This window comes from Poromitra crassiceps, assembly GCF_964638095.1.
Source record: "Poromitra crassiceps genome assembly, chromosome: 4".
Taxonomy (NCBI): Eukaryota; Metazoa; Chordata; class Actinopteri; order Beryciformes; family Melamphaidae; genus Poromitra; species Poromitra crassiceps.
Genome location: NC_139626.1, coordinates 37,770,871 through 37,832,977, shown reverse-complemented (window position 1 = coordinate 37,832,977; position 62,107 = coordinate 37,770,871). Strand labels below are relative to the sequence as shown.

The window sequence follows — 62,107 nt, the reverse complement described above, 5'->3', positions numbered from 1 at the left end:
CATGCATGTAAATGAGAGCACTAATGTAGTTTAAGGATGTAGCTTATATGAAAACAGGGTATTTTCAAGGAAATACAAGGTCAAACATGTACGGTGTGTTTATGTTGGTGGGCCCTTATAGTGATTTCCAACTGGAATTAAGTTTCCAAACCTTTGCATATACGACTGCATCACTGCATGGGGTGTCTGTGGAGCAGGGGGCAGCTCTGTGCTCTCCATCCCCTCCTGAGTCCTGATACAGGAGGCCCAGCAGCAGGGTGATGCTAGCTGGCCTGGGACCTAGAGATAATGCCCTCGCCTCCCTCTACCCTCCGTTCCCCCCTTGCCACCAGATCCACGGCCACTCCCACACAGAAATACCAGCTGATGTACTTCATCGTTCAGACAGACCTGGACTAAATGTGTGCTCCAATGGAGTGATGGTACCGACAGGTTCTAAAGCAGCCTCTGCTTGCTGAAGATTAGCTCAACCAGAACTTGAGTACAATTGCCCCCCCATCCCCTCTCCCCCATTGGTCAGCTTTCACATTACAAAATGTCTTCCGCGCTCGGGAACGGAACGGAACACAACGTTCACACTCATCAAACGTTCCGGACATGGGATCAGTTTGGGGACAAGTGTGCTCGGGAATGGTACCGGGGCGCCAGTGTGAAAGCACCCTAAATCTCTGCACTGGTAATAAAATAAATGACCAGACAAAGAAACTACATTGCAATTACTTTGTAAATCAATGTTCTTTAATGAAGCAGTAAGGAAGATTACAGTATCAGGTGAGACAAGGTGCTGAGTACATACATTCTGTATGCTGTAAATACAAATTCGTATGAGTCAATTTACAAAAAAACAAGTGTGAATTCACTTTGAATATCCTGTTCACACTAAGCAATGACAAGGAAATAAAACAGAAATAATAATCCTTCAATTGTTTAAAGATTTGGCAGAAATATTGATCTATTACTTTCTTAGTGTTAATTATGACTAAACTGCTAATTCCCTGTATACTCTGTACATTCTGTCGGTTTTCATGTAGCTCCAGTTTGTATTGTTATATATAAGAATGATCAATAATAGAATTTGATATCATACTTTAATTTGTAGCTCAACAGCAGAGCCGTATAATAGAAGAGTTCCGACATCTCCATTCACTCCAATGGACCAGTTTTTTTTCCAGGAAGTAGAAAGTGGAACTCTTGAGTAAAAGAAGCAGCACTGTCGAGTTGCAGCAAAATAGACAGTTTGTGTTGTACTTTGAAAGGGTTTTTCATCCCTTGAATCAAATTGTACATTATCAGCTTTATTTTAGCATGCAAAAGTAGCGCGAGACCAATTCCTGGCTGTTCATTGGCTAATGAGTCTCGCATTTTGGTCCTCCGTTGACGCCACTCTCTTACTAGAGGACACTACTCAACAGGTACTGACTGAGGTTGTCTTGGCAGCAGTTGGGGATTTTTTTTTTTACATATTTGATTCTTGTTCATTTAGACCTGAATAACAAGACCTCTGTGAGTACATAATAGGTAAATACCAGTGCCCAATTCAGCCTGCCTATTTTTGATGCCTATGCGGAAATTGCATTCTTTCAAATGGCCAGTAGGGGTCGCAGTTTGTGTACCACTTCCCGTGAACATCCATTCAACTCTATGGGAAACGAGCCAACTTCTCTCTCGGTCTATGTCTTAAATAAACACTTTCCAAATTAGTTTATGGTCTGAAAAAACAATTTCAAGTCTTTTTCATGCTCTAACGCGCTCCGTTTTCCAAATGATAGCCCCATTTCGAGGAAAAAACATTGGATAATAAGAACAGTAATACTTCCGACCGGTAGAGGCAGCAATGTGCCGCAAGGCATCAGGTAGCAAGTAATAGTTGAACAAATTATCAGAAAATAGCGTTACTTTATGATATTTTAATAATGTTAGTAGACACACGTAACTATATAGATACCACACATCTAACATCCATAACATGGCGGACCATTTAACATTATCTATACCGTTAGATAAAGCCTTAAGCCTTCTCTGTATTCAGACCATTCAGACCATTGGATTCAGCCCAGAAACCGGAACGTTATATAGTCACGTTATAAACAACTAACCAACGCTGGGGGTCCGTATGGAAACAGTGTTACTCAAAATGGTTAAAAGTTAAATCAATTTGGTCATTCAGTGCCGTTTTACTGAAATGTAAAGTAAGTAGCGTTAGCCGCTACCATTAGCCAAAGTAGCTGACTACCCATAATGCATTACGGCGATAAGAGAGACAGGGCAAATTCGGAAACTCCCCCGGCAGCCGCTAGGGGCAGCCGCCCCCTCTCCTCGTACTTCCGTGTAGCATTAATCCATTCAACCAATCAAACGAAATCAAACAATATCCGGAAGTGAGCTTAATTTTGCTGTGTCAAAGTCAATGAGCTCCGTTGGTCCATTATATATATGTCAATGGTAAATACACATGCAGAGTGCCATGGTGTCTATGGTGAAAGAAGGTTAAATATGTCTGTGTTGTAAAAGATTACTAACATGTAGGAGCCATGTACCAAAATAATTATTTTCCATCGTTTTTGTTTTCAGTGTTCACAACAAATTAATTTGGAACAGCCTTATATTTACCTCCGCCAAGGAAGTTAAGTTTTCGCTGCCTTTTGTCTGTTAGCAGGATTTCAGAAAAACTACTGGGCCGATTTTCATGAACCTTCGTAAAAGGGTGTAGCATGGGCCAAGGAAGGACAAGGACCTATTACATTTTGGATCTGATCCGACTCACAACATTTGCATTATCATAGCAGACTGGACTATTGGTCTTGGCGGAGGTCTGTGCTCTCTGAATGTACTTCTAGTTGGTATACATTTCAGTTACTCATGACCCTCACCAGTTCCTCATTCTGTTTTCAATGCTTTCTCTGCATGATTGAACAGTGATTCCACTCTGTCGTCCACTGTTTCCCCCGCATGTCTTGCAGCTTCATCCATATCTTCAGATGTGCCTTTATGACTGAATTTTCGCCTCCCTACCTCAGTTACCGCCGACCCAGCAGCTGCCCCTACGGCGCCCCCCAGTGCACCCCCCAAAACCACCCCAAGCACCAGACCCAGGAATGCACCCGCTATAACTACCATGGGCACCTTTTTAGCAGCGGTCCCGACCTTCTCCCACACTGAGCTCTCAGCCACCATTTTGACCCCAGCTTTGGCCCCGGAGCCCACCTTCCCCCACACGGGACTCTGGGCCACCTTCTTTGCCCCGGCTCCAATTCCAGCTCCGACCCGCATGGAACTGTCGGCCACCATTTTGGCTCCAGATTTAGCCCCGGATCCTACCTTTCCCCACATGGGACTCTGTGCCAAACTCTTGGCGCCAGAACCAACCCACATGGAACTGTCTGCTACCAATTTGGCCCCAGTTTTAGCACCTGACCCAACCTTTTCCCACACAGGACTTGCTGCCGCCATCTTTGCTCCAGATCCCACCCACGTAGAACCGTCTGCCATCATCTTGGGGACTTTGGTTTCCCTAAGCTTCTCCCACATAGCATTATCAGCCATTAATTTGGAGACCTGCCCAGCACTAGCTCCCATCTTCTCCCACATAGAACTATCAACCACCATCTTTTGGACATTCTTTGCCCCACTGCCAACAGTTCCCCACATTGGGCTAGCTGTCACCCTCTTGGCTCCTTCACCAACCCACACGGAACTATCTGCAAACAACTTGGGAACCATCTTTGCACCAGACCCAACCCTTTCCCAGATGGAACGAATCAGTGAAGGGGACATGGTGGACAGTGAAATTGGAGGAAGACTCTCGAGATTCATGGTGCTTACACTCCTCTCCGCTTCATCCCTCATTTCCTCAATCTCTTCTTCTCTCACTTCCTCTTCCTCCTCTATCAGGGGTTCCATGGAGGGATAGAGTACCCGCCGTTCAGCACCGAGCTGTCCAACTTCTTCTCGTCTTTCTTCTGCCTTTCTCCCCCTCTTCTCCTTGGCTATCTCCAGCTGTCTCTGCCTCACTTTGTCCTCCGCCTCCTGAAAAACAGGACAAGAGTAGCACTGTCCTCCTGCCTCTCTCACAGTCTGCTCCACCTTCTCCAGGAGCTGTGCCACGCTCCTCCTCTCCTCCGCGCCTCCTCCGCTCTCCATCACGTGAAACCGGTCCCCGCATCTCTCCACCAGCTTCAACAGATCCTTCCGCTGGCCAGCGATGTAGGACTCCACGCTGCTTCCCCCCGCCTTTCCGCTCTCCCTTAGATGATCGGCGTGTGTAAAGAGGACCACGGTGTGTCTCTGGATCGCGTCGGGTCCAAAAACGGCCTCCAGGGCCCCCAAGGCCTTCAGTTCGGTGTGGGAAGGCTGGTCCACGGGGACACACAGGAGGAAGGCATGGGGGCCAGGACTGGAGAGCGCAACGCAGGAGGAGATCTGAGCTCGCACCTCGTCTGGGGAACGCTCCGAATTGAACCAGTCTGGGGTGTCCACTACTGCCACCTGGGGGTGGAGGGGAGACAGAGAGAGAGAAAGTGCATTATAAAAACACATTAGACCCCCCCCCCGCCCCCCCCCCCCATCTCCCCATCCCGAAAAAAAGAAGATAAAAGGAATACATTGATAAAATATGATAAAAGGATGAAACATATACAGTGTGGAAAAACTTTCACGTGTTTCACAAGTGTGAAAGTAAGTGTTAATTCAAGGTGCTACATTTTTAGCATTTCTACATCAACAAATCGTTACAACATTAATGTTGAGACATAAGTTTAATTACATGAATGAACCGATTGCTGAGAAGACTGACAGCCTCTACTGGATTCTATACTGCATTAAATCTGTTGGATTGTTTTACAAAGGGAATATTGCTTTATGGCACAAATCAAGAAGAGGTTCTCTGTTCTTCTGGTATAACTGGAGCTACAACTTTCTGGCAATGGAACATAGTGGAATGTGTGAAATGCAGATGGGGAAAAAATCACAATCACCAAACATGTTTCTCCTCTCCCTTAAAGTGAAAGAGAAACCCGTTTGTGTGAGTCGTCTTTACCATGGTCGCATTTGTTTACGGCAATATATACACACCAAGGTATTAAAATAGATTTGACAATAACAGCAGTAACTGGACTGAAGTACTGACCCGTCTCCCTGCCGCCAGCGCCTTCTTCTTCACACACTCCTGAGTGATGGGTCTCAGGCTGTCCGGGCACGACTCAAACTCCTCCTGACCCAGGATGCTGTTGCCAGCTGCACTCTTCCCTGCTCCGGACCGCCCGAGCAGCACCAGCCGCAGCTCCGGAGAGGAGGAGGAGGATGTTGAGGAGGAGAAAGCGGAGAAGACGGGCGACGAGTGAGGGGAAGACGTGGGAGAAGCCTCAGTAGAGGATCTCTCTCCAAAGCTGCTGATTCTGTGGTGAACTGAAAGTAACAAGGTGGAATCTTGAGCTTAGGGCGAGGAACTACCAAACGTTATAGGTGTGTGCTGTTTAGTGACACAAAAGGAGTCAGTTCATTGTTTAAAATGGATCCCCATTAGTTGCTATCAGTGATCTATTACTTACAAGTAGTCATTTTCATGGTCGGTTTGACTTCAGATAGTTGTGAGTCTATGGCGCCATCTGCAGGAAAAAAGTAGGTATGAGCCCTACACATTCATTTTTTTCTGTTATTGTTTTCTTTTGCCGGTACAGAAAAACGGGCAGAGAACCCAGTTTCCAAACACTGTAGGCATTTACCTGCATTTGGTGTGAAACTGGAGCTGGTCTTGGGCTGGAGCGTGCTGTCACTACGGGGCTCTGGATGGGACTGTGGCTCTGGTGCTGGGGCTGAATGAAGACCGTTAGCCACTGAGGTCACAGACACTCTCCCATCCAGCTCCTCCCTCTCTTCCTCTCTCCTCCTCCTCTCCGAGGCAGCGGCGTACCTGTGTGTGTCCTCTCCGTTCCTCTGGGTCTCTGTGTCCTCTCCGTTCCTCTGGGTCTCTGTGTCCTCTCTGTTCCTCTGGGTCTCTGTGTTTGGGATGTGCCTCGACTCCAACTTCACTCTGTACTTTTCCCTAAGTTCTTGCGCTCTTTCTTTCACTCGTCTCTCCATCTCTCTGTCCTCGGCTATTTTCAGGTAGCACCCTCCGTTCTTCTGTACCATATTCTCTATCTATAAAAGAAACAATAATGCACTTCATTTTAGTGGGAGAAGGTCACCGAAACACATGTATACATGTTGCATACTGTAATAGTTTAAACACACTCCTTGCTAGCAGAGCCTTTGCAAGGGTAGTGAGCACACTCACCAAATAAGAATAAAAATTCAGGTGCACGGCACAAAAGTAACAGTCAAAAAACAAAGGAACGCCAGCACGCGATAAATGTCCTTTCAGGGTTTTTATTCCGTCATCGAGACCATACAACGGACGTTTCAGCCAACAGGCCTTCTTCAGCGTTTTTTTATACTGTAATAGTTTATCTACTACACATCATGTGATAAATCCCTATGTCTACCAGCTTTGGCCAAACATTTGATACGGTAAGTCAGTAAAATTGCCATTGAGGCAAGGGAGGCATTAACACCCAAACCAGTCCAGTAGAGCTGGTCAGTGCAAACGATGACTCTGGCTGCACTGGGCAGCTTCCAGGTGTGACTGTACTGTATGTTATGTATGAGAGTGAAACAGGGCGTTGCTGAGAAAAGAAAGCATGCATGCTCAGCAAAGCAAAGCTTATTTGACAACTAGAACGACCGCAACGCGGACTTATGCCTCCGCATTAGTTCATTCTGGAGTCCAAATCGCCATTTGAGGCAAATTGGAAGAGATTCCGTCAAGGCGCTCCTGTGATGTTGCGTTACAGAGCTTGGAAATTGGGTGTGTGAGAGGTCACAGTGAGCTTGAACTTTGACCACCAAAATGTAATCAGTTCATCCTTGAGTCCAAGTCGATGTTTGAGACAAGTTTGATTAAATTCCGTCAAGGCATTCCTGAGATATCGCGTTAACAAGCTTGAAAATGGCGTTCGAGAGCTCACCTTGACCTTTGACCTTTGACCACCAAAATGTAATCAGATCATCCTTGGGCCTAAGTGAATGTTTAAGGCGAATCTGATGAAATTTTGTCAAGTTGTTCCTCAGATATGGCGTTAACAAGCTTGAAAATGGCGTTCGAGAGGTCACAGTGACCTTGACCTTTGACCTTGGACCACCAAAATCTAATCAGATCATCCTTGGGCCTAAGTGAATGTTTAAGGCGAATCTGATGAAATTTTGTCAAGTTGTTCCTCAGATATCGCGTTAACAAGCTTGAAAATGGCGTTCGAGAGGTCACAGTGACCTTGACCTTTGACCTTGGACCACCAAAATCTAATCAGATCATCCTTGGGCCTAAGTGAATGTTTAAGGCGAATCTGATGAAATTTTGTCAAATTGTTCCTCAGATATCGCGTTAACAAGCTTGAAAATGGCGTTCGAGAGGTCAGTGACCTTGACCTTTGACCTTGGACCACCAAAATCTAATCAGATCATCCTTGGGCCTAAGTGAATGTTTAAGGCGAATCTGATGAAATTTTGTCAAGTTGTTCCTCAGATATCGCGTTAACAAGCTTGAAAATGGCGTTCGAGAGGTCACAGTGACCTTGACCTTTGACCTTGGACCACCAAAATCTAATCAGATCATCCTTGGGCCTAAGTGAATGTTTAAGGCGAATCTGATGAAATTCCATCAAGGCGTTCCTCAGATATCGCGTTAACAAGCTTGAAAATGGCGTTCGAGAGGTCACAGTGACCTTGACCTTTGACCTTGGACCACCAAAATCTAATCAGATCATCCTTGGGCCTAAGTGAATGTTTAAGGCGAATCTGATGAAATTCCATCAAGGCGTTCCTCAGATATCGCGTTAACAAGCTTGAAAATGGCGTTCGAGAGGTCACAGTGACCTTGAACTTTGACCTTGGACCACCAAAATCTAATCAGATCATCCTTGGGCCTAAGTGAATGTTTAAGGCGAATCTGATGAAATTCCATCAAGGCGTTCCTCAGATATGGCGTTAACAAACATCCGTACGGACGGACGGACGGCCGGCCGTACGTACGTACGTACGTACGGACGGACAACCCGGATCCATAATGCCTTCGGCCTGGCTTCGCCGGCGGAGGCATAAAAACACTGATATGACTCTCTCAAACACCTTAAGATCAAACTGATTTGGATTTTTTTTCCCCCCACAGTGCTCAGGGTTCCCACACCTTTTCAATGATGAAAGTACAAAATGCTCCATATGGCTTTTCAATTGTCCATGACCAAATTGTAATGAGACAGACTAAAAACCTAACCATAAACTACACTAACTTCAAGCATTAGTTTGTTTTTACACAAGGATAAATATTATTTTTAAATTTTATTTTATTATTGTCTAGACTGTTTCAGAACGAGCCGCATAGCTTTTGTGACATTTGACAGTATTCGAAAAACCTTTCTCCAGACGTTGAAACTTTTCTAGGTGAGTTTTTTTCCCCACAGTTACAAATTGCTTTACATGAAAAACAACACATCTACCTCAGTTAATTGCTTCTGGTATTTACCCAAACTGGCCCAACGTGTGAGTCAGTCCACCACCAAAATCAACACTAAGGTGAAAAAAAGAGTGACAGCACGCTAATCACCATCCCTGAAGCTTAGTTAGTCTTAGCTTAGCTTAGTCTTCCTCTGCTCCACCCTCCTACCTTCTCCAGCAGAGTGCAGACCTGCTCCCTGTCCTGCCGCCGGCGATTATTGAGGACGTGGTACCTCCCCCCGCAGCGCCGGATCAGCTCCCGGAGGCCTGGGTCCTCCTCCTGCAGGTAAGCCTGGGGAACACAGTTGGTTTGTGTCAATTCAGATTTGCCTCTCTCTCCTGCTCCTGTAACCAGTAGTTGATTTGTACAAATCTGACACGGGGAATGGCGAAGGAGTATTACGGGGGATGTCGGGAAGGACTTGGACGTACCTTCTCTGTCTGGCCCGTCAGGTAGTCCCCGCAGGTCAGCACGACCAGGGTGTGGCCCAGCACCGCCTCCCCAAACATCTCCTCCAGCTCTCCAGGTACACGGCCCTCCACCTGGGAAGAGGAGGGAAATTCATTAGAAGGAATTTACTAGCTAAAATTACTACTGGCACTCTCATCCTCTTTTGGTAATCTGCTTTTTTACTTTCTACAGGTAACCAGGGATGTTTGGGAACAAACATTATATTGTCTTTTTTATGTATTTTCTATTAACACATTCACTGCCAACAACGTGTAAACACGTTTTCAGAATCCAGCTGTTGACTGCCAACAACGTGTTAACACGTTTTCAGAATCGATTTTTTTTTTTTGACGGTGGATCGTTGATCTGGCCCTTTTGCATCTTCTATTATACTGTTAGAGCCGCCGGGCGTGTGCAATCCATTCCGCCGACCCACTGAGTGGCGACGGTGCTCAGACTATTGAGTGTTGTTTGGCCAGAAACGCACGCATTCCAGCTGAGCTCAACCGAGGACCCAGAAGCGAACGAGCCTCATTCTCATACTGTAGGCGAAAACCTTTCACACGGGCGCACGGCGGTGGGGGGTTCCAAAGGTGGACTGGGTGGAAAGCACACTTTGAAGCGCGCAGCATAAAGCCTAGAGTCACACAAGGCTTCGTCAAAGCTCTCAACCGAAAATCCAAGAACGGATTAAGCCACATCCACGCTCGCCGACGAGGGGCCGCCAGAGAGGGAGGCTGCTGCTCACTGCTCAGACAGGCAGGAGAGACTGGCTTGTGACTGACAAACGCTGCTGAAATCCACCAGACACGCCCACGGAGGGAGGAGTTGTAAGGAGAGGGGGTGCGGGTGCTGCTATGGAGGAAATTACTGTTCAGAACTATATTGTTTATGTCTGATGTCTCACTGATGCCAAAAATAAATGGTTAAAGTGACTATTTGATTGAATTTCACAAAACTGCGATTATCTCAGCTTTTTGTCTCAGACGCTGAAACCATGCTGTACTCAACGGCTAATATCTACATAACTACTAACTCTACAAACTAACTCTTTTAGACAGAGAAAGCACACATTCTATTAGTACTTTTGTGAACTTTCTGTTCACAAAGTCCAAGCAGAAAATTATCCTTGGCTCTTGTAAAATGAGCCAGAATCCTCAAAAAAACCCTCTGGCAAAAGCTACCTACAGTAAAAAAAAAAGGCTGGCAGTGAATGTGTTAAACTGTATTTCTATATGATTGATTTTCTATTTGACAATTTGTGGTTGTTTGATGCCTATATACTTGATTGTGTACACACCTACCTGGTTAACTCCACCTGTGTCAATTATTCAACCACAACTCTGATTGGCTGTAGTAGCCACCAGCCACAGTATTTTTGTGAATGAGATTCACTTTGTCCTTGATGCCCTGATGAAGACTATGTGTCGAAACGCGTAGGCGTGAAGCCACTTAATTAAAGGCTTTTTAAAAATTCTGCAAACAGTGTGCCTTGGTAGTTTTTTGGTTCTGACTCTTCACCAAGTTGAATTTACTATTAAGTCAACCATCTTTGTTTCTACTTATTTCCCTTGGATCCAATGAGCACCTGTTTTTAACACCTGCAGTCGTGAAGCAGCACTCTCTCCTCTCTACTACTGGCACTTATTCATTATAAAGAGATGTAAAAAAAAAAAGTAAATCGTATACAATTAAAGGTCCCATCTTGTGTAAAACAAAATGTCCTTGCTTGTTTGATTGTAAAGGACTTGGGCGTGCTAAACATCATGGACGTCTCAAAACACACATGGTCCCCAGATAAACACATGGTCCCCAGATAAACACATGGTCCCCAGATAAACACATGGTCCCCAGATAAACACATGGTCCCCAGATAAACACATGGTCCCCAGATAAACACATGGTCCCCAGATAAACACATGGTCCCCAGATAAACACATGGTCTCCAGATAAACACATGGTCTCCAGATAAACACATGGTCCCCAGATAAAGCCACGCCAGCCATGTAAGGAAAAAGTGCCTCCAAATGAGCCGATGTGACTTCTGTGATTTTGTGACATCACAAAGTAACACTTATTTAATTTGCCCCGGTTACAGCACCACCCCGCCAACTGAATGTGGAAGACCGAACCTTGTTGTGTTTAGCAGATGTGTAGAATGGATAAATGTCCAGAAAACGATCAACTGCACCAAAGATGGATCTATCCCAACAGATCCTCTTATCATCTTATCTTATCTTATCAAAACAGCGCATAGTTAATGAGGGGAGAGACACATAGAGAAGTCCCACAGAGGCTGGATTTGACGTTTTTTAGCAAAATAATTCATAACCAGCTTGTTTTAAAGACCCATATTTTATACAGTTAAAAATAGCATAGGCTATGGGAGAATTGAAACATATGTCAAGAAGGGCATTGTCTCCAATTTGAGTCTTTTTAATCAAACTTTTCCATAATTCATATTAGAAGAATGTAGTTTCAAAAACTTAAAACAAATAAAAGTACTGTTAAAATGAGTTGAGTGAAAATGAGTGAGTTGAAATGAGACTACAGAAGAAGAGTCACTACAGAAGCAAAAACATGAGTAGAGTGGAGCGGCAGACAGACACTACAACCGACCTCTGTGAACTGGCCCACTGGCACCAGCAGCAGAAAAGCGTGGGGGCCCGGCGCTGCCAGTGCCATCGCCCGCTCTGTCTCCTTCTTCACAGTAGCCTCCACGTGGCCGCCGTCCCAGTACAACCTGGGCGCCTCCACCAGGGTCACCCTCCTGCCCTCCGAGACGCCCTGCCGCACCTGGCAGCTCCTGGACGACCCGGAGGGGGACAGCTGCAGCAGGATGGTGTCCCCTGACGCCGTCTTCCCACAGCCGATGGTCCCCAGCAGGACAAGCCGCAGCTCTGGGGGTGCGGGCCTGAAGCGCCCGCCACTCAAGTGTTCAGACATAGCTGCAGAGAGAGGAGAGCATAAGCATAAACCTCCTCATCTGTCAACATATCAATACGCTATCTTGTAAGCAGGTAGTCATTTATAAGGATTAACATGCAAGGGCGTGTTGGGAGAATGTTTGTTCACACGTGTGTGAACGTGTGTTTAGCCGGAGGCTCATAATCCACAATTAAATAAAACTGGACAAACAGAATAGTTTGGGGTGGGTAGGGCTGCTTCCTAAGTGTATTCACTGATCATCTGATCTGACATCAGTCATACAAGAGAAGTGGAGCTACTGAGGAGTCAAATAAGGTTAGCAATCTGTTTGCCTATGTGTATGATTATTTTTCCGTCTGTGCCTTAGGTGGTTTCTGGTTTCACCTGTTGTTTTTTTTTACTTGTGCATGAGTTCACACGGACGAAGGTAATTGATAATGGCCGTGTCCCTACTTTCACTCGTCCTTTTCCTGGTTTGCAGGAGTGCACGCTGCACCTTGCTAGTCCTGTCCAACTACATTCTACCTGACCTCTTTATTTGAGTTGATATGCACACACAGTCACAAACACATGCACCTACCAACGCACACAAAAACAGCCAGTAAACACAAGACACAGCATTGTTGCATGATGTTTAGATTAAACGATTAAACACACCATTAAAAGTGACGCTTAAAAACCATGTCACATTCTATGAGTTTGAGTGTCACTTAATGGTGTCATTAAAAGTGACAACTCAAACTCATGGAGACAGCAGTCCAGTAGGTACCGTGTATCTACTAGAGCAGCTAAAATGTGATGATGACATGGGAAAACTTTGCAGGTGCTTTGAGTTAATTAGATGATTCGAGGGTGACACGTTCATTCTCTGAAATAACTGAGAAGGAACTGCTGATTTTCTTCACACTATTCTAATTTCTTTAAATACTGTTTTGGGGGTTTTCTGGAGCTGTAGGCCAAAATTATGAAAAATGAAACAAATAAAGGCTAGACATATTTCACTTTGTGTGTAATGAATCTATAATCTATGAAAGTTTCACTTTTTGAAATGAATTATGGGAAAAAACGTCAGTAATGTAGGTAACGTTAAAGTAGTGAAGTCAAGAAGCCTTGCAGTTTGCTGTTCTAAACATCCCATACTCCAATATAAACGTAACCACAGCATTAGCATAGCCAACCCATATAAAGCATACACTTACTGTGTGAGAGCTTTGTGTGGTTGTACCGTCCTCTCGGTTTGTTGTATTGAGTTGAGTTGTATCTCTCCTGCAGAAAACCTCCTTCCTTCAGTATACTTGGCTGCTGAAAAAAGTGTCCCGACTCCAAGAACCTATCTAACCTGCCCTTACAGGTGTGTCTCAGTCTCAGAGAGCCACATGTCCAGCCACTCCCCTCCATCGTACAATACGCAATATGTTCCTTTTGTCTGCAAGCTGCTGAGCATTCCACGATGGGGTGGAGGAGACATATCCCGGGGACACGAGTGAATCATTCCACCTCAGTGGTTCATACCCACACCCGTGTGGTGGCACTGATGCCTGTCAATGTCAGGTTGATCTGAAGGGTTAATAGTTGCCATGGTTATTACCTGGTGGCAACATAATGCATATAGGTATTTAGACGGGCGACGCTGCTGAAGACAACAATGCCACGTACAGTCAGGACTGAGGGGCATCACGCATCACACACACACACACAAATCACAAATTGATTTACAATCGAGGCATGAATCACATTCCGACAGGCCTTGACAAAATTGACTTTAACATATTCCAACTAGATATCAAGCCTTAGCTTAGCTTCAAGCTTATTATGACCTATACCTACCCCCCCCCCCACGTCACGTCAAAGGACTTTTACTTTGCACTTTATATCATTTATAATTTGAGATTGTTTTCTGTTTTGCTCCAACTTCTGCTGTTGATGTGATCGCTGTGATGCATACTTGCACGAAGTCAAATTCCTCGTTTGTAATCTAATTGCTCACTATGGCTATTAACATGAATCTTGAATGTGAGGAAGCTTGTGGGCTTGCCTCGTGAAGTGTGCTGGATCGTAGATGAGGGCTCACGGGCCGTGGTCGATCAGAACCACAGAGATGTCGGTCCTCGGACGCGGTTGAAGGAATACCACTCGTGACCTGGCTGGTTGTAAGGCAGTCGGTCACCAGGGCCTGGCTGGTTGTAAGACAGCCAGGATTCAGCTTGGGTTCGGATTTGGTCGTGGTAAGGGTAGACATTATGAAGTAGAATAGTAGGAAGTAAGAATACCGGAATACAGCGTTACAGAGCACCTTGTATATATATGTTATGTCTGACATCGCCGATGACCTCACAGGTGAACTCTATGCTATGACATCATCGGTGACCCCGTAAAGTCCCGTCTGCCATCACAGTCAGCCTAGACCGCCTGACGTCGCCGATGACCTCACAGGTGAACTCTGACGTCATCATTGATGATGTCGTCATCATTACGTCGTTGGCGCGCCGGCTCGTGGGCATCGACTGCCCCAAGAACAGGCCTGGCGGTGGGCCATTATGGACCCTTTTCTACATTGAATATATTGTCTATCAAACGTCTTCAGATGAGTGATGGATCCACTGACTATTCTCCAACTAAAAGCTTGAGAGGCTCCAAACTGATTTGAGATCTGTGGACAGCAGAATCTATTAAATGCTTGATGAATTCCAACATCAACCAGAAAAACACAATTTGCCACTTCCAATGTGTCTAATGACAACAACAGGAAGATGTTGTTCACTGATGCATTAGATGTCAATGTGTCCAAGAAAAATAAATAATTTGTTCTTCACAGAACAAATATTGTTTTATTAAACAACCAACACAACAAAGTGAACTTTTTTTCTAATCTTGATCAAATTATTAACACAAAATCTTTATATCCAAGTTCATAGAGTGCTTAGTGCAAAAATTATTATTATTATTATTATTAATAATAATAATAATAATAATAATAATAATAATAATAATAATAATAATAATAATAATCCCTTCAGTCATCCTCTTTTTAGAACAAAATGGCTTTGGTGCTTCTTTTCCAAAGACTTTAAACTAACTTAAGTGTTTTTCAGCATATTGCAACTTGCTGCCAACATCAGTCACAACCCAGGCATGACATAGGCAATGTTTTCCAGAGTGTCCACCTTAAAAGCAAGACAAAGGACACAAATAGACATGTCATCCTAAATCACATAACGTACGCACGGCAGAACAATCATTAGAGCATGTATTACAGTTGTGTGTGTGCGTGTGTGCGTATGTATGTGTGTGTGTGTGTGTGTGTGCACGTATGTACGTGTGTCTGTGTGTGTGTGTGCGTGTATGTATGTGTGTGCATGTCTCTCACCCCTGTATACTGTGTGTATGTGTGTACGTGTGTACGTGTGTACGTGTGTGTGTGTGACTGTGTGTGTGTGTGTGTGTGTGTGTGTGTGTGTGTATGTACGTGTGTGCATGTCTCTCACCCCTGAGTGCTGTGTGCAGCTCCTGAGCTCTGGTACCTGTGAGGTGAGGCAGAGGAGTGGAGCCAGGGCGCACAGCAGGGAGTCCAAGAGCAGAGACAGGCCACCAGACACACACACCTTCTTCTGCACAGACACAGGGAACACAGCATCAAGAGCAGAGACAGGTCACCAGACACACACACCTTCTTCTGCACAGACACAGGGAACACAGCATCAAGAGCAGAGACAGGTCACCAGACACACACACCTTCTTCTGCACAGACACAGGGAACATAGCATCAAGAGCAGAGACAGGTCACCAGACACACACACACCTTCTTCTGCACAGACACAGGGAACACAGCATCAAGAGCAGAGACAGGTCACCAGACACACACACACCTTCTTCTGCACAGACACAGGGAACACAGCATCAAGAGCAGAGACAGGTCACCAGACACACACACACCTTCTTCTGCACAGACACAGGGAACACAGCATCAAGAGCAGAGACAGGTCACCAGACACACACACACCTTCTTCTGCACAGACACAGGGAACATAGCATCAAGAGCAGAGACAGGTCACCAGACACACACCTTCTTCTGCACAGACACAGGGAACATAGCATCAAGAGCAGAGACAGGTCACCAGACACACACACACCTTCTTCTGCACAGACACAGGGAACACAGCATCAAGAGCAGAGACAGGTCACCAGACACACACACCTTCTTCTGCACAGACACAGGGAACACAGCATCAAGAGCAGAGACAGGTCACCAGACACACACACCTTCTTCTGCACAGACACAGGGAACACAGCATCAAGAGCAGAGACAGGTCACCAGACACACACACCTTATTCTGCACAGACACAGGGAACATAGCATCAAGAGCAGAGACAGGTCACCAGACACACACGCCTTCTTCTGCACAGACACAGGGAACACAGCATCAAGAGCAGAGACAGGTCACCAGACACACACACCTTCTTCTGCACAGACACAGGGAACACAGCATCAAGAGCAGAGACAGGTCACCAGACACACACACACCTTCTTCTGCACAGACACAGGGAACACAGCATCAAGAGCAGAGACAGGTCACCAGACACACACACACCTTCTTCTGCACAGACACAGGGAACACAGCATCAAGAGCAGAGACAGGTCACCAGACACACACACCTTCTTCTGCACAGACACAGGGAACATAGCATCAAGAGCAGAGACAGGTCACCAGACACACACACACACCTTCTTCTGCACAGACACAGGGAACACAGCATCAAGAGCAGAGACAGGTCACCAGACACACACACACCTTCTTCTGCACAGACACAGGGAACACAGCATCAAGAGCAGAGACAGGCCACCAGACACACACACACCTTCTTCTGCACAGACACAGGGAACACAGCATCAAGAGCAGAGACAGGTCACCAGACACACACACCTTCTTCTGCACAGACACAGAGAACACAGCATCAAGAGCAGAATCAATCATGCACCTCTCAAATCTAGGGCACATCACTGATGTCTGGCAAAAAGCTTTTCAATTTTGTTTTCAATTTTGCCTTTTTATTGTACTGTAAACCTGAAATTGTCTAACATTGGTGGAATTTTAATATCTCAGCTTTCAAATTGTCCCTACTTGACTTTCCCAAACCAGTGCTCCTAGATTTTCAAAATCTTTCAAGGAAAGTGGGAGATGTTGCAGCTTGCAAGAGATACCTATCAGTTGATTACCCTCTGGACTTATCATAAACCCCCTAAATCAGTGGTTCTCAAATGGGGGTCCGTGGCACTTTGCCAAACAAACCTATCAATTTAAAAGTGAAGCACGTTACCGTGGAAACAATTGGGCTTAGCCCAAAATCACAAATGAGAATGAGGGGGGTCCCCGGTATATTTTCTACCTTGTAAGGGGTCTTTGGCTGAAAAACATTTGAGAACCTCTGCCCTAAATCCACTGCCTTTCTGGTGGTAATGGGGGAGGAAACACATTATGTTCTGCATTCTTTGAGTCCACTCACATTTGTCTCCTGAAGCTGGTGTCCAATGAGGGACAAGGATTCTCCCAAGAGGTGCAGGTGAGCAGCAGCGTTGATGGGATCCAGGTCAGAGCAGTCAGGACCCCTGGGTGGGGATCTGAGCCAACTGGTGGGGCTAATCATAAAGCTTGCGGGACTAGCCAGACCAGGTCAGTAACATAGGAAAAAAGACAGAAAACACTAGGGTGGGTGCTGGATCCAAAATACCATACAAAGTTGAGAAAAGAAGGATCTGCACACCAAGGAGCTCTATTTTAGAAAAAAAAATTGCGTGACATTTCGAGCTGGAGCTCACGTCTGAGAAAGAGCTCCGGCTCGAAACGTCATGCAAAGAAAGAAATAAAACTCTAAATGGGAGCTCCTTGATGGACTAGCTAGGTCAATCATGGGGCTAGTGGTAGACACTACTGGACAATGTATGTACCTGACTGGATCAGCAATGGCTGTCATTGAAATAGGTGTGGACATGAAGGGGTGATGCCTGCGGGTTACTGGACTGGTGGTAAAGGTGATGGGACTGGCAAGGGGAGGCTCAGCGATGTTGCGCTGCTGGTCATAGTTCCAGTACTCCTGTATGGGAATGTCACTGACCTGGGAGGTAGGGAAAGGCTGGAAGTGATGATATAGTAGGGACAGTAGAAAATAAATGTTGAAGAACCTATGGAGTAATTACCTGATCAATGCTGCCCTCTGCTGTACATGTTGAATGCAACAAGTTTTCCTGGGTACCAATAGTTAAGTCATAACATTAGATGTATGGAGAGTATCGCAGACACAACTGAAGTGTATCCTGAACAATAAAGGATAGTATAGAGAAATGCATTTGATCTGATCTCATATTCTTAAATCCGGTCTGTTCTCTCACCTCTTCTTCTCCCCCCTCTCTCCATCTGTCTTGTGGCACATAGACTGGATAGACAGGGAGGAAGTCAGAAGACTCGCCTCCATAAGGTTCAAGGCCAGCTCTGCTATTACCTGCAGTGGGTCAATTATTCATATTTAACAGTAGGAGTACCAGGTAGACAGTTTCATACTTAAATTAGTTCAAGTTCAAGTTCAAGTTCAAGTTCAAGTAGTTTATTGTCATATGTATAATACAATGTATAATACAATGAAATTCTTTATGCTCTGAGCACCCTCAGCCTTACATACACAAGGATATGGTCACAAAGACCGACAGAAAAAGGGTGTAGACCTACATAACTATGTAGGCTACACGTGATACAGACATGTCTGTACACAGTGCGTGTAGACATAACACAAACCACGATACAGTACAATACAATAATGGTGCACAACAAACAGTGCGTTGCAGTGTGTGTGAGTCAACTGTTCAGCAGCCTGACTGCCTGAGGGAAAAAGCTGTTACTGAGACGGGTGGTGTGTGATTTGATGCTCCGGTAGCGTTTTTTGGAAGGGAGGAGTGAGAACAGGGTATGAGCGGGGTGGCTGGTGTCTTTGATAATGTTTTTGGCTTTCTTTTTACAGCGAGTGGTGAAGATGTTATGGAGGTTTGGTAGTTCTGTGCCAATGATTTTAGCTGCTGTCTTCACAGTCCTCTGCAGCAGTCTGCAGTCCTGGGCGGTCAGGTTGCCGTACCACACTGTGATACACCCTGTCAGAACACTTTCTATGGTACAGCGATAGAAATTCACAAGGCCTTTGGTGCTCAAGCCAAATTTCTTGAGGCGCCTCAGAAAGTACAGTCGCTGCTGTGCTTTCTTGAGGATGCACTTGGTGTTGAGAGACCATGTGAGTGTGTTTGTGATGTGTGTGCCCAGGAATTTAAAGCTGTCGACTATGTCGACAGATGACCCATTGATGGAAATGGGGGTGTGAATGACTTTGGACTTTCTAAAGTCAACAATGATTTCTTTGGTCTTATTGGTGTTTAGAGAGAGGTTGTTGTTTTGGCACCATAGGGTTAGATCTTCTATTTCTCTCCTATAGGCCCTCTCATCACCGTCGGTTATTAATCCGATCACTGTGGTGTCATCCGCAAATTTTATGATGATGTTATTTCCAAATCTGGCAACACAGTCGAAGGTAAACAGAATGTACAGCAGAGGACTGAGGCAGCAGCCTTGGGGCGCGCCGGTTCTGGTGAAAATGATAGATGAACATCTATTACAAATGCGCACAGATTGTGGTCTGCCTGTCAGAAAGTCAAATAGCCAGTAACAGATGGCGCTGCCCAGACCAAGGCCCCTAAGTTTCAACAACAGTTTTGATGGTACAATAGTGTTGAATGCGGAGCTATAGTCAATAAACAGTAGTCTGACATAAGTGTTTTTGTACCAGGGCAGTGTGTAAAGCAAGAGCAATAGCGTCATCAACAGATCTGTTTGAACAGTAAGCAAACTGTAATGGATCAATGCTAACAGGAATAATGCTTTTTATATAAGATATAACCAGTTTTTCCAGGCACTTCATGATAACAGAAGTCAAAGCAACGGGGCGGTAATCGTTAAGGCAGGTGACAGGTTTTATCTTAGCAATGGGCACAATTATTGTTTCTTTGAAACATAATGGGACCACACACAATGACAGGGACAGGTTAAATATGTCAGTAAAGACCCAGGACAGCTGGTTGTAGCATGTCTTAAGGACACGAGAGGCAATTAGAGGCTATTATGAGCTAATTACCCCATTAATTAGCTTTATGAGCTAATTACCCCATTAACCAGGGGGGATTCATTTAATAAACTGTCCTTTGTCAACCCCCTGAAGGTCATCCTATGGTCAATTGAGTCAAAGCTGGGTTGCAGCATATGGCAGAGTGGTGTATTCCAGCCAATGACAGAAGTTTGCCCATTTCATTTAACACAATGTAGAGTATGTCCACGTATCATTTTACAACTATGATGGTGGATGGGTGGGGGTCAATATAACAGCTTCTTTACACAGCTGAAATATGTTGGCATGAATTAATTCAACAGCAACACACATACACACACACACACACACACACACACACACACACACACACCATCTCATTGTATTACAGCATAATATGAAATGCTCCTTACCAGAGTGACTTGACAATGACTTCTTGTGCGAGTCCGTTGGCTCCTGAAAAAAGGTTGAAGAGTAACCATCACAACTTGGCATGCTGCTGTTAACAAAGATTAGAGATGCAAGATTAGTGTAAAAACAGGACAGAGGCTTCTTGTGCCAAGTGGACAATCTACTGAACAATCCATCCAGCCTGTCACCTGCCCATCTGTGTGTCCAGACACCCATTCATCCAGCAGCCCTCCCTTAACCAAACACTGAGGGAGACAGCCACCTTGTGCCGTCTCTAACACTGTGAGGGAGACAGCCACCTTGTGCTGTCTCTAACACTGTGAGGGTGACAGCCACCTTGTGCCATCTCTAACACTGTGAGGGAGACAGCCACCTTGTGCCATCTCTAACACTGTGAGGGAGACAGCCACCTTGTGCCGTCTCTAACACTGTGAGGGAGACAGCCACCTTGTGCCGTCTCTAACACTGTGAGGGTGACAGCCACCTTGTGCCGTCTCTAACACTGTGAGGGAGACAGCCACCTTGTGCCGTCTCTAACACTGTGAGGGTGACAGCCACCTTGTGTGGTCTCTAACACTGTGAGGGTGACAGCCACCTTGTGCCGTCTCTAACACTGTGAGGGAGACAGCCACCTTGTGCCGTCTCTAACACTGTGAGGGAGACAGCCACCTTGTGCCGTCTCTAACACTGTGAGGGAGACAGCCACCTTGTGCCGTCTCTAACACTGTGAGGGAGACAGCCACCTTGTGCCGTCTCTAACACTGTGAGGGAGACAGCCACCTTGTGCCGTCTCTAACACTGTGAGGGAGACAGCCACCTTGTGCCGTCTCTAACACTGTGAGGGAGACAGCCACCTTGTGCCGTCTCTAACACTGTGAGGGAGACAGCCACCTTGTGCCGTCTCTAACACTGTGAGGGAGACAGCCACCTTGTGCCATCTCTAACACTGTGAGGGAGACAGCCACCTTGTGCCGTCTCTAACACTGTGAGGGAGACAGCCACCTTGTGCCGTCTCTAACACTGTGAGGGAGACAGCCACCTTGTGCGGTCTCTAACACTGTGAGGGTGACAGCCACCTTGTGCCGTCTCTAACACTGTGAGGGTGACAGCCACCTTGTGCCGTCTCTAACACTGTGAGGGAGACAGCCACCTTGTGCCGTCTCTAACACTGTGAGGGAGACAGCCACCTTGTGTGGTCTCTAACACTGTGAGGGAGACAGCCACCTTGTGCCGTCTCTAACACTGTGAGGGAGACAGCCACCTTGTGCCGTCTCTAACACTGTGAGGGAGACAGCCACCTTGTGCCGTCTCTAACACTGTGAGGGTGACAGCCACCTTGTGCCGTCTCTAACACTGTGAGGGAGACAGCCACCTTGTGCCGTCTCTAACACTGTGAGAGAGACAGCCACCTTGTGCCGTCTCTAACACTGTGAAGGAGACAGCCACCTTGTGCCGTCTCTAACACTGTGAGGGTGACAGCCACCTTGTGCTGTCTCTAACACTGTGAGGGTGACAGCCACCTTGTGCCGTCTCTAACACTGTGAGGGTGACAGCCACCTTGTGCCGTCTCTAACACTGTGAGGGTGACAGCCACCTTGTGCGGTCTCTTGGTGCCGTATTCTTCCACATCCAACTCTTGCTCTTCCAGGTCCTCCGCATCAATCAGAAAGTCTTTGTAGAATCTTTTTTTTTCTCTCTGGCTGCGTCCACTCACAAGGCCCGCTTCACCATCCATCTACACATTACATCAAACAAACAAACAAACACCCAGTCAGGTAAAGGTAAACTAAGCTCCAGTGGGTGATCATAAGGCAAACTAGCCCCATATGTTCCCCTGCTCTCCGTTCCTCTGTGATCCACTCTGAAACAGGGTCACAGTAGCATTCCATAAGGAAATTGGGGGGTCGAGCGTTTAAAACGCTCTCCTACCAGTCTCTGATGTCCGATCGCAGATCCAAAGATATCATAATCTCCCTACGGAAGCCAGTAATATAGGCGGGGCTGTTAAAATGATATTCCTGTGTAAAACAACCGTTTTAAAGCAGGCTTTTCGCAGCCTGTGCTGAATTTAGGAGAGGAGAAGTGTCCCAGTGCCGGCAGGACCCTTGGGACTTTGATTATTTCATGACATGTTTTGCTTCCCAGGTGCGCTGGATTTGATCACTGTGCCGCCGTGTGTCTGCAATGTTGTTTGCTCGCCACGTGCAAGCGGTGCACCATGATAGTGAGATCAAACGCACCCTGCTCGGCGTTGGAAGCACGGTGCGGTGGGCGCTGCAGCACCCCCTGGTGGCAAGAGATGTAAAAAAAAAAAAAAAAAAAAAAAAATTTTTTTTTTTACAGTGCACCTGAACGCAACATGCAAAATACCCGCTGAATAAGTGTCCAAATGTTCATGTAATTCTGGCCAATACTCCACTTCTGTTATAACATTTCAGTCTGGAAGATATAATCTTTATGACTACCTTAAAAGGCTAAATGAATAGCTTAGAAAATGAATAGCACCGGGGGCCCATGGTACTATTAATCCGGCCCTGGATATATCGGAGGAATAGCAGGTAGGCTATCACTGTCCCTGAGTCCTGAGGGTAAATTGAGTAATGCTGCAGAGAAGAGGAGAAGACACTGAATCATGACATCACAACAGTATAATCCTAATGTTAATTTAAAATTTAATATTCCTCTAAATATGGCTAAAAGTCCAAAAAGGGTGGGAGAGAGAATGAGGATTCCAACACAGCAGTGGGAGCAAGTGGTGACATGGAGGTGAGTGAGAAAAGGTGACTGAATAATGACACAACAGTCTAATCTTAATATTAATATTCCTCTAATCTGGCGACAAAGTGGCCAAATTTTTTTGGCGCCGTCAGCCGTCCCCCCCAATGTTGAATCGGTGACAGCACCCCCTACCTAAAAGTACTTCCAACGCCACTGTGCTCAGTGAAGCCTCATTGGTAGAGCATTTGTCTCGTAAACCGAGGATTTCTGGTTCGAATCCAGGAGGAGACTTTGCGCGCTCCCGTGAGGAGGGGAGGCATTTGCCGCCGGGGGGGCATTTCTCGGCATAACACCTGGAACACCACCCACCAGTGGCGGCCGGCCACTAGAGGGCGCCAGGGTGCCGCCCCACCTACTGTATCCACATGAAAGAGGGGGAAATAAAAGGTTATATATATATATATATTTTTTTTTATGAGCAAGGTGAATATTAGATAGTGAGTATATAATCTGCAATAAATATGTAGATTTATAGATATTTTATAACATAAAAGACGTTTTGCAAGAATGGAGAAAGAAAATTCTGTGAAGTCACTCAAAACGACGCCGTTTGAGAGACAGACTTTACAGGAGAAGCATCGAGTGAAAGAGCTTGGACCAGATCACCCTGAGCTCGCCATTAAACAACAGGCTACAGACAGAGGAAGAAAATACACTCTGTGTTTTTCAGACGTTTCTAGTAGCTAGTAACGTCCGTTACTACTTGCTTGATTTAGGGCTGGAGTGGACGATAATTCAATAGCCTATTATTGTTGTCTTTCAGTGGAATCATCGTGATGATATGAAGTTAATTTAATAGTGACATTTCTGCTGTCTAAATTGATGATGACAAGCAAATGTTACTTAAAAACTGATCAAATGAGGTATGGCAGGAATATTATTTGAAAATGTAAGGTTTGTTTGACATCACCATTCAGTTCAATGAGATGAACACTGATTTTGCATACGTGAAACATATGATATTGATATTGAGAAGAATCCTTATGATTATCATATTGATTTCAACCCCATTGTACAGGCCTATATTTGGTATAGCCCATATAGCCCTCCCTGGACAAAAATGCACCAGCCGCTACTGCCACCCACCACCCACCACTATTACTAATTCAGTATCAGTCTAGGCAACTTGGCAAAAATGAATGCATCATCAACGGAGCATCACAAACCCCAAAAAACCTTGTAGCATATTTAAATTAGGCTACATTTACAGGATTGCCTGGCTGCATGGCGCAGACTGAACCCGCCCACTCACTCCTCCACCGAGGTGAGTTTTGGTGGTGGCTGCTTGCTTCTGAAGAACTAGAAGACGATTATCTAAGGGTACTATACTATTCTTGAATGCAGCATGTCCCTCTGAAATATTAGAAAACAGGTTGGCAAGGATATTTTTGGTTAACGTTAATGCACGACAAACACGCCATGAGTTCAAAGTGTGTCGGGGATGCGCACACGGTGGTAATCAGTCAACAAGTCAATATGCCTAGACGCAGCATGGCGAGGAAAAACGAAGCTAAAAGAGAAACGTTTGGTGTCTGACTGAACTATGAACTACAATAATTATGATTATCGACTTTAAATGAGCCGTAATAACATGTTGAAGAATCCTAACCTGGCAAGGCAGCTGCTTCGCACGAGATCAGATTACACGACAAACCCCATTTGGCTTGGCAGTGTCAGGTTAACTGAATCCTGCTGATTCATGTTTAGTCTCGCTCCCTCCCTCCTCTCTGACCCCATTCAGCCTGCTGAATCACGGTAAGGAAGTGACACAATGAACCCACACATCCTATTTTACGATCAGCCTTTGCTGCTGAGTTGGACATAGTCATATAGTTTTATAGGTGATAGTAATATACATTACATAACTATGCTGGACATTAGAAACAAAATCAGTAACATCGTACATAAACTTTGCATAATAGTTTGTTTATATATTTTCCAAACAGTAGCAGACTGCAGCTCGTTTGATCACAGATTATTCAACTATTTCAGGCAGTATAACATAGCACTTTGTCATGCGAAATAAACCATTGACACATTTTATATGCTGGGTTTAAATTTAGGAAATGTTGATCCACAATACCAATTTGCTGAATCTGCTCATTTTAAAATCAGGCGATTGTTGAGAGCTGCAGGTGCAATTAATTAATTTTATTTTGACAGAGTTGAACTTCAGTGAAAGATCAGCAGCATTCCACAGGGTTTTCCACTTCTTCCTACAATGTCCAGCTGCGGTGTTGTTTGGTGTGGCATGACTGTCCCTTGTTTGGAGATGTTTGGTCAGATTCGACATGTTCAAAACTTGTTTGTCTTTATTGTAGCCCATGGCACACAATCAGACATTCAACAACTGCTACCAAGAATTTTGACATTCTCCAACAACTGCCAACATTCTTGTTGGCCATTGTTGGAGAGTGTTTGATTGGTGTGCCATGGGCTTTATAAGACAAGTAAGTACAGCAAGCCGGCATCAGCCTTGCCAATTCATTGCCAAATGCTTTGGGATTCAACACATTAACATTGTTCCCCCATGGTCAGAGAACGTCAACACACAGAAAAATTTAAGGAGAAAGCAACAAGTTTGCCCATACTGTAACTCATTTACTACTACCGCAGTGCACTGGCCAAAGCTGCTCTGCCTTTACTGAACAATGAACTCACTAAAGTCATAATATAGTGTTATGTGTTATCTTCTGTTATAGTTTGAGTAAATGCCTTTCAATTTGTTCTGAGCAAACTTTTCTTTGTGAGTCTATGTTTTTATGTGGCTGACTGGTGATATAACGTATCAGTAGGCTACAGTATGTTCACCTATGTGGTTCAACTTGCTTAGGAATGTGTCTCAAGAACAGAAACGCATGTGAAACGGCTTGGTGCTCGCCTTTGTCATAACACCCCGTCATGTGATTATTATTCCTCTAAAACACCAGTCAGCATTTCATATTCCTCACAAACTTCCACCGTCATGCTAAGAGCTGGCCCCTCCCCGCCTGGTTCAACTTTGGTATTCCCCTAGCTGCACTGTAATGTTTAGCACTCACCCCTCCTCCTCCCCCTGCTGCTGCTTTCCCATGCTATTCCTACTGTAATTGCTTGGTCATGTTGAGCCCCACAGCCCCACCCCCGTCACTTTCCCAAAGTTGCTCGATCATGTTAACTCCCGGTCCACAGTCTCACCCACCCACCCACCTTCCCCCCTCCCTCCCTCCCGTCACTTTCACAAAGTTGCTCGATCATGTTAACTCCTGGTCCCTCCCCGTGTTCTCTCTCCCTGTTCCCTGCTGAAGTTGCCGTGTCATGTTTAGCCGAGGTCCCTCCTCCCTCAGTGTTCCAGATGGAGACGTTGAGTCAGCCGAGCTGCTTCCTGTTTTCATTCAGCGGTCGGGGTGAGGGAGGAGACAGAGGAGGAGGAGGATATAAAAAGAGAGGGAGAGACGAGTGAGGAGGCACACAGAGCACAAACTGTTCTGAACACCCAGAGAAAGAGAGAGAGAGCACTGGATTACTGTGGATATATACCAAACTACCCAACTTAAAATACTTTATCCTAACTGGTGAGTGAAACAACATGATGTAACTTAATGTCCTTTGCATTCTTTCAGTTTCATAGCTTTGCACTCATTTGATCGCTATGTGATGTTTGTGATCATTTTGGAAGATGGATTATGTGCATGATCTTAAAGTTTGTACTTTTTCAGACATCCAGATGGAGACTGACAAGAAGACCCAGACAGCAGCAGAGCAGATGAGTGACAGGTGGGAATGAGCTGCTGTGATTTACTATGCCTCCTCTTTACTCATTCACCTTCCACCATGGCTTATTGTTGCTTTGGAGGTTTCTTTAGGATGAGTCAGTGTCACTGCATGTATTACTGCATTTACAAGTGGATCATATTTGCATTAACGCTATGCATCCAAAAGTAGGTCTCTGCATGCGCTCAATCTTCTGCCTGCAGTCTTGCAGAACTTTGTCAGCTGCACACAGCCTCCATTAGATCATTCACTTAACGCATGTGCTGCACTTTGGAGTCAATAATAAGTCACACATTTGCTTATCTCATACCTGAAAATTAGTCACCTTTTTGATCCCAAAATAGGCCACTTAAGTTAATGATTTCTGAGTGGTTTTGTGTTTGTCCCGGTCACCTTTTTCACTGTCCATGAATCTGCAGGTGTGTTATCTACATTACGTCTCTGATTGCTCCGTCTCATATGCCCTATTCTTTCCTGTCAATGATTCAGTGTTAAGAAGGTGTACTTAACCACAGCCAGATATCACTATCAGACAGCATCTACAGATACCACTATCAGACAGCATCTATTGCTAATAGCGCAATAATGAGCATTATTCACTTTCTCTCTTACAGGGATCTGTCAGAACAAATCAAAACGGCGACGAAGGAGAGTCACGTCAGAGCGGAGAACACCGAACTGATGCTGAGCTACCAGAGGGGACAAGTCACCCTGCCACAGTACAAGGTAAGACTGTCAAAACTACTCGAGTAAACAAATAAATGCAAATAAAGCATTTTTTTTTAAAGTGACAACAACACAGAATGATCTGGTGGCTTTGGGTAATTTCTTATCTCTCCTCTTGCCCCCACTCCTCCCCTCCTCAGCTCCTGCTGTGTTCGCTGTATGAGATCTACCAGGCCTTGGAGGAAGAGCTGGAGCGGAACTCTGAGCACCCCGGCGTCGCGCCCATCTACTTCCCCGCCGAACTGGCGAGGCTGGAGAGCGTGGAGAAAGACCTGGAGCACTTCTACGGCCAGGACTGGAGGGAGAAGATCGTCGTCCCCGCAGCCACTAAAAGATACGCCCACAGGCTGAGACAGGTGAGCTTCAACTGCACCTGTAAAAGACTCAAACACACATGTGATTTCAGGTGAAGATGCTTGGTACATTTAACTGCTAATCTTCTGATGTTGCTCTGACGTAACGCTCTTCATCTCTCTCTCTGTTTTTTTTCCAGATCGGCAAAGAAAACCCCGAGTTCCTGGTGGCCCACGCTTACACCCGGTACCTGGGCGACCTGTCGGGGGGGCAGGTCCTGGGCCGCATCACCCAGAAGTCCCTGGGGCTGAAGAGTGGCGAGGGCCTGTCGTTCTTCTCCTTCCCCGGCGTCTCCAGCCCCAACCTGTTCAAACGGCTGTACCGCAGCCGCATGAACAGCATCGAGCTCACGGAGGAGGAGAGGAATGGCGTCCTGGAGGAGGCGGTCAGAGCCTTCGAGCTCAACATCCAGGTGAGGAAGGGGCGATGATGACGATGCTGGTCAGAATCAGCTTTAGTGGCCAAGTACTATGTATACATACAAGGAGTTGTGTGTGTTGGGGGGGGGGGGGGGGGTGCGTGCGTGGGGGGTTAGGTAGGTGCTACAGGTTGCTCGTGCGTGGGGGGTTAGGTAGGTGCTACAGGTTGCTGCACAGGTGATATTTCTGTCACTGGGTTTCAGTGATCAAACTGGATAAAGTGTTGAAGGTAAAGTGATTCAAGCGCTCAGCGAAGTGTTCAAGTGAAGTTTAATGATGCTGTTTGGGCAGAGGGAGTGGAGCAGAGGAACAGCTGTGGTTGTTAGAAATGAGAGATAGAATAGAAAATAATGAACTTTGAGGACAGTGGGAAGATTTATTTTGGCCGGTGTGACTGTTTACTGATGTATGAGAGAATAATAAGTGACTGATGGATGTTCTCTTGGCTTTACAGGTCTTTGATGGTGTACAGAAGATGCTGAGTGTCACGCAAAGCGAACTGCAAAGCTGTGCAGCACAATCCAAACTGGCTAATGGTAAGACAAGTAGACACACGCACACGCACACACGCGCACACACACGCACACACACACACACACACACACGCACACACGCACACGCACACACGCACGCACACAAACACACGCACACACGCACACACACACACACACGCACACGCACACGCACACGCACACACGCACACACACACACACACAGGCCTACAGTATGTTGTCAGTGTTTTTGTACACTTCTCTTTGACTTTTTGACTGATATCTTAATGCGTATCTGTCTTCTCTCAGGAGGTCCCGCATTGGTTAAAACACTCCAGATCCCCGGCACCACGATCAACGCCTCCCCCCTCTTCAGGATGGTCCTGGGACTGTTCGTGGCTCTGGCCACAGTCAGCATTGGGATATACGTCTTTTAGCAAACATACACCCCGATTTTGTCTGTATGTCAAAATTCTAACAGATCTATTTTTGTACTGTGAAAGCCTATCGAAGACCCTAACCTAACTGTAGTTCTTTAACGGTATAATTGTGTTTGAAAAAATCTAATACTGTATCATGTTTTTGTAATGTTAACTGAGAGCCACATTTCTAACCTGTATTCATGTCAGAAGGATGAGTGTGAGAATTCAAGAAGTTTTGAATTCTAGTACTTTTTTCCTTGTTTTCACTGTGATATTGCTATACAGTATTATAGCAAGGACTAATATGTGCAATATTGTAGATAATTTTTGTGTGTGTATATAATGTAAATAGTTTTCACTTTTTAATAAAATTGTTACAAAAATTACTTTGCATCATTTCCGGTATATTTAACACCCTTAAATTACCAAAGGTTTGTGTTAGCGCAATGAAAAGAGATAGAAAGCTCCCAGTAAGCTGAACTGTGACGTGCGCTGGGCATATGAAAATGGAGAAGTGACTCACTATTTAACGAAAGCAGAGGACGTTGTCTCACATGAGAATTTGTGAATTGAGAAATCGTATGAAACAGAAAACATTTCCGCTCTGGGTTCCCAAAGCAACACTGCACTCTGTCAACTCACTGAGCTCGTGTTGCTGCTGAATACCTCTTTCTTATTGTATTAAGGCACATTCTCCTTCCTGTTTGCACAGCAGAGTGTAAACTGCTACAATAAAAACCTGTCTTTAAGCCTCCCTGGTATACAGCAATAAAATAAACCTAAACGATAGATCATCTTACACATAAATGATCTCTGTATGTGTGTCTGCTCATTTTCCTCGGACACCGTCGGCCTGACCGCATCCACATTTGGCACGGGGTACCGGCAGGGGCCCCAGCAGACGGTGACATGGCTGGATTTTTGAATTGGGCCATTATGGCCGACGAAATACGCAAAGATGGCTAATTAGTGGCTAAAATGAATGAACAGGTTCAGCAACATGGAGAGCTCCATTCGTTAGCTACTGATGGAGCACACCTGAGCTGAGTTGGAATCAGCCAGGGAAGTGGACCATGGAAACCCATTGGGGGGGGAGAGAGGAGAGGTCGCATGCCAACTCTGTGAGTGAGGCCTGACTAAATGGCCAGTGATTGTGTGCTCCAATGGGTATCGGAACTAGTTCTGTCCATAAATTCAAGTAATTATGAACAAAAGGACCCGCTGGGGTCTTGAATCAGAACATAATGAACTACAAAGCGCTCTGTTATTACAAGCAAACCCTGAGGATTCAGATGTATTAATTTGCTACACTCTTCTCTCAGTTTGTTTGTCTCTCCATCAGTGTTGGGCAAGTTACTGAAAATTGGTAATTAGTTACAGTTACTAGTTACTTCTCTAAAAAAAGTAATTTAATTACTTAAAAGTTACTAGTTACTCACTTATTCGCTTAGAGCCTATCAAGGTCATTAGCCTCTGGCTGCAGCTGCAGCTCTCTCCCCGGACTATGGTCTGAGGATCAGAAACCAGATATCCTCTGAAGTTGTCCGTTATTTTCATGTCCTAAAGTAACTAGTAACTACTAGCCCAGTTACTATTTTAGTAACTGTAACTGAGTTACTAAATTTGAAAAGTAATTAGTTAGATTACTAGTTGCTGCAAAAAGTAGTTAAGTTACAAGTAACTAGTTACTCCCAACACTGCTCTCCATACAGGTTGCTGTATGTCTCAGTACTGCTTCTCTCCATACAGGTTGCTGTATGTCTCAGTACTGCTTCTCTCCATACAGGTTGCTGTATGTCTCGCCAACGACGTGAACGCAGCAGGTGGGTGGTCGCACACTCCTTTTCACACCATCTCCTATATAGACCCTTTTCACAGCCACCATTTTGTGTCTAAAAGGCAGGAAGTTTCACAGGTGTACCAAAACCTTAATTAGGGTGTCCAACTTCCAGTCCATTTAGGTGTTCCAGTGCTGGGGCCCTAATTAGTGAGTTGGTTGCACCTGCGTTTCCCCTGCCTTTTAGACACAAAATGGCAGCTGTGAAAAGGCCTAATTGGATCTTGTCAGTGCTGCTGTACTGCATGGTTTCTCTTGGTTGTTTGGTTGCTGGCGCTGTGGTTTCTCCGAGTTATCTAGCTCATGTCATTCTATTTTTCTTAGACACTCTGTTAGCTGATTTTTGGGATCCATCTGATTGACATTTTGCTCATCTCGCCATCGAAACCTAGTCTATTAATAATAATAAAATAATAGGCTAGGCTTCCTGTTTTGTAGCTTTTGTCCCATTGGGATTTCCTACAATTAAGTGGACATGAATGTCATTTAGAGGTCATCATGGCTGTAACAATACATGTATGTGGATTGTAATATATCATTGGAAATAAAGTACTTGCAGTTTAATTCATGCTAGCTTTGCTGGAGGTGATTGATGATCATTGTAATAACTAACTACGGTAATGTAATATTTTTTTTCACTTCCATTCACTGAGCCTCCCCTGAAACCGTTTGGAGCCCCGGCCCCTGGAGGCCCCCCTCCCAGTTTCAAAACCTCTAGGCTACAGTGACTTCTACAGTGCAGTAGAGTCTACTATACTGTACAGGACTCACAACACATCACACTCATGTAGAATTTGGTATCCACTTTTATTGTGATTTGAGGATCTTCCTAAAAGCTGTGCGCTCGTTGCACGTTACAAAAGAAAAGACAGAATGTACTTGGATTGTATCAGCAGCCAGAGCAAACGTCTGGCTTCATCCTGGGCCCATTTCTTCATATGTGACCAACAAAATCAGCACAGTACCAGTATCTAATGATCTGCCTCCCCCTAGAGGACAACTTAAACAAAACAAAAGAACATGTCATATGTATCAGAAATTATTGTACTTCACAGGAGTTGGCTTACTTCACCTGAAAAGGCACAGCAGCCCGAGTACGTCAGAACCTCTTATCGTCACTTATACTGCCCGTGTTTTTAAAAGCTGAAATAATCCTGTTCCTTTACATTCACAATTCATTCCATCCCACTGCTGAAGCTTCTCTTTTACAATTGTAGTTGTTTGTGCTGTACACATGACTCAGATCCAAAATTATTATCAGATCAAAAAAGCTAAAAGCTGCATTGTATCTGCCAGACCCAAGAGCCCGGGACATGTTTCACTTGCTGTAGGAAGGCCATCCACAACTTCACATTAGAAAAACAGAAGTTACTACAACTAGTAGGGGTTAATGTGGACCCCAGGAAGAGTAGCTACTGGTTTCTTTACAGTAGCTAATGGGGATCTAAATAAACAAACAAACTAGGTCTACCTCAACTGGTGGGGTTAATTCAAAATGTAAATCTCATCCACCCTCCCTCTAAAATGCACGTGTGCCCACACACATCTATAATGTCTATACACTACAGAGTGGCAGATGAGGGGTTTCCCAACTTAGGTGCTTTGAGGGGTTATTGCACAGCATATTAAAAAGTGACATTGGTAAACATGAATGATTGAAACACACATTCTGGACTGATGTTAAAAAGAAAAGTAGCGCGCACTAAGGCAAAGCAAAGGAGATGATCGGCCATAATATTAAGGCAAGGCAAAAAAAAAACTACAAAAAAATAGACCCATCTTTATAAAAGCAGCTTAGAAGGGCAACTACAGTACAGACAACAAAAACCCAAGCCCGTAAAACAACAAATCAATCTCAAATCTCTTCAAAAGCTAGAAATGGCGCATTTTTTCTGCATGCTGGTGTAGACATGAATGGTAATGGGAGCTCAGTCATAGCGTATCATTCTTCTGGGTGCCCTTGGATTTGATATGACATTCCAGTAAAGAGCCCTATGCTTTAGCGGCATTCACAGCCATGGGTGCCTTCGAATAAAAAGGACAATAACCCCACTCTGCCTTGTGCAACGCGCATTAGGAAAAACAATGCTACCTGTGGTCTGGTCAGATCAAAGTTCACCACATGAGACAACTTTCTTGCACTTTCTCTATGAATATTACATATTGCACATTATTGTATGTCTGGAAGGGGGGTGACTGATTTTTAGGGGTAGTACAAGACATTGGTCACATGCACTGAATTAACATGAAAATCTCAACCTATAACGGACTGTGTTAGTCATCCCAAAGTGAATGCAGTAATATTTTATTAATTGTATAGCTTTCTATCGCCTTCATCTAATATTGATTTGGCACATTCTCCTACTGTAAAAGGCAGACTTTCCTACATGTACTATAGGGCATTGTTTGCCAGCATCTGAATGCATCCTAAAACACACCCCAGCATGGCACCTCCTGTCCTTGGCTACCTGTCTGAAGAGGGAGGACAGCTCGGGCTAAGAAGGTGCATTTGATTTCTAGGCCGGAGCAGCCGGCGGGGGCTGCTCAGTTGGTTTCATAAGTGGACAGCAGGGCCGCGTCGACGGGCTCCATGCAGGAGGGGCAGGTGAAGGAGCGCATCAGCCAGGGGTCGATGCAGTCCCCATGGTAGATGTGGAGACAGGGCAAGAACCGAATGGGATCCCCATACTCAAAATCCATCATGCAGATCACACACCTAGGGAAGAGAGACTCGTTAAGCCCTCTTGTCTCAGTTATTCAACTTTAAACATATACTGTAAATAAACTTTTATTTCCCTTAGTAAAATTACATTACATCAATCTTTTTTAACAGATTTTCAAGCATATGTAGTTCAACTTAGTATTGTACAGTATATCTAAACCACACTGGATTGTAAACATGGCTATAAGTCAGACATTGCAGTTGTTTATCGATCTATATAAGCACAGCTTTGAGACAGTAATTGCACACTTATTGAGTTATTGAGACAGTCATCGCACAGTTAACATGTTTCACCTTAGAGTTGTGTGTGTGTGTGTGTGTGTGTGTGGGGGGGGGGGGGGAGGACTATGTGCCTGTGTCTATGAGGTAGGTGCAACAGGTAAAGTGATTCAAGTGTACAGCAAAGTGTTCAAAAGTGTTCATCAGAGTGATGGCCTCTGGGAAGAAGGTGTTCTTATGTCTGCTTGTTTTTAGTGTACGGTAGCCTATCTATACCGCCTACCAGAGGTGAGGCGTTTGAACAGGTCATGTCCAGGGTGATGGTGATGGTTAGGTTACTCACTCTTTCACTTTCTTGTCCGAGGGGTCAGAGCCGGGGTCAAAGATGCCTCTGGGCAGGTGCTGGATGAGGCCAATGCGTTGGGCAATCCGGATCTGCTCCTCCTCGGTCAGCTGGCTGGCCAGGCGGCTCTCACCGGGGGTGGGGTGGTACACGGGCACTGGCTGGGTACGCTCCTGGGGAAATAAGAGGGGCAGGAGACGAGGGATAGAAGAGTTATAAGGGGACTTGAAGGGCACCAGACAGCTCACTTGGGATGGCAGGAGCCTAGAGATTACATAGATGGGCTTGTGACAAATTGGTTCGACGACTCCACAGAATAGCTGGGAAATCTGGCCCCGGGAAGGTGAAACTCTCCCTCCATCAACAACTACTATCCAGGTGCTGCTCTCACTTTGCCCCTTTGCATTGATGAATGTGCCTATTAGCTCTGGGCTGAGTTTATACCATTTCAATACTGGACTGATGCGACTGGCAAGACTATAATTTATGTTATTTTGAGTGTAACTTCTGACAAGATACTAGACAGATGAATAATGTTTAGACTAGAGTCACGGCTATAAATATGGAGTCTTAAAGTGAAAGTCAAACGTAATGACATGCAGGGAAATCCCCGGGGTGGATTTGGATCCCTCCCCGGGCAGCGCACCTCGTAAGGCGGCGGAGCCTCTCCAGGCAGACTGGCTCCCTCGGACTCATTTAGGAGAGACACGTCGTCGGCACCTTGCGAAAACAGGCAGTTCCCCATTGAACTGAGCCCACCATTAGAAAGCCCAGGTAGGATAGACGCTTTGAATTGGCTCAGGTGACGGAATGTCAGCGCTTAGCTAACGTTTGAAGGATGTGGCATAACGTTATGATGTGCGAGCTAACGTGAAACCCTCGTCGGCTAGCTGCTTCACGTTTAGCGGACTAGTTTGTTCTCAGTCCGTGAAAAGCTGGACGGAGAATCGCTCAGAAAAACGTCCACGGTCGAGCGGAGTAAACTTTTAATGTTGTGCTATGCAGTGACTGCTCAAATAGTCCGTGAATAGTCCGTGACACAGATTTCAACTGTTTCAGCGAAGTGAATATTGTCTGTCCGTCTGTGTTGGTCTGTTGCATTGACCTAAAGTCTGTTGACGTCTTGTGTTTACAAAAAGTCAAGGCAGGAAATGGCGTCACATCAGGAAGTTCTGTCCTTTGACATGACAGCAACTTTACATTCTAGTGTTTTTATCGGTGCGTGTTTGTCTTGGTGTTGATTCAACTTAGAAATTAATTGACCTCATAATCTGCAACCAGACCAACCATATGAAGTCTGTCCCGTCCATATACCGTGCTGCTCTTTGAAGTGAAACCTGACGAAAAAACGACTGAAAAATGGTGAGATGAATAAAGCGAAATGACATGGAAATGATGAGTGCCGCGCCCACTTTAACAAGCATGCCATTTTCCACACAGCCAGACTATAAAATTATGTTAATGTGATGTAAGTTAATGATTGTCCCACTGCACGTGATGATGTAGGCTACTTCAGCAGAAAAAAGTACATAATAATAAATAAATCATTAATAATAATAATAAAAACATCTTCACATTCGCCATACAGTACACAGCTCATTGGCTGAGTGAGACTGCATATGTTAATTGATTATAAATGAATCACCTGTTTTCCTACCAAGATGGTGTGGTGATGTAACAAAATTGTATGAATAGAGGGTATGCACACCCACTGGAACACGCCCCCTCAATCGGGAACGAGTGTCAAAATGAGTGTCAAATTCCTCCCTGAGCAGCAGGTGTCAGTAATCTAGGCTGATTACTGCATTCAAGCTCAGTCTTGCTGTGACTCAGTGGGCGTGACTCCACAGTGACTTCTGCCTCTGTGACATCACGTGCATACCCTCTATACTGTCAGTCTTCACCCATGCAGGCTACCTCCCCTCCACCACCACCACCACCACCACCACCCCTCCCCCTAGGCCTAGACGGACTCAAAAGTGGGTCTGCTGTCCATAATTCCACACCGACCCCTCAACCAGCTGCCATGCCATTCTCGTCTAATGAGGAAGACTATCCAGTCCAGGAGACAAATCCTTTTCCTGAGGCCCAGCCTGGCACCCAGGTCAATTCTTCCTCCTTTACCGCCTCCAACAATAGTGGGTGGCTTGAAACCCTAAAAAAGGATCTATCTGTAAACCAAATCTCCCTATAAAGCAGGCTGCAGCTGATCCACTACTACTCACTGTGCAGCCTCAACCTCTGCTGATCCAAGGACAGGCAGAGAGTCCCTGTGGTCCTGAAGAGAAGTGCCATCCCGTCCAGGAAACTGACCCAGCACCACAGACACAAAATGGCCCCCAGGTAGACAATGTGCTATGTAGTACAGTTCTTCATTGGATATTCATTTTCCAGGCACTTGCCTTGACTGGTCCCAGTGTTATTTGTGTTGCAGCATGGCTGGCCAGACCGCTAACCCTCTCTCTGTTACCATGACAACAGGAAAACCATCTCTAGGTATCTGGGGCCATGGGGCCACAGGATGAAGCAGCTGCTCAGTGGAAGGATGGCTGATAGCTGCTAACTCTCTGATGGAGCAGGCTGGAGAGCACTGATGGGCGTCAAATGTGTCACCTGAAAACTGTAGGTCAAAATATGCTAGATACTTGAAAACACACTCCATGTTACTGCACTGAGACATGACTGAGACACTCTAAGGTCGTATTTTGGACAGTTGCACATTGTTAAGTTTAAAGTGTAAATCCAGCTTTCTATCATTATATCATCATCATCATCCCCTTCATTTGTTCATGCACACTGCTGCAACCACATACTTCATGCTGCCTTGAACAACTGTTAAGTCAAGATCAGAGAGCTAATAGAGAGATAGAGATAGTCTGCCAAACTTGAGACCGGAGTAGTCAGCCTCTTTAGAATTATGCAACAATGAATGCGATGGACCTTGTAACGCACTTTAATTGAGACCAAATTTTATTTTTTCGATACCAAAAATTTGTATTGTCTTCTTGTCTTATCGACAGTTGTCATTGTCTTGTGTGTGGTGTGTTATATTAAATGAGTGTCTTGCAGCATAATAAAACGCCAATGAGCTTGATATTTAAACATTGTCCATGTTGATGCTGTGATCCCCACCAAGGGTTCTTTAAGGTTCTCAACCCACTTAATACAATAGTCTGTGTAGCTATGTGACCACACAGATCCTTTGATAGAATGAAACCTGAATGAAATATCTTCAACTTGTCGCTCTACTTGTTTTATAAGAAGATTGTACTAATCAGATTTCCGCAGGCATTATGGCTTATGAAAATCATTGATATTTTGTGTTTAAGCTAGACTGTCAAAATAACTTTTTTACATAAAGAAAAAACATCAGTGATGTACCCTGGGGTCATAGGATGTTTCGGGTCTCGCAACATCATACACCCTCGCCCAGGTGACCCAACCGGGTTTGATCAAGCCCTGACTTACATCCCAGTAGCTACCCACGGTCAGTCCTCTTAGGACAAGACAGGGCCACTCAATCTGCTGCTCCGGAACTACTCTGCCGGGACCGGGAGGCTCTGGCACATGGAGGGACTGGGCTCTGTGGGTTGCCCCCTGTCCGGGCTCCTCCTACGTCTCACCAGGTCCAGGACCTGTGCGTTGCACCAGACTCCCCCGCTCCAAACATTTTATTCTGGCATGATGTTTCTTGGGCCGTGGTGGTAGGCTACTGCAGGCTCCACTTGCGGCTTGAATGGCCCTCCTAAAAGGCCTCTCGTGGATTTGTTGGGCTTCTTCCTCACGGAAGACGCAGGCTGGGGCGCTAACCCATACTGCTCCCGGGTGCCGTCTACATTCCGGCTGTCAACTGTCTCTCCAGTGGTCACCAATCTATTCCTGGTTGTCACGTAGTCTATTCCTAGGAGTCACTGGCTAGGCCAGGCTAACTAAAGAAAAAACATCACATGGATGCAACTGGGACGTATCATCAGTGATGTACCCTGGGGTCATAGGATGTTTCGGGTCTTGCAACATCATACACCCTCGCCCAGGTGACCCAGCTGGGGTTGATCAAGCCCCGACTTAGGTCCCAGTAGTTACCCACGGTCAGCCCTCTTAGGACACGACAGGGCCACTCAATCCGCTGCTCCGGAACTACTCTGCCGGGACCGGGAGGCTCTGGCACGTGGAGGGACTGGGCTCTGTGGGTTGCCCCCTGTCCGGGCTCCTCCTACGTCTCACCAGGTCCAGGACCTGTGCGTTGTACCAGACTCCCCCGCTCCAAACATTTCATTCTGGCATGATGTTTCTTGGGCCGTGGTGGTAGGCTACTGCAGGCTCCACTTGTGGCTTGAATGGCCCTCCTAAAAGGCCTCTCGTGGATTTGTTGGGCTTCTTCCTCACGGAAGACACAGGCTGGGGCGCTAACCCATACTGCTCCCAGGTGCCGTCTACATTCCGGCTGATTCTTTTTGTGGCTGTATTGGACAGACAGGGTACGGTACAGAAGAGAAAGCCAGGATTGACATGAGGAAATGACATGGAAAAGCACAGGCCATCATGGTTCCACAGTACACATCTTGAATAATTGCTGCCCCCAGGTGGCTTGCTTTGACTAGTTAAACATATCCTTCTGTACATAGGAAGGTAAAAGCTCCACACATATAAGACATAAAAGGGCAAACCTATGTATGTGTCTGTATGTCTGTTGCATTTTCCTCGGACACCGTCGGCCTGACAGCATTCATATTTCATATTTATATTTATACCTATATTTAGAATCAGGAGAGACCATACAACATTTCACTCTGACCAAAACTAAAAAGCAAAAACATTATTATTACAATTATTTTAGTCAGATCCATGTGAAGTCCCTGGCTGAGATGTTGGGCCAATCCAAGGTTGATTGTTGGAGACTCCACTTTTAAACATTGCCACCAGATGTCTCTGTTGTGTTACATTTGTCTTTATGTAGTGTAGGTAATTCCCCTTCAATTCAGGCATTTTTCTGTAAAACGGATTCTCAGAGAACTATCACTACCTCACATTTCTATTCAGTTGGAATTCTATCAGATTGTAATTTTACACATCTCTTGATTGAATATGAGAACTAGGAAAGCCTAGGGAAAAGTGTGGTTGATTATCAGAGACGTGTGAACGGCTTGAATTCACTGTTTATCCACAGGAGAGGGATATATTACTATCTGGATGTGTTCACAACTTCACCACATGCAAGTAGCACCTCATTTGCTATAGCTGCTACTTTTAAAACTCAAGTTAAAGATATTTATACATAGTTGATCTTGGGAGGTTATTTTTGGCAAGTCCACATCTGAAAAACAAAATCAGGGATTATGTAACGAGTATGAGGTGGAAACGATATACCAGATGTTTTCATTAGTCGTTCCAACTTCAGCACACTCTACAGTAAGCGTCATATATCATGGCTTCTGGAGCATATCCAGGATAGTATTTCTTCATGAATAGAGAATATGAATATACATGCAAGGCAAAATACTCGGTTACATCCAAAACCTGGAAATTTTATTTACAATTCAAGTCAGTCACATGCAACATTTTCTTAGAATGAATAAACATGAAATTAGCAAAAACAAGAAAAGAAAAAAATGCATCTTATTTTCTCCAAAATAGCAATTAAATATACAAAAATAGAGCTTACAAATACTGTACAGCAATTGTCTCCAAAAATATTCTGCTGCAGAATTCTTAGTTTTACAAACAATGTCTGTGAGAGTCCACAAACGTACTCAGTGTTAACAAACAGGGTGTGGTACATAGGGGGGGGGCAGGTGGTGGATGGAGGAGCGGCTACGCTGGCATATGCAGGAAGGGTTTGTTTGGACATGGAGGGAGTGGAGGGTTGGAAGGGCACTACTAGAGCTACAGAAGGAATAAATACACACCATACAACAAGAAGAACGTTCAGTTCCGGGAGGCAGTGATAGAGATTAAAAAGCCGAAATAGTCTGGTCGCTAAAATCAACCCTGGAAATATCAGGGACAACGAAACCCCTCATCTATGAAGGTGTATGTACAAATTGAATGTTACTTTTCATATAACAATTTGCTAGATTCTGCCAAAACACGTTCACTTTAAAAGCTACTTCAAATAACATTGGCGTAATATCTTGTGCAGTTGTGGGACAATCGCAAAAAATGGGTTTCTGCTATTGGTCAGTCGCATAATGAGTAAGTAGTTAGTACAGTTGTGACGCAAGTACGGTTTGTTTTCCTTAATGTGGTATTTCAGTCCCACTGTGCTTTGTCTATTTATAGCCGAGTTCACTCGAAAGCAGCACTGACGTCAATGGGGAGTAGCCATTTACCGTATTACTAAATTATTCCTGACACAGTTGATCATTTTTTGACACAATGTGACTGTTCATTTGTGTGTTGGCACCTTGACTTAAGTGGGATGAGGACGGCACAAAGGAAGAAACAGGGAATTCAGCTGAAATAAAAAAAGACTAAAAATGTCTACAAACACAATGTGTATAGATGGACAAAATGGCAGGAAGTGCACCTTCTGTTATGTATAAATACACTACTATGGTACTACCAACACTATTCTCTATATACATTTAACAACGGTGATTTCAGTGGCGATTTGCTTTTGCAAAATAGCATGCTTTCACATTAAACCTTCTCTCATATTTTTCTTTCTCCCATGAAGCATACATTCAAAGACAGACCCTTTAACAGAGGAACAAAGCTTTAAGACTTGCGTTATTATTAGCATTATGCTGCAAAAATATGTTTTGTCTTCAGGGAGTGTGACAGGGCTACTACTAGCCAATGTAAACTCTGGCCAGGGGCGATACAAGAATCAATGTTGGTTCTCAGTGTTGGGGGTAACTCATTACAAAAGTAACATATTACAGGTAATATATTACTTTTAGCAGTAACTCAGTAATGTAACTTATCACCAAGAGGATTCCAGTAGTATTATACCAGTTACTTTGTCAAGTAACACAAGTTACAAATGGAGTTAAAAAAATGTTTTTAAATCAAAGCATTATATAAAGATGAAATAATTTCCTAATCAAATTGTGTTTTGATGCAAATAAGCACTATAGATGATATTAACTAATAAAAAGGATAACATTTAGAATTTTGGACGGTTTACACTGACTTCAAGACGGTTGAAATACTTTTTCGGGATGTTCCGGGGCGGCAATGTCATTCTCCTACTGCTGTTATTTTGGTGAAAGTAATGCAAAAGTAGTGTAATAAGTAATGAGTTACTCTACAGTGGTTCTCAACCTTTTTGAGCCGCGACCCCCAAAATGATGTAGGCTCGGGTTTGCGACCCCCCCCCCCCCCTCTGTTTCCACTCACTCAAATCTGTTTTATACCGTTTATATATAGCTTATAGTTTACTCAATTATATCATTGATAGAAGATTGAATCATCATGGGACAAATATTCTCAAAAAATATTTAAGTTTTTCTTTTCCTTTTTTCTTTTTAGATAACCATCCCGTGACCCCCCAAAACGGGGTCCCGACCCCCAGGTTGAGAACCACTGTTCTACACAGACAGTAATATTGTAAAGTAACTCATTACTTTCAAATGAAAGTAACTTGTAATGTGTAGTATATTACATTTTGAAAATAACTTGCCCAACACTGCAGATTGTTACATTTGTAGTGAGATATAAGGTCAATGAAACAGTCAAAGCCTCCGTATAATCAAAGGTCAAGAAGCAAAAGGATACCTCACGAACAAAGGCAAAGCAAATTAAAAATAAACTTTCACCCCTTTCTGACCTCAAAATACACCATCACATTGGAGTAAAACAGTTTGATATTGGCAATCAACACACATCTGTGCCCCTTTTTTTGTAATTATGGCAGTCTGCCCATATTTGTATTGCTTTTAAGTAAAGCTAATGTGGAAAATAATACCTTTAAGTTTCTTTAAAGTGTTACACTGTGTCCAGTCGTTTTCTGCAGCATGGTAGCATACTACCATGCTGCATCAAGGGAAGAGGGATGGGTCTCACTAAAGGCAAAGCATCAGGTAAGATCCAACTGAACTGCTTGCAAGGCAATCCTCCATAGAGTTTGGCTTAAAAGTTGATATAGTGTTGTTCAAGATAATGCAGGATTGTCATTTGACAATACATATCATAGGTAATGAAACATATTGGGCCCCATCACTCTGTGGCACACCTTTCCCCCTCCTGGCTAAATAGACCCTTCTCACGGGGGCCATTTTGTGTCGAAAAGGCAGGGTAAACACAGGTGCAAGCAAAACACTAATGAGGGTTTCCATCTTCCATGATTGGAATTTGGAAACCCTCATTAGTGTTTTGCTTGCACCTGTGCAACTGCCTTTTCGACACAAAATGGCCCCCATGAAAAGGGTCTATTCATCAGCACAGCACTTTTACCAAATGAAGCTGGGACGAGGACAAAATATGCACAAAGGCTGGGCTCAGAGGTCTGTGTAGTGCTGAACAAAAACACTGCACTGTACAGAGAGAGGGGAAAGCACCAGAATACTGTGTGTGTGTGTGTATGAATGAAAATGCTGCTTCACTCCAACCTGCTGACCACCACCTGTCTGCAGTGTTGCCAGACACAGCTAATTTCCAGCCCAAAGACCGCCAAAATGCACACAAAGCCGCCCAAACAAATGCAGGTCTATCTATGGAACCCGCCCAAGCACATTTCCCCCCCCCACCGCACAATGGAACCCAAAACAGCCCAATTTGCAGAAAACCACCCAATCTGGCAACACGTACTGCTCGTGTACCTCCCTGTGTGTTGGGGGTACCAAGTAGCGTGTACTTTAACAAAAGGTATGCTGATGAAGTGTATCGATATGCTGAGTGCAGTAATTCTGGTGCATGTGTCAATCGACTAACTCACCCACTTTGTACAGGTAGTTACACCGATTACATGATGGGGGGAGGAAGGGGGGGTATCAGGTTAATAGCAAAGGTAAAACAGATTTGTGTAATTGTGTATACAGCTCATTTTAAATATGAGTTGAATAACAAAGGAGGCAACACCCTGGTTCACTCTGGTCTCTCCCTAAATTACAGAACATTTTCTGGCAAGATATGTGATTCCACCTAATTGAGAGTAAACAAACAGAACAGTTAGGTCTTTGTTGTTTTTGCACAATATCTCAATTTGAGAGAACAATTCAGCCTTAATGTGAACTATGCCACGGTGACATTCACCACCATAGCTCAGCACCTGTACTCAAATACAATCAAATGATAAAGCAACAAAACAAAATGAAAGTGGAACATTTTCTGGCAATTTGTGTAATGTCGCCTCATATTCAACAATACTTGGCGTTTGTTCTGTGAAACTGTGTTAAAGAGCGACAAGACGATTTGGCAGATAAAGCCCCAGGCTCTTCACGCTAAAATTGTTTTATGTAGACCAATAAAGTAGTTGAATTAATAATTTTCAGTTGTAAAAAAGAAAATCAAGAAGAAAAAGAAAAAAAACTACAAGGACATCTCCATAGTGTTTTTACAATAAAGACTTGCCAACTTCATGAGTAATGCCTGGTGCATAATTATGTGGGGCCTTGATTTATGTAACACAAATCCTGATGTGTGATTGGCTGTGGCTTTGGGGTAATCATTGGTGGGAGGTGCCAGGTTTCTCTACTTCCTGGTCTCCGCAACACAGGAAGTAACCTGTCCCAGCAGTGGGTGTGCTCGTCAAAACAACACACGTATACAGATGATGATTATACCCGGTAAATTTGTTTAGGCAAAATATATTTTGTTCTGCGTATCTCATCCGAATTCACAGTATTTTCATGTTTGCACTAAACCACCTCCACATTGATACATAACATGGACATCCACAGCTTTACGCCACATGGTTGGTTCTTTTGGAAGGACAATGACATGAGAGAATAAACTGTATAGCCTTCATATAAGGTGTGTGTGTGTGTGTGTGTGTGTGTGTGTGTGTGTGTGTAAAAACAATTCTGAGTTACAACACATTCAAACCTTCAACCTTAATTCACATTTTCGTTGGACATAGAGTCCTGAGGTGGGTTTGCGTTTGCTTTCTTGTGTGTGTGTGTGTGTGTGTGTGTGTGTTGTGTACACACGTGTGCAATCAGAACACAAAACACTGTCCACATTTCCTGACATAAGTAATGTCCCTTTAAGCTATATTTTGTCCTTTAAAAATCAAAGTTCACTCGATTAAAAATGAAAACCCACGTGGCTTTGTACATACAGTATAAAGAAAATAATAGTTAATGATAATAAAATATAAAATATGACCTTGCTACTACGACACAAGCAATTAAGGTTTGACTTCTCGTAAAGTGCTTGTTAAAAAAAAGAGAGAAAAAAAAGCAACCATTTATAATGTTTTGGAGTTCTTGGCTTTTGTGTTGTTTTTTTCTCCTCGTCTTCCGCTGGCGTCCCCAGAAAAGTGCTTTGGTTGTGAAACAGTTCTTGACCAAGGCGTGGCCGAGAGGAAAACTTCTTCTTAACTCTTCTTCATTGTCCATGAAAAGAACAACATGAAATGAGAAATAACCAGAGATTATCAGCAAGAACTGATATGAGGGAATCCTTTTGTGAACCAAGGCAATGTTAAGAGAGTCTGTCTGCGAGTCTCTGCGTAGTAACGCCAGTTTCTCCCGTCTGTACTCAGACTCGTATACAAGGGTACCTGTACAGGTGAGAGCATGTGTGTTGTGTTGTGATGTGTGTGTGTGTGTCTGTAGTGTACGGTAACAGAGGGTCTGTGTCTGCTACACCAGGTTCTCCACCCCGGGCAGAGGCTGCTGTAAAGGCACTGGGGGGTCACCGGTGCCTTGCTGCTGGGCGAGCTGTAGCACGGGCATGTTGCACAGCGGACACACCTTCCTCACCTCCAACCACTTAATGAGGCACCTGAGGAGGAGGAGAGAGCACACATGAGGGCGTGGAGCACTATGGAAATGTAAACGTTCTCAAAGCATGTTCAAAGTCACTGTTCTGGCCTCCGTATGGCTCTAGATGTATACATGAAGTTTCGGTTCCTCCCTAAGCCTAGCAGTATGATATGGGGGAAATAATGGAAGGACCATTTCATGGAGCAGTCAATCACAGCTTTTATGGTGGTCGGTGGAATATTTTATTTCATTTTATTATTTTTCTGATTTCCCCCAATTTTCTCCACAATTATACTTGGCCAATTTATCCCTATGCTGCCCTATTGGCTGCCCCGGTCGCTGCTCCACCCTCTGCCCATCTGGGGAGAGCCGAGACTAGCACCACGCTTCCTCTGACACATGCGCAGTTGCCAGCTGCTTTTTTTTAACCTGACAGGGGAAGCTTCACCGGTAGGACATAGCACGTGGGAGGATCACACTATTCCCACCAGTTGCCTTCTGTCCCGACCAGGTGCCCCGACCGACCAGAGGAGGCGCTAGTGCTGCGACCAGGACACACCCCCACAATCCAGCTTCCCACCCTTAGCCAGAGCCAATCGTGCCTGTACGGACGCCCGACCAAGCCGTAGGTAACGTGGATATGAATCTGTGACCCTCGTGTTGGTAGGCAGGGAATCTACCGGTACACTACCCGGACGCCCGTGGTCAGTGGAATATAGGTGGCTGCCCCACCTCTCACTCTGTTCGCCCACAGCATTACTCAATTGAGGGGTGAAGGAGGTGCGGCTGTTCAGCTCAGGAATGACTGGCCATATACACAATGCACACTGATTGTCACTCCTCACTGGAGAGCTTACTCTTGTAACGTCCACACACACTCCACACACAGACAGCTGCATTCTACAACCGCACCAGAAAGATTCAGGTCTTGACTCGCAAATGTGGCCAGTCCCAGTAGCGTACTGTATGACAGAACTGCACTGGACAAATGGCTGTTGAGTTGCGCAAGGCGCAACACTCGTTGCGTTACGCAACCTAACTTTATAAGTGCTCTAGGATGTGTCTCGTCTCCAGGTGTGGTCACTGGGGCAAAACTAAGTGCACCAAGACATTCTTAAATTTTCCATCCAGTCTGTTTCCTCCCATTGTGGTTGCTCCCTCGGTCTGGAAGCAGCCCAAAAGTTGCAGTCCACAGACAGCACATCGCTTAAAATTACCTGTTCGTAAGAAGAGAGAAAACGACGCCACTGTCGGTGAGGTTTCTTAAAACTAGACGGATAAATGGACGCCTCCGGTTACAGAGCGATTTGAAAATACTGTCTAAACTGGCAATGCGGGGACTGGAGTGACTCCCCCTGCCTGTATACTGTATATAGAGCAATACAGAGCAATCATATGTGCAATATCATATATAACTTATGAATGTAATGTTTTTTTAATCTACTTTGCGCCAATTCATTGTTTTGTATATTTATGTGAGTGTGGGAGAGGGGCGAGCATGCCCTGCACTACTGAATTATTTGCTGAGCTTGGAGGACTATTTTGGAGGTGGCGTGCGTGTGGTGTGTGTGTGTGTGTGTGTGTGTGTGGTGTGTGTGGCCTCTGTAACAGCATGGCTACACCTCCTTCCTCCACACCCACATTAAAAAGGAGTGTGCATTCAGGCCTAGTTTACACGACAACGCTCCTTGCATAAAACGTCAAACTGTTGTTGCGTTTGGGCCTTCCATTTACACGGCAATGGCGTTATTGGGGCCTGAAAACGCAAAAAAGTCAAACCAGCTTCCATAGTGGAAATCTCTGATAATGCCGCCCTTACCGTCATGTAAAGTGACAAAACACAACTCTTGTGAAAACCAGGCTATCAATGTAGCACTCAACAAACTATCATGACATCAGAGTATGATAACGAGTTGCTAAAAATACATAATCTGAGATAAGTGCCCGCTATTAACGTTCACGCATAATTTGATTAATCGCTCGCGCATAGGCTATTAAATAATAAACCCAGATGCATCAATTTCCCCAAGTACCAAGTGCTGCAAAGATAACAGGTACTTTTATAGGGCTTTACTGGCTTTTTAATCTGTAATACAACCAATTTGAAGGAGTTTATCACCATTACTGACTTCTGTGTGTGTGTGTGTGTGTGTGTGTGTGTGTGTGCTGGATAATTCAGTTAAAGTTGAGTCCTATGAAGCTGCTTCAATCCCGCTAGAAATAGACAGTATACAGGAAGCTAGGCGTTTTTACCTTCACAATAAAAGCAATAATTTATTACTGGCCTGGGTAAATAAAAAACAGAACAGTTGACTCACTACGGGTTAAAATTTACTTAGTTCTGTGTATTTCGGATCACACACACAAAAAACATTGCAAACAACATGCATCAATATAATAAAGCTATTACTTTATTTAATTGCCATTATTGTGAAGGGTCTAACCAGAAGTTTCAGTTTTATTCTGACTCACTTTACACAGTTTTTTGTTTTTAATGCATCAAGGAGAAGTACAAACCTATTGGTTCCCAACGTAACCGAGTGTATTATTTGGTGGCAACAATAACGAATTAATTAAGGCAAAATAGCGCAATTTAACATTAGAAATGAACATATAGCCTATAGTGCCGTTAGGCTTTATATAACTCACCAATAGTGGATTGGAATATGGAATAAGTCCTGCAGTAGGCTAACCATTGAAACTGCCGTGGATGGAATGCAGCCGTAAACATGTGCTTGAATCAGCCCGTTTTCACACTGTTTTACGCACAACATCAAGATGTCATACCAGTGCGTTTGGATATGGGCTGTGCTCATCTTCCAGCCGTGCCCATGCCATAATCTTCATACTGCATACCGGAGCAGGGCTTTTATCAGCCCATCTCCACCCCCCTGTGCAGGGACATCACCTACAACCAGACCATCATGCCCATTGCCCAACCTGGAGCACACGAACCGAGGACGCGGGGCTGGGCTGGAATGATTGTAGTTTTCATCGCTGGTTTGCACGGTGCTGGAGTAGGCACCGTGTCGTAGGCTACTGCATCAACGGTCATGGCACAACCCCCTCAAGCAGGTCAGAAGCGTATATGGTAGAAAAGTTAGGGCTTTGTGTTTATTAATTAGGCTTGGTGCAAGCAATACGCTTTCAGTGTGTTCCACATATAGCCAAAACACGCCAAAATAAAATCAGAAATCAATTCCACTCTGCAAAGGATTACTGGCTGTAGCATTGTTGTCGGAGAAGCTAGTACGATATTTAATCTTAAAATCTGCCTTGAGATAACTCGTTATTTGGCGCTATATAAATAGGCTATAAAATTGATTGTTGGTTGATCAATTCACTGATGGATGTCTCCCGAAATGCCTAACATCATGATAATTTTCTGAATTACAATGCTTACAGTACCCTAAATATAGGGTACTGTATATATTTTTCCCGGTTTCCCATCATTCATTTCCCGGGAAACGGGAAATGGGTTGGATGGCAATTCCCGTTTCCCGGGATTAAACCCTAGCTTCCACTCTTGCTCTGACTACTGGAACAAAACTAGGCCAAGGGAGGTGCCTTGCAGAGATAAACAGGACTGGGGGTTCGGGGTAAAGTTGGCCAATTGCCAGCAAGCTCCCACATGCAATCCATCATGGCCTGCAGCAGTGCCTCCATCATGGCCTGCAGCAGTGCCTCCATCATGGCCTGCAGCAGTGCCTCCATCATGGCCTGCAGCAGTGCCTCCATCATGGCCTGCAGCAGTGCCTCCATCATGGCCTGCAGCAGTGCCTCCATCATCGCCTACAGCAGTGCCCGCCTTCATACACACTTGGCTTCAATCTTGATTGGAATGGGGTTGTTTTTTTTTCTCCCTGGGACACTCCTTCTGTCCAATCACTTTGCCTCACGTTCCCCCTTTTTACATCATCTACTCTGTGTAGGTTACTGTGTGAATCTAGTCTGTGTAGGTTACTGTGTGAGGCTGAGGGTACATGTCTGTGTAGGTTACTGTGTGAGGCTGAGGGTACATGTCTGTGTAGGTTACTGTGTGAGGCTGAGGGTACATGTCTGTGTAGGTTACTGTGTGAGGCTGAGGGTACATGCCTGTGTAGGTTACTGTGTGAGGCTGAGGGTACATGCCTGTGTAGGTTACTGTGTGAGGCTGAGGGTACATGTCTGTGTAGGTTACTGTGTGAGGCTGAGGGTACATGTCTGTGTAGGTAGCTGTGTGAGGCTGAGGGTACATGTCTGTGTAGGTTACTGTGTGAGGCTGAGGGTACATGTCTGTGTAGGTTACTGTGTGAGGCTGAGGGTACATGTCTGTGTAGGTTACTGTGTGAGGCTGAGGGTACATGTCTGTGTAGGTTACTGTGTGAGGCTGAGGGTACATGCCTGTGTAGGTTACTGTGTGAGGCTGAGGGTACATGTCTGTGTAGGTTACTGTGTGAGGCTGAGGGTACATGTCTGTGTAGGTTACTGTGTGAGGCTGAGGGTACATGTCTGTGTAGGTTACTGTGTGAGGCTGAGGGTACATGTCTGTGTAGGTTACTGTGTGAGGCTGAGGGTACATGTCTGTGTAGGTTACTGTGTGAGGCTGAGGGTACATGCCTGTGTAGGTTACTGTGTGAGGCTGAGGGTACATGTCTGTGTAGGTTACTGTGTGAGGCTGAGGGTACCGTAAATTCCGGACTATAAGCCGCGGCTTTTTCCCCGTTTTTTGGCCCCTGCGGCTTATATAACGGTGCGGCTTTTTTCAGAAAAAATAAAAATAAAAAACGGAATTCTCTCTTCTTTAGCACTCTTTCTAACTATAAATCCACTTCTGTTTTAATTTCCTCTCTTGCCCTCTTTTCACCACACCGCGGACACTGTGTGCACTGTAAAAAAAAACAGGTGGTGTTGTGTTATGTTGTTTTGTTGAAATGTTAATAAATGGGAGCTTCCTCAAACAGCCATCTCTTTCCCGACAATCCCCTCTGTGCACGAACCCTTACATATGGTAATTAAACATTAAAACACAATTAAAAAAAAAAAAAAAAAACATTAAAACACCCGCGGCTTATAGTCCGGTGCGGCTTATATATGTAACAAACAGGCAATTTTGCTGCTGCGGCTTATACTCCGGTGCGGCTTATAGTACGGAAATTACGGTACATGTCTGTGTAGGTTACTGTGTGAGGCTGAGGGTACATGCCTGTGTAGGTTACTGTGTGAGGCTGAGGGTACATGCCTGTGTAGCTTACTGTGTGAGGCTGAGGGTACATGTCTGTGTAGGTTACTGTGTGAGGCTGAGGGTACATGTCTGTGTAGGTTACTGTGTGAGGCTGAGGGTACATGCTTGTGTAGGTTACTGTGTGAGGCTGATACATGCAGGGAGATTAGCTTCTGTCTTCTTTAGGAATACTGAACATGAACTTTGCAAAGGCCTCCAACAAAATATAGCAAGTGTGAGTGAATTCTTTATGCCAAACCTGCTGATCTGTGTGTGTGTGTGTGTGTGTGTGTGTGTGTGTGTGTGTGTGTGTGTGTGTGTGTGTGTGCTACAAAGTGTGTTTTATACTTACTTTCTGTGAAAGGCATGTTTGCACGGGCAAATCCCCAGCTCATCTTTCTGTTTGAACTCCTCCAAGCACACTGCACATATCTGAGAGGAGGGGGAGAGAGGGAGATAAAGAGAGACTGTGGGTCATGTAACAACTTTGTCTCAAGAATTAATTGGTTGTTCTTTGACCATTTAAATTCTGAAATTTGAGATGGTGTCAGTGGCTTAAATAATGATTGGAAAACAGCTATCCAAAAAGCAAATGTCAAGTACCCAAAGACAACTGTTGAAAAATAGTAGGTAGGCCTATTATTATTATTGTTATTATTATTAATAATAATATTAACAGTAGTAGTAATAATAACAACAACAACAACAACAACAACAACAACAACAACAACAACAACAACAATAATAATAATAATGACCCATTAATTGAATTCAACTGTGAAGCAAGGGGAAGTATGACACTAAATACAATGACTTGGGCACTCGATCACTCTTCTCATGGGCGGCACGGTGGCTCAGTGGTTAGCAGCACTGTTGCCTCACGGCAAGAAGGTCCCGGTCCGTCCCAGGTCCTTTCTGTGTGGGGTTTGCATGTTCTCCCCATGTTTGTGTGGGTTTCCTCCAACCATCAAAAGACATGTATGTCAGGGTTAATACTCCTGTCAGTGCCGCTGACCAAGGCAATGGCAAAATAACTGGAGTTGGTCCCCGGGCGCTGGACTGCGGCTGCCCACTGCTCTTAGTTCTAACTTCCTAGTAGAGGATGGGTCAAATGCAGAGGATGAATTTCCCCATGGGCATAATAAAGGATAACTAAACTTGGTGGGCATAGGCTGACTTTTACTGGACGGAATTTTTCTGGCAATACAAAACTGCCAGAAGGCTATACATTCTAACCCTCGGTTCACACAAGGCGCTATTCAGAAGCAGCGCTTAACAGAAGCTGAGTGCCATGCAAAACCGGTCACACCAGAAGCAGTCTCTCTTCCTCAGCGCCTTGCTCGGCTCGTCCTCCCCCCCGCTCACAACTTGCATTGACTTCATGCCTGGCAGCTCATGTGCAGCGCGCTGCACGCTTGAAAAATAGAACAGAAGCTGAGACTATCGGCTTCAGCGCGGCGTGTCGCGTGGCTGGTGTGAACGTCTCGCCTGTTAACGAGGACGCCGAAATGAAACTGCCATAACGCTGCGCAGCTTCAGCGTGGCTTCGGCGTATGGTGTGAACGAGGGCTTACACTCTTTTAGTGCACAAGCCAAAGCAGGTTGGTAGCTCTTGAAACTCTTTTGAACAGCGTCAGTGATGAATCTGTTATGTAAGACAGAGAGGACAAGAGGCAGATGCATACAAAGACGGGCTTGTGTTCGCAAAACACTGTGGTTGCTGAAGAACTACTTAGAAGCACTTTTATGTAACTGACGTGGGTGTGGATTCCCCCCCCCCCATCATAGCCTGCCGACTAGCACATACACTTCATCCCCACCTCGTCTGTCTGTCACTCACTCAAAAAAAATCAACTCTGCCCACTTGATCAATGCCACCTGTGCCATAAGCCAGCTTCACTCTGCTACACCTGTGCCATGATCCGGACTGTTCTGGCCAAAACAAGTTGAAACTTGGACTGGCACCGCTCACCGCCAACACAACTATTTGCAGTGGGGTTTATTTACAGACAAGCTGCTTGGCTACATTCCAGCAGTGATGGACTCTTAACGACTTGACAGCATGCTTCCAACGCGCCATAAATGATCTGACTGGTAAAAACAATAGCTTTTGAATAAAGACTTGCTTGTTGTAATCAATAAGAATTACCGTGCTGTGTGTACTATCCAACAAATACAGTCACCGAATAGCAGGATGCAGCTTTGCATTGGATTCATTATCGTCCTGGAAGATGGGCAATGATGGTGGTTGGGATCCTGACAAAGACTGCCTCAGTCGTGAATTCGAGGACCTGACAGTGATGCTACACTGTCACAACAGTAGTGTGTGGACTGGGCGATGGAGTGTCTGCTCTCCACAGGCGTATTCCACAACAGTCTGCCCTCTGACACGAGGGAGAGCAAAGTGACAGGCCAGTCAGTAGTGTCAAGAGACTGAATACAGCTCATACACTGACCTGTCGGCCATGTTGTCGGAGTGTTGTGCGCATTTCTGAGAGCCATTTAAAGCTGCCACATGTATAATATTTACCTCATTACCAACGCAGAGAAAATTGGCTCATTCTGTGTGTCCCGGGAAAACGATTTCCCAAGTTAGCACAACATAAAAATGCCTACAGTACATACTTTATGAAATATCCAAATCAGACATAAACACCATCAAGGAAGCTGTAATATGGCTTCAATCATTTACCAGACAAATTCTGGCTGGCCCCTACTTTCATAGGGGATCTATTTTGAACATGAATAATGAAAATTACCGTATACGTTACGTAACGTGAAATAAAACGTATCATGGCCGTGCCATGCAGCTAGAAGGAGACCTAAATGCGACACCGCCCACATTGATGTGAGGCTTACAACCCTTCACTCAACCAATTATATTGCCAATTATTTCTGGACACTCAACATAACATGCGTTAACTGTGGGACTCAAAATAATTTCTGTTTTCATCTATGCAAATATTAATTTAGATGTTACTGTCCCAGCAGAAAACATGCGTACCTTACAGCAAACTAACATTATAGTTACAGTACCTACATCTACTTATCTAGTGTAGCTAATTACCTGGATTATTCTGTATATTACAGGCAGGGAAAGGGGCAGTCCCTACTGTATATTCTCACTTGCCTTGGACAATAGCAAGCTAGTGTTAGCTCGCTTACACCAACGTTAGCTAGTTAAGCCGAAACTATTTCAATAATGATGTCAATAATAACCTACCAGTAATACAAACTTTTTACACAATACAGTGTAATCAACTAACTAGCCAGCTAAATAGTCAGGCCTTAGCATTAACTTTTTCAGCAGCAGCAGCTGCCGCCGTGTCTGGGTACTAGGTACCAATTGACCATCAAGAGCAATAATATCTACTAAAACATATCTAGTAAAACTTCTAGTGAACTTCCAATGTGTGGCCGGCCACTAGGCCGCGTGTGGCCATCCCCCTATCAGACCACATCGAGGGGAATATATTATCTACTGAGCGCCAATATGTGTGCCACCCCTCTAACTCTACCGGCAGCTTGCAGTGGGATACAGTCTGCTTAAAGAGCACGGTGCAGGTTGGAGACCACATTGCATTAATATGTGGAAGGGGTATATAGCAATGGGATTTGGGGGGATTTTCTTTTTCTTTCTTTTTTTATCACACATAGCTGCATTTAGACTAGTTTTTGTAACCAGCAGGGGGCACTGGTCCATTTAATGGAAGTAACACTTGTGATGTCACAGGGATGCAAACTAGTCACCTTTAGGTGACAGTCACATTTTTCAGCCCAAAATATGAGGATTTCTGAGTGGTTTTATGGCTGCCCTGGTATCTGTCACCTTTTTTCACTCTCCATGACTTTGCATCCCTGTGTCAGCCCCAGCAGAACATTCTCCTCTTGTGATGTCACTCCTGTTGTTATGTCACACGCCCATTTATAAAATGCTACCTTTTCCTCCATATTTATACCCTGGGGGCCTGTGGGGGGGGGGGGGGGGGGTCGTTGTCTTTTTGGAGTGTTTTCACTGTAATCATGAGTCCAAAATGTAAATTCTGATTTTTTTTTAACCTGCACCATGCTCTTTAACCAGCAAGGATCCACCTGATATGCAGCCACAGACCAAAGGTAAGCTGCAGAAGACCAACAGCCCATCAGTCAGGACAACTCACACATATCAATATGATAATATTCCTAAATAGTTGACAACAATAAGTTGGTCAGAATAGATCTGCTTAATAGCTCGTTGCTGCATCAGACTTTATCAGGGAGTGCATCGCTCCCCAAAGCAGCACACCTAAGCCACCAAAATCAGTAAACTGCAATTAATCCTTGCCACGTACATATGGCATATACATATATATCCATATGACATATGGAACATTAGTGATCCATATGGAACAGTAGAACTGCCTTGTTATGGGAGCTGGAGCCAGCTTGGCCTATGGCTTGTGTACCTACCAACCTACCTCTCTATCTATTATCTATCTGGGAGAAAATGAACACCGACTTCTCACTTGAGGCATGTCAAATTAAGCAGCCGCAGAGCGCCCTCTCACATGTGGCAAGATATGCGCTTGCGGTATCTTGAATAAGGGAAATATTTACGACACTTACTGAACCTAGCCTGAAGGCATGCTTTCAGTGAGGTGCAGCTGGCAGCATTTCAAATTGGCGTCTGGTAGGGAGGGGAGGGGTGGAGTAGAAGAGGTTCAGACCGAATAATGACATCACAACAATCTAGTCCTAATGTACAGACTCCTGTTGGACTCCATTATGTGTTATCAACATTTTACTCTTTATTTACTGGTCATATGTCTTTCATGTTCCCTCTATTGTGTTCAGACTGAGTAAAGAGGGAGAGAGAGCATGATGAGGCAAGGAGAGCAGGTGACATGGAGGTGGGGACCCCCAAGAACCCCCCCACCCCGCCAATGTTGACTGTCTCCATGGCTACGGCCTGGTGCCTGAACTAAAGCTTTGTTTCGTTATATGTTGTGAAATGACTATAGCCTGGTAACCAGCCCCAATTCATTCTTCATTAGGGTCTGGACGCAAGCCTACCCGCCACCACTAGTCTGGAGCCGTTTCCACCGCTTCTGGACCTGGGGGCCTAAACCAAGGAGACGGAAACAGTCTACCGGAAACACGTGTGCCAAAAAAAACATCTTCTGTGTAGCGAACGTTAGCTAGAGCCTGATAACAAGAACTAAACAACACAACTAAAAAGTTGTATACGAGAGATCAGCCGAGCAGCATTTTGGTAAACAAACCGCGTCACTGGGTGGCAACGGCAATGGAACCCTATGGAGCCCAAGTGGCGCGAGGCGTGAGTGTCTGACTCTAGCCAGTTAACTCTGTTTACATTTTAAAAACTGCGACAGTTCACACAACTTTAACACGACATGCATCATACATCAAACTCTTGAGCTACTTCTGCTCTCACTCAGAATGTCAAAATATAAGCGATGTGATGTATAGTTTTTGAGATATTAACGTTTGTTTGGCAAAACTCATACTATTAACTGCCGCGGGGTTCCGCATTTCTGGGTGTCAAGTGATGTCACGCTGATTCGTCCTATAGTACATGAAACAAAACTGATTCTGGTGCTTGTTTCCGGTCTAGGCCGGAAACAGCTGAGAGGTGCAAATCGAGTATAATGCGAACCAGGCTCTTCTCCTCGGGAAGAGCCTGGAGACACGAGGTTAATCCACCACTGATTCAGTGACATTCTTCTCAGCCCCAACTCATCGGTTGCTGTCTGTGCCAATCATCGAACGCTGTGACCAATCGCAGTAGAAAAGCAGGACAACTTTGACGATTCTGCACCAAAGAACTTAAATTGATAAGAACTGAGGGCTAATGAGTTGTTCCCCTAAGTAGATCCACTGCGAGGCGGGAGCGGTTGTCAAAAAAACAACAACACAGGCTTCGCCTCTTGCCTTCAATGCTCTTTGTTACATCCGGGTACCTACACCGGCAACCATAATGCAATTAACATTAACTTCAGCTGCAAGCCGCTCAACGGATTTCAAAGCTGATCTGTTACTGGAAAGAACGTGACTCTGACTGGTTAACAAGTGAAACGTTTGGGCACTCACACTGGCGTTTTGACCTGGTGTCGGTGAAGTGGTTACAGCAGCAGTAGTGGGCTTAGCTAACGTGGCTAACAGCTAGCTAGCCTAGCTATTAACATACAGGTGTGTTGTTGCAGCGTCCTGTAATGCGTCATCAGTAACGTTAGATTAGGTCCCGCCGCCGGCGCCTACATCGATCAGCCAATCAGGTGTCCCGGACAGTATCTGTCTTGAATAACCACAGTGGATGGGCGTGGGTCCAGACTCATATGAAGAGTGTGACAACTGCGATTCATATGGGGCTGGATAGCAGGCTTTCCCCGACGCACCTGTCATATTCTCAGGTGTGCAGAGATCCTTTCTGCTGGATAGCAGGCTAAAATGACTATGGATGGATGGATGACCAATTCCCAATAAGAGGCTGGACATGGCAGTATCTAAACAGGACAAATCTACACTATGCAGACTTCCCATGACGCAACTGCACCAGCAGGGATCACTTTCATGGCAGAGGTCTTGCAGTTGGCTCTTCTCGTGGCTGTTGTCTAACATTGCAACTAGAACTCCTTTAGGGATAAAGGACATACTTCTCTTTCTGTCTCTCATCGCTCTTTTGTAACGGAGGTGGTTGGACGACTGAGGATGAAAAGAAGTGGTGTGAGGGCTCTTACGTTTCTCTCCTGGGGATCTTTTGGAGACAGAGAACAAGTCTCCTCTATAGACAGCGGCTTTGCTCTCTTCATTGCTGAATAGATCAATGCTTCTGTTCTTTTCAGTGCCTTGGCTATGGCCTCACACTCACAGCAGAAGCCTGGAAGCGGTAGCCAACTTTTTCACACAACTTTCCCCCCCCCAACAGTTGACTGAGCCATTTAGGTTCTGGAGGTTTTGCAAGCTTGAATGAAAACCGAGTCAAGACCAGACTGTGCACTTTAACAGTGAAATGATGAAGCTGTGCTTGTGAATACGGCTTAATATGAAATGTTGGGAAACTACCTCTTAGAACTGATTCTTAGAAAGCATTTCCTGTCCCACTCGTTTAAAAAAGTACAGTTACAGAACAATTAATTCAGTACAACTGTCCATACCAAATATTATATAATGCTTAACAGAGATATTATTCAACTTGATACTAAAGGTGAATCAAGGCAGTGCCTATGTCATGACACACATAGAAGTAAAGCAGACATTTCTGTTACTGAAATACCACAGAATGTACAACAGTTTTAAACAAGCTTGATCAGAGAGATGTACAGTAAGTACCGTTCAGGCAGATAGCAAAGCCGGCAAAAGGCGTTATTGGACCCTTTCACACACAATCACTACTGTCTTTGATGCACAAGCGTTTGTTTACACGGATCAGCTGTTAAAGATGGCCACTGACTTATAGAAGACATTTCATTTATGTTTTTAATTTTATTGTTTGAAAACATGCCAAGGCAATGGAAGGTATAGATACAGCTACTAGTAATGCAGATCAGTCTCGTATTTTTTTTTTACTGCAGCCAGGAAGAGATATCATGCAAAAATTAGTCTTAAATGGCAACGGTACCTACAGGCACCCTAATTGAGTCTTTGATTGGTTATTGGTTAATGCGTAACGCACCATAATAACGTATAGGGATGTAACAGTATGAAATTTTACGGTACGGTATCTACCAAAAATATCACGGTATACGGTATTTCACGGAAATGTATTCCCCCCACCCCCCCTTTTAATTAAACGTACCATGGCCCACCGAAAAAAACAAAACAAGTATTTGCATTGAAAAAGAATATTCCTTTCTTGAACTGAAACTGAAAGTAATTTGAGAACATTTACACAGCGGTCCTCAATTATGAACTTATTTTAGTGGCGTGCATGCATATTGGGCAACATATTGTGGGCACGATGATGGCCTGACCCCTTTCATACACCAATAATCTGACTCGACAGTGTCAGATTACTTTGACTATACCACTTCTTTTAGGTCATGCCATGATGCACACACCACACCAGACTGCCCATGTGAGCGAGAGAAAAAGCAATAGAGTAAAAGAAAGATAGTGAGAGAGGAAGAGAGCAATCAAGAAGCAGAATAATCCTCAGGAGCGATTTGGGGCCAGACTAGGCGCCAGCTAACCCGATGTGCGTTCAAGAGCATAAGAAAAAACAAAAGAGTCAGTGGGCAGTCACTGAATAACTTGATATTCCTGAATGGAGCCCAAGAGCAAGAGCCTAAACGTCTAGTGTGATAACAAAAGGTATTAAGTGTATTTACTGCGCAATGGGAAGTTATCACTATAATATTGACAATTGTGAGAAACATGCTTTTACACAGGAGCTTCATCACATGGTGCAATGACAATGACATGAAGCTCAATATCAGCAAAACCAATGAGCTTGTGGTGGACTACCAGAGGAACAGGAGGCCACGCCCCCTGTCCTGAATGTCACCAAGAGGAAGTGAAGAGGGTGGACTCATACAAGTATGATAGGGTCCAAATAAATATCATTCATGTGATTATTAAGTCAACTTAAAGGATTTTGGTGACTGCAAAAGTGACAGCACTTCCACCGTTTTTGTAGAATGACCCAAGATCGTTTTCTCAGCTACAGTGGTAAGCAAAACACATCAAATGTCATCACTTCACAATTTTATCTTATTAGATATTTGTGTGTAATTTAGCATATGAATTCTTGGGTTGGCCAAAATCGTCTTTTGTGAGGTCACAGAGACCTTGCCCTTGAGCCACCAAAATGTAATGACTTCATCCTTGAGTCCAAGTGGATGTTCGGTGGATGTGCCAAATATGAAGAAATTCCCTCAAGGCGTTCCCCCGCGATGTCGCGTTCACGAGAATGGCAAGGACGTGAGGTCACAATGACCTTTAAACACCAAAATCTAATCAGTTCATCGTTGAGTCCAAGTGGACGTTTGTGCCCAAAAAAATCCCTCCAGGTGTTCCCGAGATATCGCGTTCACAAGAATGGGACGGACGTAAGGTCACAGCTTGATCTTTGACCACCAAAATCTAACCATTTCTTTGTTGAGTCCAAGTGGGCATTTGTGTCAAATTTGAAGAAATTCCATCAAGGCGTTCCTGAGATATCGCGTTCGCGAGAATGGGACGGACGGACAGACGGACGGACAGACAATACGAACACATAATTCCTCTGACCATGGCTGTCTCATAATTCAAGGGTATTCCTTTTGACTGGTTACCTTCAGAACTGGGTCATTCCCCAAGGCCGGTGTGTGCGGGTTGTTATTGTCTAGAACTAAACAAAAGCGCTTTGCTGCTCCGTCACACACTTCACTCACATGACACATTCTGAGCGACTCTCTCAGTTTCTAAGTACAGAGAAAAGAAGGGCGATGGGTGCGGCCTGAATCCCAGCGGTGAACTGTGGGAAATTCCAGCTCTGATGACATGAAGTGTGTTGGGCATGACGGCATGCCGCAGTAACCCTTAACATGGAGATGCTGCTCGTAGCATTTCATTTGCACCAATGTGTTAAAGAGATAGCGTGCTTGGTCGGCGCCTACTGTTGCTCCACTGCCAGTACAGCTTTACGTACGGACTACCGCGTGTGTCAAGAGGTTGCAGTTTTGCAACCGTGTTGACATTGACCAATAATAACGGCAGGGAGGACACTTAACCACAAGATGCTACTTTTCACAGTACAGTGTATCAACATGAGAGATGTACCGAATATTAAAGGACAAGGTAAACATCGCAGACTGCACTCGGCTGTTAGGACATTGAGCATTATGTTTGCTCCCGATGCACATTACATAACAGCAGTTTGTACCTTTTGGAATCATTGATTGGCCGCCTTGACGCTGGGATGGTTTATATTGATGGTGGAAGTATAAATTGCCCCTTCAGAGTCACACGGTTTAGGGTTAGGGCTAGTTACCACCACGGTAGCAGTACTTCTGGGTTTATCAGACGTTCCTACAGACACAATTGGGCCGTGTTTGCGGGTGGGAAGCCGGTGAGATATGAGTCCTGGTCAGTGCACTAGCACCTCCTCTGGTCGCTCAGGGCGCCTGTTCAGGGGGAGGGGAACTGGGGGGAATAGTGCGATCCTCCCACCCACGCACTACGTCCTGCCGGTGAAACGCCTCGCTGTCAGGTGAAAATAAGTGTCTGGCAACTGCACTGCACATGTATCGGAGGAAGCATGTGCTAGTCTACGGGCTCTCTCCAGATTGGCAGAGGGGTGGAGCGATGACCGGGACAGCAGGGGGAATTGACCAAGTACAACGAAAATGGGAGAACCCCCCCCCCCCCCCCCCCCGAATAAACGAGATAAAAAATAAAAAAAAGTTACAGTGCATCATGGGACTCCATTCAGTTGCACAACCAAGAGAATGAAAGAGGTACACAAACATGAGAACATTTTCTCTGCTATCTATCTAAATGGCAGACATTGTGACTGTAGCAATTAATAATAATGATTAATTATCACATGACAGTACAATCCGTGTGTGCTTGTCAGTCTATATTACAGAATGTTTCTGCCACTAGATAGGCCTTGATGTTGAAGAGAGCAGTTTCTGGGATAACAGCGTCGCGTCACCTTATCAACCGATACAAAGAGAACAGAATAAGAAATGAGATGAAGTGCTTACCTCATGCAAATTTAGTTCTTTGACTTTTTCCTTCTGAATAACCTGACAGGGGGGGAGAGGAGATGAGACGATAGATTAGAAGAGATACCAACCAATTCACACAAATAAATCACAAATTGACACTAATGATGTTTCTCGTCACATTTTATTTTGAAACAGATGTTTGAGCAAATGCATTACAAACACGTAACAGCTAGTGAATGTGTTATGCACCATCTGGCATTTAGAGGAGAAGTAACAGGTGATCTGATCTCTGGTCTCCTGTCTGTGTATGTGTGCACGTGTGTATGTGTGCACATGTGTATTTGTGCACGTGTGTATGTGTGCGCATGTGTGTGTGTGTGTGTTTGTAGGGGGTGGTCTTATATAACCCGCAGAGGAGCTAGCCAAGTTAACCTCACCACTTTTATAATTAGGGGCTGGGGAGACAGAGAGAGGAGAGTGTGAATGTGCCTTGGTGTCTGTATGCCAGCGCGTTCGTGTGTGTGTGTGTGTGTGTGTGTCTTTCACGTGTCTCGGCGGTGGCGCGTAAGCTGTTTCACACACTGACATTACATAAATAGAGGACACCAGGGTCGTGTTGATGCGCTCCACCACTCCCTCTTGCTACCCTTAAGGCCAGTACTCCACTGACAAGGTCATCTCCAACTAGCCGTGAACCTGATTTTTCCGGCTCAGTCACTTGCTCCTCCCTCCCCCCCTCGGAGTCTTTGGGCCTACTGGTGCAGATATGCTTGTATATGGTCTAATCTCTGGTCTGATCTAATATGAGGAGCTGCTTGTTATATTCTTAAGTGTTCACGCTAGTCTGACTGTTAAAATATGTACA

At 44.9% G+C, this 62,107-nt stretch overlaps 4 protein-coding genes and 1 long non-coding RNA gene across 7 annotated transcripts in view; 2 read left to right on the top strand and 3 right to left on the bottom strand.

Moving 5' to 3' along the window:
* Positions 1 to 1,360: 1,360 nt before the first annotated feature.
* Positions 1,361 to 13,195, bottom strand: LOC310774609 (uncharacterized protein). The gene is made up of 8 exons (XM_083634702.1): positions 13,105 to 13,195; positions 11,597 to 11,925; positions 8,959 to 9,069; positions 8,696 to 8,818; positions 5,721 to 6,138; positions 5,547 to 5,603; positions 5,126 to 5,403; positions 1,361 to 4,485 (listed from the first exon to the last, which is right to left on the bottom strand). The coding sequence occupies exons 2-8, from the start codon at positions 11,921 to 11,923 to the stop codon at positions 2,878 to 2,880; spliced, it is 2,922 nt and encodes a 973-aa protein (XP_083490828.1). The 5' UTR covers positions 11,924 to 11,925; positions 13,105 to 13,195; the 3' UTR covers positions 1,361 to 2,877.
* A 13,466-nt stretch (positions 13,196 to 26,661) lies between these two features.
* On the top strand, positions 26,662 to 29,770 carry LOC310774553 (heme oxygenase-like). The gene is made up of 7 exons (XM_083634644.1): positions 26,662 to 26,784; positions 26,929 to 26,986; positions 27,598 to 27,709; positions 27,850 to 28,065; positions 28,203 to 28,475; positions 28,937 to 29,018; positions 29,283 to 29,770. Exons 2-7 carry the CDS (start codon positions 26,937 to 26,939, stop codon positions 29,408 to 29,410), a joined length of 861 nt encoding a protein of 286 aa, XP_083490770.1. The 5' UTR covers positions 26,662 to 26,784; positions 26,929 to 26,936; the 3' UTR covers positions 29,411 to 29,770.
* Positions 29,771 to 32,032: 2,262 nt separating this feature from the next.
* Positions 32,033 to 35,741, bottom strand: rnf11a (ring finger protein 11a). Its single transcript, XM_083635713.1, has 3 exons — positions 35,163 to 35,741; positions 34,517 to 34,689; positions 32,033 to 33,948 (listed from the first exon to the last, which is right to left on the bottom strand). The coding sequence occupies exons 1-3, from the start codon at positions 35,259 to 35,261 to the stop codon at positions 33,777 to 33,779; spliced, it is 444 nt and encodes a 147-aa protein (XP_083491839.1). The 5' UTR covers positions 35,262 to 35,741; the 3' UTR covers positions 32,033 to 33,776.
* On the top strand, positions 35,170 to 37,606 carry LOC310775545. Of its 3 annotated transcripts, XR_014552679.1 has the most exons (5): positions 35,223 to 35,290; positions 35,768 to 35,878; positions 36,414 to 36,620; positions 36,716 to 36,859; positions 36,998 to 37,606. It is a non-coding gene; the product is annotated as an uncharacterized lncRNA (long non-coding RNA). The 3 variants fall into 3 exon arrangements; XR_014552677.1 differs by lacking the exon at positions 35,768 to 35,878 and having other exon boundaries at positions 35,170 to 35,290; positions 36,429 to 36,620; XR_014552678.1 differs by lacking the exon at positions 35,768 to 35,878 and having other exon boundaries at positions 35,186 to 35,290.
* A 7,658-nt stretch (positions 37,607 to 45,264) lies between these two features.
* Positions 45,265 to 62,107, bottom strand: part of rnf24 (ring finger protein 24) — a gene marked incomplete at its 3' end in the record, with an annotated part of 23,088 nt that continues 6,245 nt past the window's right edge. The window contains exons 3-5 of the mRNA XM_083636086.1: positions 61,279 to 61,320; positions 50,943 to 51,022; positions 45,265 to 45,406 (exon numbers count right to left, since the gene is read on the bottom strand). Of these exons, the coding sequence (XP_083492212.1) occupies positions 45,265 to 45,406; positions 50,943 to 51,022; positions 61,279 to 61,320 (264 nt within the window). The remainder of the gene's footprint in view (positions 45,407 to 50,942; positions 51,023 to 61,278; positions 61,321 to 62,107) is intronic.

Coding starts and splice junctions, on each gene's coding strand:
- LOC310774609 (XM_083634702.1), bottom strand. CDS start 11,923: ATGTCTGAACACTTGAGTGGCGGGCGCTTCAGGCCCGCACCCCCAGAG. Junction 5,604..5,720: donor CAGTTTCACACCAAATGCAG/GTAAATGCCTAC, acceptor TTTTTCCTGCAG/ATGGCGCCATAGACTCACAA. Junction 4,486..5,125: donor CGCTGGCGGCAGGGAGACGG/GTCAGTACTTCA, acceptor CTCCACCCCCAG/GTGGCAGTAGTGGACACCCC.
- LOC310774553 (XM_083634644.1), top strand. CDS start 26,937: ATGGAGACTGACAAGAAGACCCAGACAGCAGCAGAGCAGATGAGTGAC. Junction 27,710..27,849: donor TCACCCTGCCACAGTACAAG/GTAAGACTGTCA, acceptor TCCCCTCCTCAG/CTCCTGCTGTGTTCGCTGTA. Junction 29,019..29,282: donor ACAATCCAAACTGGCTAATG/GTAAGACAAGTA, acceptor GTCTTCTCTCAG/GAGGTCCCGCATTGGTTAAA.
- rnf11a (XM_083635713.1), bottom strand. CDS start 35,261: ATGGGGAACTGCCTGTTTTCGCAAGGTGCCGACGACGTGTCTCTCCTA. Junction 34,690..35,162: donor AGGCTCCGCCGCCTTACGAG/GTGCGCTGCCCG, acceptor TTATTTCCCCAG/GAGCGTACCCAGCCAGTGCC. Junction 33,949..34,516: donor TCGGACAAGAAAGTGAAAGA/GTGAGTAACCTA, acceptor TCTCTTCCCTAG/GTGTGTGATCTGCATGATGG.